This window comes from Aplidium turbinatum, chromosome 4 (genome assembly GCF_918807975.1).
Source record: "Aplidium turbinatum chromosome 4, kaAplTurb1.1, whole genome shotgun sequence".
Classification (NCBI taxonomy): domain Eukaryota; kingdom Metazoa; phylum Chordata; class Ascidiacea; order Aplousobranchia; family Polyclinidae; genus Aplidium; species Aplidium turbinatum.
Window position 1 is genome coordinate 34919317 of NC_137475.1, and position 65929 is coordinate 34985245.

Sequence of the window (65929 nt, forward strand, 5' to 3'; positions counted from 1 at the left end):
AAAAGAAATGAGTTGGTTTTTCATCCTTTTTGTGAGAGCCTATAAAACCGTTTTTTTTTTTGATTATTATAGACAACTGTCACTTGCGGTGCTTATCAGCATGGCAAGAATTGTAGATTAACAACATATTGCAGTAGGCTACTAAGCTAAATATTTTCATAATACAACCAGAAAAAGTCTTTAAATTTACATATAATATTTTGCCAATTTATTGTAAATTGAGTTGGCACCGACCTATTTTGCCAACAAAAACTTGCATAAAGGGAACACTGCTCGTGAAACACAACAATGGTCAGGCCCGGATTTAGGGGGGGGCAGAGGGGGCAGTTGCCCCGGGCCCCCCGACTTTTGAAGGGCCCCCCTATTTGGTTAAATTGTGATTTTGTGCTATTTTTTTTTCCTTTTGGCCTTTAAAGTTTCTGCAAAATGCTGTGCAGTACTGGAGTGATGCTACTGTAGACGTAGAGATAATTTTTCGCGCCGTAGGCGCGAAAAATTTTTGTGCATGGGGGCCCCCCGATCTAAAAGTGCCCCGGGCCCCCCATCAGCTAAATCCGGCCCTGACAATGGTGAAATGCACACTTGTGTTTACATGACATTTACAAACTTAAAATAAGAAACCCCATGCTCACAGACAATTTCGAAAACAGATGTTTTAATCAACCACTGGGACAGTGTGGTTGGACATCGCATTAGAATATCTTTAAGCGAACCCCACCTAGAACTACAATCTGATTGGTCGGTCGGTGGAATCGTAGGCTATGCAAAGCGAAAATATGCTTCCCGGAAAATATTTTTTACCTTCATGCTCTTTAATTCCTCTAGAAAAGTATTTTTGGTTATGTTTGTACGCTGATACCTTCCGCGGGCCGCATGCGGCCGGCCAGTTGGTAACCCCTGTTCTAGAAGATTACCTCATCAAAATTGTAGCCTATTACTTTTTGTAGTCTGACGCACTGAGAAGTTTTGTGGTCTTGGAAAAATAGGCAGTTTCTACGTTACCGTAACTCACTTGAACAAGTTTATCCACGATGAAAGTAGCACTAGTTGCAACTTTCATCTGATGAACGTTACAACTATAGTGCTAGAAACGATAATTTTCCAGGTCAACACCTTTACAGTGCTAAAGAAAAAACTATCACAGATTTGGAATCAGCGCCTAAAATTCATCTAGAAAAGTTTACTTGTATCTCTAATAATAAAAAAAAGTCAGTTAAAATTTGTTGACCACAGTGTTACTTCTATAAAAAAATGTTTGGCAACCCTGTTAACTCATTGACGCAGTAACTTCAGTACCGCTACACCTATAAGTTGGCTGCTGCACGTAATCCTATCGTTCCAGATAGCCATCATTCAGTAGGCCTAATTTTTTAAATGGTAGGTTTTGTAATAATAATCATTTCAGCTTACGAGGTTTCACTGTTAAACGTTTGCATCAAAATGAACATTTTCTGTATTATGGGTTGAGCTACCTACAATACAAGTGACAAAATTCTTGATGGCTTTGCTAGACTCCCCAGAACTTTTTAAGCCTTTCTTTCTAAAAGCACGTAATTGTTCAAGATAGGTTACAGCAGCTAAACAAAAACTATTATCTTATGAAATTTACACAGAAATTTTATTCTCTAACACACGCAAAATAACGAAAATTCAATTACAAACGAAACAAATTCTTTATAATGAGGGACAAAAGCAATTATGACACATGCTTGCAAGAAACCAACACCGCCAAGCAACACCATCACCTTCAATGACTCAATAGCGCAAATGAGGTTTCTCGTAAAAATGAAAAAGCCAGTTGCTACAATATTCCAATTGGTACCAGAGTGAGTGATGTGGGGTAGACTATAATTCGAATGTCAGTTATAGTGGCACTAAAAATCACAATCATATTCCAGGTGTCCTTCAGCAACTGTTAAGTAGGCTGTCGAAGATTAAAAGAGCGTACATTTTTATACAATACCAAAAGAGTTTCCTGGCAGCTGCAAAAAAAAATTGATTCGATTCCAACCTTTGGAAAATTCTAAAGTGAAAGAATTCTGAACAATCTCGTTTATGACAATCTTTCTCATTTTTCAAAAGCTGAAATTTAACTTTTGTTTGAAAAATGAGAAAGTGCTTTATTGCACGGCCTTGTCAGTCGAAAAATAGTGATGTTTTGGCCCTGACGTTTCATATCATAAAACTAAATTGATTCGTTCGTATGGTTTTTTGTCAAAAAAATAATACAATTGCAAAACGAAAGCTTAAATGGAAATAAGATTAAATTGTAAACCTATTGTCGCTTATAGCCAGAACGAAGTAACACTTACAATCCCATTTAACATTGCAATCAAAGGTACGAGACTGTATCTACTGAAAATTCACTTAATTTCGAAAATTCATATATTCGATATCTTTCAAAAAGTTGCGTCATATGAGTAAGACACATATGACGCAAGTTTTACGAAAAGCGTGGTCGACGAGGCATGCAAAGTAACTTTGGTCAGTCATGTGAGCTGTTATGTCGTTGTCTGTTCAAAATAAAAGGAAAGGGACTAGTTAGCACTTCAGGCAATAGCTAAAGTCTCTGCAATGCAATTGGAAACTTTTGTCATTCTTCCCTTACTTTATGTGTCAAAAGAATTTACGTGATAAAGCACTGGACCGATCTTATTTTTACAGAGCAAGATTAAATCACATAAAGAATGCACAACATGACAATGAGCAACTGCAATTGATCTCTTTTAGCAAGGCTTTGTGTTGCGTTTATGAATAACGTCTCAACCTCAAGATAATGATTTTAGTGATCAGAAAAAAACAACCCTGTAACGACAGTTGGTTGTGAAGGTTTTGTAGAACAACTAAATAAATATTCGCTATCAGTTTCGTTGTGGTCCGAATATCTGTTTTTTTTTTGTCTTGAAAGATACGTTTAAAAATTCTCATCACAAAACTGGGATTTAATTTTCATAAATGGAATAGAAAGTATTCGTAACACAGGTTTGCATATTTCCTACTATGAACAGCAGCTGCCAATTATACAAGTTGTAGGAAAACTAGCGAAATAAAAAGGACTGCGTGTCTTGTCTTATATGAGATGGTCATGGTCTTGAAATGGTAAAGCAAGCAAAATAGCTATAAAGCCCACTCCAACAACAATCCACATCTGAAAGACTTTACCATCTGACCGCATCACGAAACTCTTACTTAATCAATGCGGGTTCGTTTTTTTTTCTTGAACGGTTTTAAGTCAACCTTGTTGAAAAATCTTGACATGTTCCAAAAAAAAAAAAAAACAACGACAAGAAGAGTTGCTCTGCGAGCAGGCTGGCTTCATAACTTTTGTGGCATGAATTTTCGTACACAAAAAGTTGTTCAAATATCATATGACGCCACAAAACGGGGTATTCGTATCATCATATTGCGTTATATAGGTTAGTGACAAACGTCATGTGAGTGAAGAACAATAAGAAACTGGCGGCATAGGCTAATTGGACAGCCTCCAAGAACATCCTTTAGATTGGTAGCTACAACTTTTGTTTCCAATCAACACAAAACAAGTTTAGTTTATGAGAGACTGTCAAGCAGAAAATTGATTGATTTGTAAAAATTGTTCGTTGATGCATTAAATTTTTGCTAACCGAGTGTTACAAAGAACCAAAAACCGTTAACGCGTTTATAACTTTTTCAACATTAAATAAGCCTGCCGAGGACAGAGAGCAAAGTTTTACATCGTAGCACTTTGAGCTGTGTTTGAAAGTATCCTCGCATCATACAACGTATCGGTTCTTAACAGTTGATCCGGTCTTATTCATCGTGTCTTCGTGAGCCTGCAAACAAAAGAAAAACAACATTTTGCTATGACTTTGCAATGACTTTGCAATTAAGAAACCATGACTTTGCAAAACAGCTCCAAACTCAACAACCTCAACTTATACATTTTTTACTGCTAGGTATAAGCTACTACTAAACACCGTGTGTTCTGACAGATTGTAACAACGAACAAATGAAACAAACCTGAAATCCGATAGTCATTTTCCTCGGCAACGCTAATCTTGCTTTGTAAATTTCTCTGAAAAAGAGACAAATCTGATTAGAATTGTTAAATTCAACGAGCAGTAGGTTGTAGGTTACTGCACTGTACAAGGATAACTTTGGGATGTCTCCACTACTGTAGATCTAACAATGCACCCAACACATTCCATTAACATAACCGTAACTAATCATATTTAAAAATAATAGCTATCAAAAAGGTTCACTTCCAAGTTTCAAACTAACTGAACACGAAGGCAAAATGGCCCATACACACCCAATATGAATCATGCTGGCTTTATTTTTGCAATCCGAAGTCCAAATCGCGGCCTTGTCACCTTTGTTCCGCACTTGAACAACTCCGCCATTGACATAATCGGAATCCTCACCAAATCCTTCTCCGATTAAGCAGAGAAGCTGAAAGATCAATGAAAAGTTGTAGTCAGAATTTAAGAAGGTACTGTTTGCAATGACTGTGAAATGGCAACACACGAACTTCCACAAATCATCCTTAACTCGTGTTTAGCGGTTGTCATACACACAGCTACAGAAGCAGAAGAAAGATAATAGGACTGCTTTCGACTCACCGTTTCAAGCCATATTTTATCTAATTCATTGGATCTTTGTTGTCTGGGCAATTGCAACATCCACTTGCCGCCTTTTCTATTTGCGGCATCCTCCCACATAGGTTGGATACCGTCCTAGACATAAACACAACAACGCTGAGATACGCTGGGCAAGGTAAAAAAGACTTTATATTCATTAAAAAAGTAACTGATAAAAGAGTGCACACTGTCGTTATTTAACGTTGAAACGAGGTAACAATGAAATGATTTGCTCTCTGGAATACTTATTCCAATAAACGAATGCAATGCAGTCAAGCTTGTAAGCAAGGGGGCATAACACCATGTTCCTTTTAGCACAAAAGAGGCAAATATGTAGGTTCTTTAGAATAGAAAATATACAGGCCCATCAAAAATCTGTACGAGAAGTGGGACTGGAGTTTAGATATTGCTCATAACCTGTAGGGGGTATAAAAGTGTTAGAACTGAATTTACGGGGTTACAAAATTAACAATACAGCAAGGGAATGAATTCCGGAAGCACACGTTGCATCTGAATGTGATTCAACAGCTGGCCGACAACATAAAAACAGCAGATAGTCAAATCAGAAATCTTTCACGTGCGATAAAACTAACGGATGACGAAGTTCAACCAAACTACCTTAATACTACACAATATTCCAACAGGTAATTAGCCTGGTAATTCCAACAGAAATATAGAAAACGTTACTATATGAGAAAAATTGCACCAACTTTAAATAGATTATAATCGCATCCCGACTGAAGTTTACTGGAAAGTTGAATGTGGTTATACAATCTGAAAAAGACAAATAACTTTACACATACAAAATACAGGTGCAACATTGGTAGTAAACAAGCTGTAAGATCAAAAAAAGCAGTCACAATAATTATAATGTGTGTTTTTATATAGAGCTGTAGCCATGGCTATAGCCTATCTATCGCGGATATACGTTGCTCCTCAGCACTTTACAAAGCAGGCAGTGTCGGTGCAGCCGTATAGAGGCGCAGCCGAGTACATTCCTGAATCTACTCCTTTGATGAGTGCCAAGCAAAAACAAGATTTAGTAAGACTTTTGAAAAGTCTTTGGTATAACCCAACACCAACAGGGCATCAAATCCATGCCTACCGATTCAGAGGCGGACACAACTATTATTTAAGAATAATTACTATTACCTTCAATTTCATGTATTTTATACCATTACAAAAAACAAGATAAAAAAACAACTCAGGAATATAAATTCATGTGTTTAAACACACGGCCAGCAGACTGGGGTAAAATGTATTGTAATTTGAAAGAAAGTTTGCATTGGCTGATGCAACGAATCCAAGCACGGCTATATGTACATAGCCTATGTTACATATCACAGGGACGAAGGAGAATGATAACTACACTGCAGCATGTATACTTACGCCCAAAAATCTTCAACAGTGTCAAACTTTGTGACCAATCTCAAATTATCTTCCCAGTTTTTCGAGCGGTCATTTTTAAAAAACCATAATGCCCATCTGTGCACAAAATATTTACTGATTAGAAAACGTATATAAGCTTCACATTCTCATGCAATATAAAAACTTTTCTGGTGCAATATCTGGCCTGCCATTATGTCACTGCTTCAAAATGTGGTGGACTTTAATTTGATGAGAATTTAGGCATGCAATAAAGATGACGGAGTCAAGAATATTTGTGAATATTTAAAAAAAAAATTAGGAAACCTAAGAATCCTACTGTAGCAGGCCTCTAAGCTCTTTTATTTTTCCGACGAGCAAGCATGGCCTACCAGCCGCTCATTTCCAGTGGCCAAAAATGTGGGCTTCATTTCAGAAAGGTGTCCTAGCAGCATGTGATGAAGTATGTGGGAAAAAGAAAGTGAGGAGGGATCGTGGAGACACATGGTGGTGGGATGAAGAGGTGAAGCATGCAATTTCACAGAAAAGAGATGCATACAAGCAGTGGCGCAATAATGGGTCAGAAGAGAATAAAAAGAAGTATAAGAGTATGAAAAAGAAGGCAAAGAGGGTTGTTGCAAGAGCTATGAAGAATGGTGCTGAGGAGGCACTTAATAAAATGGGGGAAAGCCAAAACAAAGTATTCAGACTCATAAAGCAAATGAAAAAGGATGGGAAAGATATTGTAGGGGGAAGATGTATAAGGAGTGGAGATGGGAAGTTGCATTTCAGCCCGGAAAGCAGAGAAGTGTGGAAGGAACATATGGAAAATGTTATGAATAAGGAGAATGTATGGGATCATATGACAGAGGTTGATCTGGTGGAGGGTCCAGTGGGAAAGGTTACTCGTGATGAAGTGGTGGAAGCAATGGGGCAAATGAAACTGCATAAAGCAGCCGGTCCATCAGAAGTGAGCGTAGAGATGATAAAAGCAAGTGGAGAGTTGGGAATTGAAGTAATGCTACAACTTAGCCAAAGGGTATTAGATGGAGAGGGAATGCCGGAGGAGTGGAAGCATAGTACTGTTGTTCCACTGTTCAAAAGAAAAGGGGATGTGAGAAGTTGCAGTGCATATAGAGGTGTAAAACTACTAGAGCATGGAATGAAAATTGTGGAGTGAATACTAGAAAAGAAGTTGAGAACATTGGTGAAATTAAATGATATGCAGTTTGGATTTATGCCAGGAAAGGTACAGTGAATGCTCTGTATATATTGAGAAGAATGCAGGAGGAATACTGAGAGAAGCAGAGAAAACTATATAATGTGTTTCGTCGACTTAGAAAAGGCATTTGACAGAGAACCAAGGAAAGTGATGGAGTGGGCAATGAGGAAAAGAGGTATACCGAAGGTATTAGTGAGAGCTGTGATGTCTATGTATGAGGATGCAAGAACAAAAGTGAGAGTTGGATCAAATTATTCAAACGAGTTTTTTGTGAAGGTTGGTGTAGTACACCAAGGATCAGTTTTGTCACCTCTGATATTTGCTATTGTGGTTGACGTTGTAACTGAAGGAGTGAGGGAGGGCTTATTGAGTGAAATTTTGTATGCAGACGACCTGGTCTTGACAAGTAATAGTATGGAGGGACTGGAGAGAAAGTTTGAAAAATGGAAAGAAGCATTTGAAACCAAGGGTATGAAGGTGAATCTTGAAAAAACAAAAGTGATGGTGAGTGGAGCAGAAGGAACAGTTGTTGAGAACAAAGTAGAACCCTGGGGAATATGTGGCAAGAGAGTGATGAGAAATTCAATGCAATGCAAGGAATGTGGAAAGTGGGTACATGCAAGATGTGCTAATGTCAAGAGAGCCGCAACAAGATTGGCGAAGTGTTTTGTTTGTGGGAAATGCAGTAAAGGAAGGAATGAAGTGGAAGGCCATGATGATGAGTTCTGCCATGGAATCGAAACAGTGACAGACTTCTGTTATCTGGGTGATCGGATAAATGGAAGTGGTGGATGTGAAGCAGCGGTGACAACAAGGGCAAGATTGGGCTGGGCAAAGTTCAGGGAATGTGGGGAAATGTTGCATGGCAGAAAATTTTCACTAAGGATGAAAGGAAAAGTATATCGGAGCTGTGTGCTGCCTGCAATACTATATGGTAGCGAGACATGGGTATTGAGAGAGAGTGAACTGGCAATCCTGAGAAGAACGGAAAGGTCAATAGTGAGAGCAATGTGTGGGGTGAAAATGAGAAGGGAAAAAAGGACTGAAGAATTGTTGGATATGCTAGAGATGAGAGAGACCATAGACTAACTGGCAAGGGCAAATGGAGTAAGATGGTATGGACATGTGATAAGGAGGGAGAAAGGAAGTTTTCTTAGAAAGGCACTAGATCTAAAGGTGGATGGGAAGAGGAAACGCGGTCGTCCAAGAAGATCGTGGAAACAACAAGTGAAGGATGAATTTAAAAAAGTCGGACTGAAGGAGGAAGATGCAAGGGACAGGGTGAAATGGAGAAAAGGGATTAAATCAATTGCTGCACGGAAACAATCGGCCACCCCCACTAGTGGGGAACAAACCGACGATGGATTATGATGATGATGATGAGTTAGTATAAGGTTTTCTTTCCCTAGGTATTCTTTATTGTTTAAATATACTAGGCTACGGTACTGTATATTTTCCAGTTGTTACACACATTTACACATTTTTAAAGATATTTTAGCATACCGGTTAGGGTGGCTCTTAAAATTGAGTTTTTGAATTTTGCTTGGGACACCCTTTCAAATGGTGAGGTTGTCAGAAAAAATAACTCTTGCAAATTTTTTTTTAATTTGAAGTTGATTTAGAGGTGGCCCTCCCCCCCTAAAGTTCTGTGCCCTCCCTCGAAATACCAAATCTGCGTATCTCGAAAACCAATTGAGCTAGAGATACAGTTTTTGTGTTAAAAGATGCAGAAAACATGGTTTTCTATCTGCTTTCTGAACATTGAATGCATCTATCTTGAGTAGAAAAGCAGTTATTTAGAAAAAACGCCTTTGACCAAATCTTGATTTTACAACCTTTTTTGTGACCACGAAACCGTCTACAAAATTTCGTTTTTTTGTCTTAATTTTTGCACCTTAGAGGGAACACTGGTAACGATATTCATATCAAAATGTAATTCTGGTCAGTATCATACTGGAAGAAGCGATATTATCGACAATATTTCACATATTGCCTTGCGCATCGTGACAGGATGTCTGCGACCTACACCATTGGACAATTTCCCTGTCCTTGCAGGCAACCAACCAGCTGAGTTTCGTCGCGAAGAAGCCATCCTGTCTCTTTCTCGCCGCACTACGAACCCCAACCACTTGCTCCACTCAAATCTCTACGAGTCTGTGAGCGAGCAATCGAGCATCCTCGGCAACTGAAATCGAGACACCCATTTGTATGTGACGCACAACTTCTGATGAAAACCGCTGAAGACCAATCCATCAGCGCGGCTACCTGGGAGAACAACAAATGGAGCTCAGAGTGGAAGAAGAACTCCTCAAGACTCTAAAGTTGTATCTCCGACACCAGCCCCCATCCAACCGGAATGCATAATTTGCCAAGGAAGGCCTGGGTGCGGCTCAACCGCCTGCGTACTGGGCTAGCCTACTGGAGTCAGACTATTTCGCACCAACATGCACAAATTGGGGATGGCTCCATCCGCAATCTGTGAGTGTGGCAAAGAGGAACAAACCACAGACCACACCATCTGTAACTGCGCCAAATGGTGTGCGTGGTCTGCTTGAACTGGATGACGAATCAATGGACGAATCAAAGGATTGCTGCTCGACACCTGCTCAAGCATCTAAACCGCATCGCCACTGCCCAAGAGTGGTAAAAGACAGAGCCCTTGACCCCTGGAGTAACAAAGAAGGTTTAAACGAAGAAGAATAGACAATATTGTTCTTGTTGGAATTTGGAAACAGTTTTCTGTGTTCAGTAACAACTTGCAAAAGAAACTGAAGTTGGTACTCATCTTCAGTTAAGATTTTGTTAAAATCCTGGATTAGACTTAGAGCAACTCCTCTCTCTGCTCTGTCATTGACTACTGAAAGTCCCTTTGCCATGTGTAAAGCTTGAATAAATGCACCATCTTCAGTCCAATGAGCAGGATCCTTTGAAAGTATACTTATTGCTTCATCTTCACCCAACAGCTGAAGAAGCCATTTTGAATTAGAGGTGCAATACTGTTCTAGACCCTTATTGCTAAGAAACGCATCTACTTTGATGCTTGGTCTCCTTGGTGGACGTTCTCCTGTTTCATCTAACATGGTTGCCACCATTAGCTTTTTACTTTCCACAGACAATCGAGAGTCAAACAAGGCTAGTCCAACCATTTCTTCGGACAGATACCATAAATGCACACCAAGCTTTTTGCATAAATCGCCTTTGCCATCCAACAAGTGCGATGCATAGCAGCTGAAGCTTGAAAGCGGATTCCACGCTCAGGAGTTTCTCCAAGGAATATGATACAAAACGGGCATTTTAGCTATGCATGAATGCATAAAAGTTTAGGAATACTTATTTCGTTTATTGCTTTACCAGTTTTACCGGTTAGTTTATGAACTTTGTTTATTGAATAGCTTGGGCCACAATACTTGTTTAGCACTGTTTTGTGCTAGAATACGGTACCGAAAACAGGTTTTTTCTAAATAACTGCTTTTCTACTCAAGATAGACGCAATCACTGTTCACAAAGCATATAGGAAATCATGCTTTCTGCATCTTTTGACACAAAAACCGTATCTCTAGCTCAAGCAGTTTTTGAGATATGCAGATTTGGTATTTTGGAGGAGGGAGCAAAACTTTAGGGGGGGAGGGCCACCTCTAAATCAATTTCAAATTCAAAAATTTTTTGCAGGAGTTATTTTTTCTGACAACCTCACCTTTTAAAAGGGTGTCCCACACAAAATTCAAATTTTTTTCATTTTTTGCCAAATAAGAGCCACCCTATAATACCGGTAAATATAAAGCCACGTAAGAGCTCATAGTGTTTTAGCCAATATGTTGCATAGCAGATGCTGCAGGGAGCATGTGATACACAAACAAGGTCAACAAATGAATTGTGTTTATTATATTACAGGCCGCAGAGATAAAAAAAGAAGCTAAAACTTGTAAGGCTTAACACATGGACTGAATACATAGGAAACATATAAAATTCAAGGTCATAGCATTGAATTTTTTTTATTTTATTAATTATTTTGGGCTAAAAATAAAAGATTTTTATACTCTACAAAACTAATCACTTTTTTTCTTTTTTGAGATGGCCTAACTGCCGGAATGGCCCATTTTGGTGAGTCCGATCCCTATTCAGTGATTTTTTCAATTTTTTTTTTTAAATTATTGGGTACCGTAGCCTAATTAATTATCATTGCCGTTTTAGGGTTAGGGGTTAGGAACTCACCGAATCGGACTAACCGAATCGGACTCACCGAATAGTAGCAAACCCCCTAACTGCAATGCTTTTTTTTTCAGCTTTTAAAGATTGCAAACTACTTGAGATAGCTTCACAAATGTAGATACAAGCGACCTGCTGTAGCCTGACGCTGCAGGTTCGTTGTGGTAGTAGCGGTTTGCACTAGCTAATGACGAATTCATCACAGCACATGACTAGAAAACTGTTTCTGACAGCTAGTGCACACTGCTACTACCACAACGAACCTGCAGCATCAGGCTAAAACAGGTCGTTTGTATCTACATTTGTGAAGTAAAACTCAATTTAAATACATGAGATTGGAATTAAAAACTAATTAATAAAAAATGTGGAATCATGACTTCAATATTTAATTAATCACAAAAAAGTCTATGTACATTGTAATGTACAATGCACATAAATATATAAAAAGAACACTTACTTGTTTTGCAGTGGATGTTTAATGTACTGTTCAGGATCACCCATTGGTTTAGTTTGATTATCATCTTCAGAATCTTTGATTGCGATAACTTTAGTGTTGTCGCTACTTTCTTCAGGCAACTTTTCCGATTCTTCAGGCACTGTTTCTTCAGCTTTGTCCAGTTTGGACATTTTTAGATTGTTGATTGTGTTGGTAAAGTTTTTAAAAATGCTACAAATTTTGTATGACCAATCGAAAAAGCAGCAAACTGTTGCTAACAAAGCACAATTTTTATAGCAATGACAATTACAGAAATTGACAATTCTTTTGCTGGATAAAAATATGAAATATTAGAAAAAGGCAAACTTTTACAACAAATTAAGCATATCAAGCCTTAAAGCAGCCGGCCATGGCCACTAAGTAGTGCTTCAATGACCGTCGATGCTATCTCCTCAGTTGGCCAAGTTCGATCGCCGCAAAAATTATGCTTCTTTTAGTAGGCTAATGTCCTTCACATTATTGAAATACTTATTATAATACCTTGCCGTTATCGTCTGCACATGTCAAACATTGTTTTTCGTTACTAAAAATTCTAGGGGACTAGCGCACTTCTTTAATATCAGCCACTCTTGCAGTGCACTCATGCGAGTGTCGTTAGATGGTCCGCAGTACCAGATTACAATCCTGGTAAAGCAGTTATTGCGTGATACAACAATTCTATTGCAGGATGTCCCCCAGACTTCAACATAATCAACAACACTAAGTGATCATTTTAGCACTGTTGCAATTTTAATTTTATTTACTTAAAGTGCCTCTGACAGGTAAATAAATTCGCTAAATTTACCTAAGATACCAAAAAGATGACACTAACAAAATTCCCTGACCAAAAAATCGTAAAAAAATATCAACAGACTACTAAGTTACACGCTTGCAAACTTTCGTTAATTTTGGAGAATCTGGCACTCATTCAACTGCGATAATAAAAACAGCAACACTGCAGTGACGTCACCATGGGTGAAAAGGATACATTCTTTCTCTGTGGTGACTTGGTAAGGTATGGCATGACTACTGCAAAACATGAATGTGTAGAGCTCTGTTGGTCTAAAAAAGCATGTGCAAAATGAGAATTACCAAAATGAAAAAGTCAACTTATTATTACTATCAAGTTTAGATCAAATAGGTTGAGTGTATTCTTATCAAACAGCATCTCACTTCCATAGAAATTGCAGTTTTTTTAAACTCCTGTAGGGCTACAATTTTGATAATTTTTTATTTGTCTTAGTCTGGCTATAGCCATTTGCAGTGTAACAACTCATAAACAGTACTCACAAACATAGGCGCCGGGTTTTGAAAATTGCCGGGGGAGCAAACTTTTTAGCCGACCGATTGCTTACATTCAAAATGCTGATGTTTGTCGGCATTGATGTTTGTTTGCGTCTATCTGCCATTGTATATTGCCAAGCTTTATAATGTAGGCTCACGCTCACGCCAGCATGTGATGTCCGCGGAAAGTACCATCTAGATCGGTCATATTTGTCCGCCGAGAAATAACACAGGAACTAGCGATACAAATCGTCATTGCATAGCACGAACAATTGTTGCAATAATATATTTTCCAGCGCATTCTAGCGCGCATCTACAAAATGTGAATACTATATCCCTTAGCTTCCATTCAAGGAGGAAAACTTTCGATTTTTACGTTGCTTCAACGATTGATGACGTTGAATCAGCGTAACAAAGGTGAATTCTTCGCTAAGAATCGATAGGAGTACAGGTACTTCTACACTAATCACGCGCAATTTAGTTCAAGTTTTACCTCACAATGTCTGGCTTTGATCTCCGGGTAATATTGATACGGCAAGGTTGGTTACTAAATTAGATTATACGAGTAGGCTATTATTTACAGCAAGATGCAATAAAATTTGTTAAGTTTTGGTAGCCTATTAAAGTAAAAAAGAAAAGACCCAAGGAAAATTCACTTTCGCTCACATGACACGCAAAAATAAACAAAAAAAACTGTGAAACTTTGCACAGCAGAAAATAGTAGCATTGGTGTAGAAATTTTCCGACTCCTGCCCAGAGCATTGTGACGCAAGAAGCCACACGAGCTCGTTCGGTGGAAGTTAATCAGTTATGTGACGTATTGACCAGCCACACGACGCTTTGACTCTTCAAGCGCAAGCCGTTGGTCTGATGATCAAGCCTTTCAGAGTGACTTTACTGATTATTTTAAAAGCCTTCTAAAACCGTAGTTATAGTTCTGAAATGGCGAAGAATTATTATCAAGATAAAGTGATTAAGCATGACGATCAATGGCTAAAACTGGTGTGTCCGCCGAGATAGCTGCTCAGACCGGACACGTTTGTCCGCCGTCAACAAAAAGGAATTTCGAGGCCTGTAGGCTACTTCGAATTATATGCTGGTCACTTTGAACTTTAGCTCTTAATACGCGTAGATACTAAACTGAGCAAACAGCACCTCGTTATTGACACTCCCAAGAAAAAACAAAGCGAAAGAAATCAAGAATAACGTTTTTCAATCATCAGTCCTCGAAATTAGCGGCGGCACACGGCAATTGCCGTGGTAAATGCTGCCGCAATTGTCATAATGGCCATTCTGCTACAGCAATAAAAATGCCGTCGCAAAATGAGCATTTAATTCGGACAAAAATTGTTCAAAATTTCTTCCTGTTGGATTTACTAGCAGCGGGAGTTTAATCAGCAGAAACATCGCACCAACACATCTCCTCGGACTATACCATATTTTTACTTCGCAAAAACGTTGATGAGGCCAAACGGCAAAAGTTGAAATTGTCTCGACAATTGCTGTGAACGTTTATTACGAAAAAATTGTCCCAAAACATGTAAAACGAGATAAGAAAAAAATAATCGAATAGTCTATCACGACCGCATTGTTTGATTTGTTGTGATGTAATAATACCAAAAGTAGCGATAAAGCGAGCAACGCGATACGCACGCTGTTACGGTGATTCATGTTAAATAACTCATTGGAGGGGAAAAAGTAAGTTAATTTTGGGTTGATTCAACGTTCGAGTCAGCACAAATCGATTTAATTTTCCCGGCAGGTTATATCGCGTAACAACAATGCCCAATAAGAAATTTACGTTTGTTTTACATTAATTCGACATCTAGCGACGTTGAATTATCATGAAATAACGTTAATTGCTCAATCAGGTACCGGTAACAAATCAATAGCTCTCTGCGAGAAGATTGCCTTGATTTACGTATACAGTACACACTAACATACTTTCGGCACAATTAGGATACTGCGAGCAACACAAAGTCTGTTGGATAAAGAACTAGTCAGAATTGGAATCATCGGAGGTTGAGGTTGTCGTCACTGGAATACTTGAAGACGCAAAACTACTCGTTCATGAACGCGCGATGCCATATAATCGGAAGCATTACTTTTTTTTACTGCCGAAGAACCATTTATTCAATTTTGTACCACATTTTGTATTCGCAACGACACTGGTAAAAAATAAGCATTCGATGAAAGAATAACTTTTGCGTAACAATTAAGCCAGTATTTACAAGGTTACAAACTGTTTACAGTTCACAAGAGCATTGTCAGCGCATAAAATAGCTTGCGTGATGCTCTCGGCTACCGCCGTATGACACGATGAAGAAGCGCATAGAATTTCGTTTGATCAAAGCATACGGCAATTGCCGCCGCAATCTAAGGTTTGTTGGTTTGGCGACGGCAATGTTTTTGCCGTCGTAGATGGAAGCTAATTTCGAGGGCTGAATCATTGTTACTATGCTTCAGCGCAAAATGGCCCGTTTCGGTGAGTTCCCTATTCGGTGAGAGCCTTTTTCGGTGAGAGCCCTATTCGGTGATTTTTTTTTAAATTATCGGGTACCATAGCCTAATTATCATTGTCATTTTAGGGCTAGGGGTTGGGGTTAGGGTCTTATTTCAACGTTTAGCGACGTTAAAACGATGTAAAAGCGGCAATCATAATTAGGCTACAGTACCGGACAATTTTCAAAAAAAAATTAAAAAAATCACCGAATAGGGAACTCTCCGAAAAAGGCTCTCACCGAATAGTAGCAGACCCGCTTCAACGGCACCATGCTGGCGTTTATCAGCTACAGTATTTCTGTTTCTTTTGTTATCTTAGGAGCAGCGCTCTTGTTGCAACAAGTAGATCTTTTAATTGAGATCGATCCGCAATTAAGGTCAAACTAACACAAATCTGAACTCAGAAACATTTGATTTAGGATTTTTTAAACAATTTGCCGGAGGGCAGCCACCCCGAGCTAAATTCACGGGGGGGTACCGCCCCTCCGCCCCCCCCGGAGTCGGCGCCTATGCTCACAAACAACAACAAACTCACAAACAGTTCTCACAAACAGTACCGTCAACCGGGGTTACTTTGGACAATTTTTGGGCATAACTGGTATTTTTTTCAATGTAATGTAGGACTGTAGGTTTTCTAAGCAATTATGTGTTTGAATGTTAAGAAGGTAACTATAGATCTCATGTGGATTGAAAAATAAACTGAAGCAATTAATGAGTTTGTTTATTTTTTTAAATTTCTGACTGTCCAAACTTACCCCAGCTGTGGGGTAACTTTGGACCGATCACAAGTTTGCATTATAAAGCATAGCAAACAGATATTATGATCAATGTTAAGCCCACCTAGGGGGAAAGTAGGACGACTGAAAATTATGTAAATGTTACAAGAATAATTGAGCAGGGTGTTATGTATTTTAGTGAGGTTTGTGGGAACAAAACGTGTTGGAAACTAGTGGTAAAAAGGGTTGTCCCCACACACTACATGTTATTAAATGCTCCACTATTTCCTTTTCCTCTTCAATGGTAAACACCGGTTGCCTTCCTGGTTTATTTGTATGTATATCTTTCACTTTATTACTTATTGTTGATTTGGGAATTTTGAACTTTCTCTCAATGACATTTCTTCCTTTAAACACTTTCAACAGCCTTTTCCAGACCTTCCTCTGTGTAATCCTGGTACTTTCTCGAACCTGGTTTCCTTTTATATGTCCTTACCATTATAATCTTGCTGTCATTCACTATTTTTCTACCACACTATGTATTATATATATATATAACCTGGGAAAACACATTTTGCATAAATAACCTGATTTTTAAAGCACTTCTATAGCATTTTTTGCATAAATAACCTTCACATAAATAACCTGGGAAGACAACACCTGGGAAAACACATGGAAAAGTTCTGTAGACCTTGTCCAAAGTTACCCAGTTTCGACTGAAATATCAGCACCACACAAAAATATAATAATATTTTTTGTAACACATTCCCACATAATCATTGTTTTGGGGCAGCTTGACGGCTAACTTTGGGGACAAAGAAAAAATGATATTTTAATGATGTGGCTATTCTTATAAATTTGCACCAATCAACTTACCCACAATTCAATAAAATGCTCTAAGTATGAACACAGATAATTTTGAAGACATTTCCATGCAATTACTGCAACTTCAGCACTTTACAACAGATTTTATAATAAAATGAACAAAATCTAAAAATTGTCCACAGTTACCCGGTTACTCCAAAGTAACCCCAGTTGACGGTACCCTTAATTTATGGTTGAGTTAATGCCTGCAAATTGCTGTTTATGTGACAGTGACCGTGTGCTCTCTTTAACGCTTTCCCACAAAACAAGGTGCTGAGAAGAAAATGGTCAAAGTTTTCTTCAAGTGTTTGAAAGTGGGATGGGCCATACAAAACTAGTCGTATGTTCTCTTCAATTTACTGGAGATGATTTTGTTAACACTACTCAAGTAAAAATAAGCTTGAGCAAACTTTACATTTTGAAGAAATCTGCCATACCATCTATAAAAGCACGGACGCAGTCTTCAAAATTAGCATATTTTTACATGGCAAAAACGTTGCCGAGGCCAAACGCCAAAAGTTGAAATTGCCTCGGCAATTGCTGTTAACGTTTATTACGAAAAAAACTGTACCGAAACATGTAAAACGAGAAGTGAAAAATATACTAGAGTAGTCTACCTCTGACCGTATCAAAAGTAATGATAAAGCGAGCAACGTGATTATGCATGCTGTTACGGTAATTCACATTAAATAACCCACCCGGGAGGGTGGAAAAGAAGTTAATTTTGCGTTGATTCAACGTTTGAGTCAGCACAAATCGACTTAATTTTCCTGTTGCGTAACAACAATGCCCAACAAGAAATTTACGTTTGTTTTACATTAATTCGACATCTAGTGACGTTCAATTATCATAAAATAACGTTAATTTGCTGAACACAAAGTCTGTTGGATAAAGAACTAGCTGTCAGAATCGGAATCATAAGATGCTGTATCGGAAGATGAGGTTGTCGCGTCGTCACTGGAATACTTGAAGACGCAAAACTGCTCGTTCATGAACGCGCGATGCCATATGATCGGAAGCATTAATTTTCTTTACCGCCAAAGAACCATTTATCCAATTTTGTACTACTTTTTTAACTTGACCCCGTAGCTTTTCTAATTCCGATTTGTTTCCGTCATAAAATTCTCTACAAATTTTGCAAAATACCACACTAACTTTTCCTTCTGTTTGATAACCTATAACAGGTACATTCCACTTTTTAACTGTATCTTCCTTCACCATGATTTATATTCGCAACGAAATCGGTAAACAATGAGCATTCGATACAAGAATAATTTTTGCGTAATAATTAAGCTAGTACGGTATTTATAAGGTTGCAAACTTTTTACAGTTCACAAGAGCATTGTCAGCGCAAAAAATAGCTTGTGTGATGTTCTGGGCTACCGCCGTGTGACACACGATGAAGAAGAAGAAGCGCATAAAATTTCATTTGATTAAAGCATGTCACGGCAATTGCCGCCGCAATCCAAGGTTGGTTGATTTGGCGACGGCAATGTTTTTGCCATCGTTGATGGAAGCTAATTTCGAGGGCTGCCAAACTGTGATCCACCAATTGCATCTCGGAAACATTTGTGTCATCTGTCGCTAACGACGCCCACCCAGGATGACGTAACACCACCAAAGTCGTCCCAGAGCGGTGAAATATGAACTTTCCCCATGGTGGTGCTGCGGAGCAGGCATTTGATATAAACTACGGCCTAACCAGTCAAGCTTCGAGGTTAAAATTAAAAAGTTTACTAAGCAAAATTCTGCGCAATGAAATGCTTAAAGGGCGGGGAAACCCAAATTCACTTTTTGCGAGTTTTTTGTTTCAGCGTGATGTCATTGTGTACAACATGCGTTTTAGCAAAAAAAAATCCAAATTTTGTTTCCCTCGTCTCGCTAAGGCCGCTTTTGTTTGATACCCGTTTGCGAGGTCTCGCGCGCATCAAGCTGTGATTCTGTTCGCTGTGACGTCACAAGGTACATATAGTTGTGGCCAAAACTTTAAGACCAGACTTGATTTATGACGATTTTTGCATTACTTCAAAATACTGCATCATATATTGTTTCAGTTGCATCATCTTTATGCATCATCTTATATCTGATGCAGTATTTTAAAGTACTGCAAAAATCGTCATAAATCAAGTCTGGTCTTAAACTTTTGGCCACAACTATATGTACCTTGTGACGTCACAGCGAACAAAATCACAGCTTGATGCGCAACGAGACCTCGCAAACGAGTATCAAACAAAAGCGGCCCTAGCGAGACGAGGGCAACAGAATTTGGATTTTTTTATTGCTAAAACGCATGTTGTACACAATGACATCACGCTGAAACAAAAAACTCGCAAAGTTAATTTGGGTTTCCCGCCCTTTAAAAAGGTTACCATACTTGGATCCAACCTGTCAGGAGCACTTTAAGTGCTATTTTTATTTTGTATTTTAGAGTCCAAGCACGCAGATTTGGCCGCCGAGAACGAGCTCTCGGTAGGCCACGATGGCTGCCGGAAAAAAAAATTGGGTTTTAAGGCCTGCACCCTGCATATAACTTAAAACTTACATACCACAGCTTGAGATATTTTTCACATTAAATTTCATATTTGTTTGAAACCACTGTTAATTTCTGGGATCAGTTAACTACTGTCAGCGAAACAATAATTATTAACAAGTAACACATGTATACAACTACAAGCCTTGCCAATAAGATGCATCTTTTAAATGGCAATTTAAAACTTTTCAAATAAAAATTATAACAATATCACTAGCAAACTTACGTAATAAAACATGAAGACCATATTACAGTGTAACAAGGGGTATGACTTATACCGTAACTCACAAATTTTAGGCAAAGTTGTACTGTTTTATGGTACAGTATGATTACACATGCAGCAGAACAGAAAACAGCAAAGGGGCACATAGTTATTGTCATATGGTCATTTTCGTGTGTTTACTTTATCGTACTCTGCATGTTTGTGCCAACTATGACTAATAAAATTGAAAGGTCAACTACTCCAATTATTTTGACATGTCATAAAGCCTTCGAGAGGCTATTCCTGACAGTTTTGCATACTTGTAGAGGCTTTGAACCACCGACGCAGGGCTAGTTACCTAGATTGACAAAGTGAAGTTTCTCATGGCTGTTGAAGTGTTGTTGATGGAAAATTATTCAATCCACTAGGAGCCGCTAAGTAGAGAACAGTCCTGCATGCGTTGCTCAAGTGCACATCCCGAGAGCTCAACCAGCATCACTTGATCTTTTGTCAGGCACTGACGTCCTTTTGAACATTGCTCTGGTCTCACCATCAGCCAACCACAATATAGCCAAGCCTATCAAATTAAACCTGCAGCAACAGCTTAGATACTATATGTTATAAACCAAGTTTAAAATCACCGTAGTAAGATCTTTAGCTAGACAAAGACAGACATTGAAGTTTTCAGTCACAGCCACATGAAATTAATGGTCATGCTGTCTGGACCAACATCTTTTCAATTGGAAGTTTTGTTTCAATGGGTACTCCTAAATCAAACCTAACATCTCCCCTAGATTTTCTTGTCAATATATTAACGCTTTTTAAACTTGCTTGAGTGACACAAAAAAAAGTGGTTTCAATTGTGTCGGAAAGGATGCAACCTAATCCGTACCATGAACAATTCGTACCGTCAGTTCGTACCTTGAAAAGATCAAGAGAAAAAATTAAAAAAAGTCAAAGTCGCTGATCGCAGTTTCCGCAAACATTTTAAAATTTTCTCCCTGGAAAGATCAAGAGAAAAAATAGCACAAAGCCGAAGTCGCTGATCGCAGTTTCCGTTTTTCCGCAAACATTTTAAAATTTGCAGTAATGATCCTAAGAGTTTGTCGAAGTCGCTGATCGCAGTTTCCGCAAACAAACAAAAACTCTTAGGATCATTACGGGAAATTTTAAAATGTTTGCAAAAACTTCGATCAACCCTAACCCTTTTAAAATGTTTGCGGAAACTGCAATCAGCAACTTCGGCAAACTCTTAGGATCATTACCAAAAATTTTTAAATGTTTGCGGAAAAACGAAAACTGCAATCAGCGACTTCGGCTTTGTTCTATATTATAACTCTTAGGATCATTACTGGAAATTTTAAAATGTTTGTGGAAAAACGGAAACTCTGATCAACCCTAACCCAACCCTTTTAAAATGTTTGCGGAAACTGCAATCAGCGACCTCGGCAAACTCTTAGAAACATTATCATACCAGAAATTTTAAAATGTTTGCGGAAATTGCGGAGAAAACGGAAACTGCGATCAGCGACTTCAGCCCTGTTCAATTTTTTTCTCACAATCTTTTCAGTTTGTTTGTTTGCAGAAACTCCAATCAGCAACTTAGGCTTTTTTTAATTTTTTCTCTCGATCTTTTCAAGGTACGAACTGACGGTACGAATTGATCATGGCACAGATTAGGTTGCACCCTGTCGGAACCATGTAGTATAGATCGCCATGGTTGGAACACATAAAAAACAAGGTCGAGAACATTCTAACTGAAGCCAATATCATAACTCAAGTTTAATGTATTTATTTTCGATCATCAAAGTGAAAAATATTACTTGCTATGACACAGCAGGGATGAATTAACTGTAAATACTTGCTATGACTTCATCCAGGCTACTCATGCTTGAAGTTAAACGTCAGGTGCAGAATAACAAACAGCCTAATGTCCTACAGGAAGAAATGAAGTGCGACTGTTACAATCAATGTTCAACTTTACTTTTTTTCATCTAAGATCTGACTGGCAAGAGCAAGACGGGAGTATCGACATCACTCATGCGTACTCTATCACGTGACCCGGTGCCACTACCTCTTTGTCATTTCTGAACAAAAAAGATCTCACATTTTTACAGTGAAGCTGAACTACCTGATAATGTATTTTTTGAGATATCAAATGCCAAATTTTTCAATGAAAAACAAGAATACATCCTTGTTATTGATTTCAAATAGCGACAAAATATAAAAAAAAAATTCTACTCCATAAAATGCTTTTTGCAGTGTTTCTCCATCCAATTTTTACTTTTAATCAGAAATGTTGGTTTTTTTATTTGGGAAGTATGGATCTTCGAAAATATATCACTGTTAAACGGTAATTAAAATATAAATGAACTTCAATTGAATAAAATTTTGAAGATAAATTCACTCTCTTCAGGTCAATTTGAATAAAAACATCGTTTTGCTTTGTCTGCTGTGTAAAATCAGTACAGCAGCGTAACATTCTAAAAATACAATGTTTATAAGGTCGCAGAAACATTACTTCACAACAGACAACATACAGGGAAAAATATTATGAATGTTCTTTTTGAATTAAATTTAAGAAAAAAAAAACAACCTATTACCGTTGCGTCTGATACTTCTGTGGTAGGCTACCGTAGTCCGTAATGCAAATGCAATCGTTTTTAAAACAAAAACATTGTCAAAGCTGTAGGCCTAATAGTTAGATCAGCCTAACAGGTAATGTCTTAAGATTAAAGTATAAATCGAACCTCTTTGTGAAAGTTTAATATCGAATGCAATTTATTACGGTACCGTACTTTAAACAAAAATGCTTGAACATAGGCCATGCTCTGAATATAGGCTATAGGTAACGTAAAAAGGGCCTAGGCTTACCGAGCCTAGCCTACCCTACAGGGCCGTGGGAGCACTATCTCTTCCTCTTTTTCCTCTCTCCGGAGTTCATTAGTGAGCCTCTACTTTTTAGTAGGCTAGCCTATAGGTGGCTAAAATCCTTTTTGAACGATAGGTTATGAATTCAGATCTAAAACATCAGACTGTCTCCGCAATCTGTTGGGACTCCATCTTTGACTTCACAATGATGCAAAGGGCTATGGAGTTTAACTAAAAGATTTTACATGACCGTTTTTAGAGGATAATTTAGAAATGAAAAAAAGCGCCTTCAAAACATGTAGGCTAGGCTATTAGTTGTAGGCCTATTATTCTTGAAATAAAAAAAAACTAAAGAAAAGAAAGATGCAGTGTTTGTCTTGAAAAAAAAAATAAGCCGGGTTGAATGCAAAATAGCCTACCGCGGTACCGCCCTACTGGTACTTAAACAAGATACAGTAGTTACAAAAAATTTGGCGTCGTGGAGTTTCCTTCCGTAGGCTATGCAAAACTATTCCGAAACTACCAGGAATAACTTATCAAGGCTTGGTCAGTCCGAAGATAAACATTCAAAGCCAACCAAACTATTTGATGTTGGCTGTTATATCAAAATCCTGACTTCGTGGGTCTCGGACACTACCTTTCTTCAACAAGCTCCTCATGTCTTTGTTCCCAAGTGAATAAAGATCAGTTGTAGTCTAACTATTAGCTTCATAAGCTATCTGTCTGATATGTTTCCGTAATTTCTTAATGCCTCTCTTGTGCAAAACTAAGTTATCTAGATTGGACTTCCAAAGTAGCTGTCAGCAGGAACGTAGCTCCAAGGGGGAGCATTCGTCTAAAATGTTATTTGACAGCCCCCAAACTAATGTTTTAATATTGTTACAAGTTACAACGTATTAAGTTAAAACCTACCATTGTGATGTTTGCTTTTGACCCCCAAAAATTTTCTAGCTACCGTACGTCACTGTCTCAACGACAGTAAGGATTTTCACAATTAATACCGATAAATGATTGACCTTTTTTTTTTGACTTTTTATTTATTGACCTTAGTTACGACTTACGAGTGCCGCCAAAATAACAACAGTATTATTGCTTCTTTAAACGCTGATTGTAGAAGATATAAACAAATTCAGATGTCAAATTAGACTGTCTCGATCGACCAATTTAAAATCCTTTCTCGAGGCAGATCTGAACTTCAGACTAAGATCATGGAAGCCTTAAACAAACGTATTAGCCTTAAACAAAGAATTAAACGTAATAATCCGTCTCTCAACAGGCAGTTATTCGCCTGTGGCTCATCGTTCCTTTTGTTTGTATTCTGATTGTTTGCAGCATGCGTGTACTTTACGTTTACACCTCATGTGATCTGTTTCCAGCCGTACAATTTAGTGCATAGTTAGATTTATCTTATAATTTTTCATTTTATGTATACTACAGATTTAAGTAATTCCTGATGAGGACACACGTACGCGTCGAAAATGTTTGAGTTGATTTTTTAATTATGTTATATCTATTTGTAATAAAACATGTTAAACCCGTTGAAGTTACTTTTTTTTGTCTATGGTTAAACTTAGTTGTTGTAAAAATATTAGTTGACAAGTGGCTGCAGGAGCTTAGCTTTCATAATCTGCATGCTACAAAACTTAAAAGCAGTAAAAAAGCAAGCTTGTCAATCGGTGGTGTGGTGGATTTCTTTCTGATTAAAAACCACACTGATTGAAATTGCACACAATGTTGAAACTATTTTTCACAATACGCTACACATGCAAAAAAACTGTAATGCGTCAAGATGACTGCTTTGAATTATTTTTGGTTAGAACATTTTTCTATCAATTCAGAAACCAACTTAAAACTTCACAAACCAAGATTTGAACATATTCAGTATCGCGTTCATTTCGTCAAAAGCAACTGAAGATTAACATCTTATTCATAGTCCGTATACGTATTTTGTATGTAAATCGATTCCACACATTATGACTCGTGATTCAGCAGTGCTGCAATTGACCTAAGCAGGTAAGTGAACAACTGCTGCTTGTTGCAGGATGAAAAACATCTGTCGAAGAATCAGCTCAAGATACAATCGATCGCTCCAAAATGTCACTCAACTCATCTGGAACAATCCCAGTGAAAGTGATTACGTAGTCTATTGCCTACACAAACTAACACAGCTATGACAGACAATAGAAACACGATGAACAGCAAAATCGCACATTAATAAACACACTGACACATTTTGAAAACTATCCTTCATATGTTGCATCCAGTCTTACTTTCTGAACGACATATGGAGTAGTGGGTTCACACATTTTTTAAGATATTGTCAGGTTACACGTTCATGAGATCGTTTCGTGACTTCACCTTTATCGGATTCATTGCTTTACTTACATGACAAAATAATTTTACAAATCTTCTTTGCCCACTAACAAAAAACCCGTTTGCTTTAACAACATCACACAATGAGTTTAAAAAAAAAATCTGATTTAGTTAATGTTGACTCTTGGATCGTTTTTTGAGCGCTGATTTTCAGAGAAAAGCATATTTTTGTAGACTAGAATCGATAATTTTTAAAACTTTGCCTGTCAACAACGTACAGTAGGTATTTTAGGCTACATGTTAGTTTGTAACTTTTTATGTTTAAACAACGCAAAATGTGCAACTACCACCAACGTAGTGTTATAAGTGACATAATGCACAGCAACAACAAAAAAATTGGGCATAACTTAAAAAGTATTAATTTTTCAAACTAGCGGTCAAAATATGTCACAAGCAAATCGTGCAATATTACAACTGAACAGTGTAATTTGAATGTCTAAGTCATATGAAAACCTCGTAAACCTTCACACAAGATCATGACGTCACAATGTTTATTGCTCCTAAAAGCTTGTGGCCGCAAACGAAAACTTGATTCAAAATTTTTAACTTCAGTTTTCACTGAAAAGGACATTACTAAAAAAGCTTTGGTAAAAAAACAACATAATTTCGATGAGCATGAGATTTTCGCCTGTGCTCGTTTTCTTCATATGCAGATTGCACAAGGCGATGTAGCTATCGACTACCTTTGCTTGTTGAAAGCCGATAAAAAAAACTACAAAATGAGAAATTTACTGCGACGGAATGACTGATACAGACAAGCAGAATCAAAGTTTGATTATAAACAAAACTACATCTAAACGGGGGCAGGCTAACCAAACTCACAAAACCTTCGCGTAAGTGACATCTTCAGCAAACGCGCACCGACTTGGATGATATTCTGTAAAAATCCATACGGAAAACATCCCGACCGGAAAATATCCTCTCTCTCGAAAAATAAGATATATTCCGTATTGATTTTTACCCATAGTCATTTAGGTGCATGGAAAACTACGAAGACAAGGTTTGTATGTCAATAGCAAAAGCATCCAATTTTTGAACTACAGCAAAATTAAATTCAGGACAATTATGACTCAAGTCTGGACGTAATTGTTCAGTAAAAAAATTTCATTGCAATGTATTATTTAATAATTATTTAAACTACCATTCAACGTTTTATAGGCAGAGAAAACTTTTTCTCGAACCCTTTTCTAGGGTTCGAGAAAAAGTTTTCTCTGCCTATAAAACGTTGAATGGTAGTTTAAATAATTATTTCTGAAAATTCCTTGGTTTCATATTATCTGAATGTATTATTTCGTCTCTGATGAAAAAGCTTTTTCATAAGATTCTTCGTAATAATGAAATAACAGGGTCCCGGTAAATGTACATTGCACAGCAGCAACCGGAATTATTGCTAAATAAAGTTACTTTTTCACACACAGACAAATCCGGATATTTCGTGCAGACGAAGCAGCACCAATTTAAACTTCAGGCCTGCATCTCAAAGTTAAATCGGAGACATAATTTATCTGATTGCATAAACTGGTTCATACCAGTTTATGGTTGCTTAGAGCGGGAAGTCTTCGCCGCGTCTGAGCCTGACATTGACATCTGAAAAATAACGAAGAAAAACGTATTTGAAATGGCTGCGATATTGCTTTAAAACAATATACATCACAACCTGTTTTGAAAGGAACTTGGTTAAATAAAAAATGTCAAAGGGAGTAAAAGGCAGAAGCCTTCGACACTTGGGCTGGTTGAGAACGAGGGTTTATCTAAAGCATATTATTGGTATTTTCAGTGCATTCATTTACCAATCAGGTAGCAACTGGCTACCTACGACAGTTGATTCGGAGGTAACTGCTGTTAGGAGGTGAGAAACAGTGTGAAAAAATAGCCTACCTCATGCCTCAGGTTAACAACAACGTTTCTCCGACTTACAGAAATGTCTTGTGCGGTCAATCTCTCATCTGTAGATTCGTCAGTGATTGGTTTCGGTTTAGCCACAGGCCCAAAACTGTCAAGTAACATTTGGGGAATGTTGGGTCCGTAATAGATCTTCGATGCCTGCGCTATCGCTTCAACTCTCCGAAGTTCAAGAAACTGCGGCGTCAGTTTGATCTGTAAGTAGGTTTGCTCTTGTTAAAATTAGCTGTTGATTTAAAAATTCTATTTTTTTTTCAAGTAGTTTCGGTAAGCGAAACAAGTCAAACGAACAAAAGGACAAAAATGAAATATTTTGACGATACAGTATTAAACAAATTATAGGACTGAAGAACATGCCGGAATTATTTATAAAAACAAAGGGAGTGAGTTCATGAGGAAGGCACAGCTGATCAAGCATGATCAATCTGTTGAGGAAAAAAATGGTACAGTTGGACTAAAATGTTTTATTTTGCATGTGCAGCAAAGAAAACGCTCTGACATGCTGGAACAAGGTATGAACGTTTAGTAAAAATTGTCAAATTTTCGATTAATTGCATGGTTACCGCGTTGGCTTCGGCCTCTTTGGTAGCCTTGTAGCACTCGGCGTCGGTTCTGGCTTTCATCCTAGCAAGGTGAGCAGAATCTGCACACACAAAATATTGAACATAACAAGCATGTGAAAATGTGGCAAAACAGAAAATAATATTACTAGTGTAGCTATGCATAAAAAGAAACGGAAATTGGCTAAGAAATAGGTTGTTCCCTAAGATACAAATATAATTAGTGAGATCGGTTTTCGAAAGAGTTTTATATTCATTGAAATTCTCTGCCTTCTTCATGAAAATAGACCATTAGAATTATTTAATCTTTCTTTCTCCGTGTGGAAGTTATAAGTGATCTAGAAGCAGCCTTAAAACATTCTGCATAAAGATTGTTCATAACTTAAGTCGCGCCAGTTCAAATCCACAAAATCTATTTTTTTAACATACGTAAAAATGCTAACGTTCAAAACATCTACGACCGAAGTACCTTCTATTTCTGAAATCCTTTTTTGAGTTTCTTTTTCCATGATCTTTTGGTCGTATTGGATTTTCGACACTTGAGCAACTTTTTCAGCCTCTGTTGAAAACAAACCAAAAAATGTATTAAATAAGCTGTAGGAAACAAGACAAACAAAAATATTAAGGCTAAAAATACACTTTTGCTGGTTTTCAAAACATATAATAAAGCGTGCACAACTGCAATTACATTCTACGTGTCATACTTGGGCTTACACAACGAGAATTTACCAATCACAGCCTTTTTCCTTTCTGTTTCAGCTTCTTTTTCAATAACTTTCTGCTTTTCATTCACAATCAACAACTTGGTCTTCTCCGATTCCCTGAATGGAACAGCAGTCGAAAAGATTTACAATATTTTACACACATACAATGAACATATGTTCATTGCATACACAGGATACTTCTTGCAAATGTCACAGTATTTATACACAGAAACGGATCATTTGAATGAATAATTCAAACATGGCTGTTAAACACATTACAAGAATGGTTTTCGTTTCCTGATGAGTTTCAAAGAAAATAACAACTTACATAAGTTCGTAATTCTTTCGAATCATTTCTGGGATTTTAGGCTTTGTCACACGAACGGCCTGCACGTAAAGGCCTGGAGCCATTTCAATCAAGTCTTGCTGAAGAGCTCTTTTCAAGTTTTCATCGATGCGATCTAAAATTGTTGCCAGATTAAGCTACACAAAAGAACCTTCAGTATGTACAAAAATTAAAACAAGTGAATAATTATGTGAAAATTTAATCCCTAAACCCATAGTCACACGAGCTATTTTATAGTAAGTTTTAAATTCTTGAACACCATATTAACTTACACTGCAACTTGGCCACAGTTCATCCGCACGATTTTTGCAATGCAAGTTGGGAATCATTATGTTCCCACGTAAAAGATTATTGCAAACGTTAAACAATACGTTAAAAAAAATGTCACAAAATATGAAAACTAGATGTGTGACAAGTGCATGCTCTACAAGCAAATAAAAAATTACTTTGAAAAGATACACAAATATAAATTTCTTACCAAACTTAGCAATATACACTTCTTGCAATGAGTGTACAGAGCAAAACTGATTCAATTCATGGTGAACTTTGTTGAATATGAGAGCACGATCATAGTCTGCAGTGTAGTTCCGTACAATTTCATAAACAGCCGCAGGTGATAGAATATTAACCACCTCAATTTGATCAAAGTATATCATGACTCCTCCACTGCAAAAAGAATAGAAAATTTATGCTTTTATTTATACAGAAAAACAAATTATGATATCAAAGCAGCACATATTTCATTTCAGTACGTCTCTTATTGTTACAACAGTATGTACCAGGGTTACTCAACTAATGTCAACAAAGGTCCGGTTTGACAAATTGAATAATTTAGCGGTCCGGTGAATAAGCTATTGCACACGCAACCACAAAAGTTAAACTATCTGTACCAAACCACTTTTTAGGTAAAATGTAACTCGACTTGGATTTTTGAGAAAGTGTCGGGGAGTCGAAGCCCCAGAAACTATAATAATCACAGTAAAAATTGCTTCCTTCTAGTAGAAATCTGTTTAAAGCCCTGAAACGTGGCAATGAGGTTATTTTTCCAAAAGCTCAAAGTCCACCATCAACACCCAGAAAGTCCGGATTCGGACCGCGGTCCGCCAGTTGAGTAGCCCTGGTATGTACCATACTTTTTGTTAGAACTGAAATGAAATATGTGCTGCTTTGATATCATAATTTGTATCAAATTGGTGTACAAACCACAATGTAATTCAAGCAAAATTGCTCGAGTATATTTTATTAGTGATGCATAGGAAGTAACATTTTGCTTGGAGGCTGCGTGTTCCGGCCAGAGACTTGCAATTCCGGCCGAAAGCCTAATCTTCCGGCCTTTGGGTAATAAAATATCTACTTAATATACGCAATCAATGTTCTAACCGATGAGTTGTATACCACTATCACGAAATGCTTTAAAAGATGCCTCATGGCAATGTATTGTTTAAAGTAAAGGTAATAGTGGGTTCCATACTTGACTCAAGCATCGGGGATGAGAAGATAAGGTTCTCATTGTACTAAGCCTTCGGCACTAACAAGAGTAGGGTGGCCAGTTCCTTTCTCTCGACCGCCTTTACTTCAGCAACTATGCCCACCCAATTTATTACACCCTGGGTAGAGGTGAGCGGTGTTTGTCAACAACCAGCATAATCTGGGAGTCGAACCAGGTTTGCATAATTGGAAAACCAATGCCTTATCCATTGCGCCGTCCAACGCCTTGTTTTTACCCATTGTTTTTGAGATATTGAAGATTTTTGATTAACTTCTTTGATCCCATTATCAATGTTACGTTTCCCGTAGCACCCTAAGTTGCATATCTGCAACAAAGATTTCTGGGAAGTACATGACTTTGAGAAAGTAAAATGAACATTTTTGAAGATGAAACAAAAAAATACATTCAAGTGACGCTTTATAGCTCAATGTTGCAAATATGCAACATGTTGTGCTGCTAAATATTTTGAGTTGGTTGTAGGCCTAATAGGTTACACAATTTTGAAAAAAATCTGACAATTTAATCTTTTTACTTGGGCGCTATGGATTGACCAATGTTACATTGTAGTTGTAGGTAACATGTGTAACTTATCCTTGCATTACTGCAGATTACAATTATATTATACAAAAAGGATTTATTCAAGGTCATGAACCTGATTACAGGCACACACACACAGCTTGCACACACCTCCAGCTCTGGGCCGGAGCCACTGTCACCTTCGGACCAGAGCCGAAGTTGAAAAAAATCGTCAGAGTTTATCCGGAACCAGAGGCAGTTCCATCACTAATTTTAATCACCTTGTCCCACATGGAACATTTTTAACTTTATCAGTCTGCAATGTTGTCTGTACTGAACGGAAAGTGGTGATGAAAGGAAACATGATATGGTAACCTGGTCCTGCCGTGGTCTGCAGCAGTGCGCCTCCCTATGAAAGACACAATATCCGATGAAAAATTAATTAAAATTGGAACAATCATACACCACAATTCACATTGTAGAATTGGTTGCTTGTTGCAATAGTCTTTCTTTAACTTGTGCAGTGATAAACTATCGAATAATACGTACAATAATTGGAATGTATATACCGCTATATTATGAACAATTTGTACACATGCATAACTATGTAAATAAATGAAAGCCCTATCATCATCAAATAAATCAAAATAGCTTGTTTTATGATTAGTGCGGTGGTAGGCCTCTATTAACAATTAAATTACAAAACACAAACAGTAAATGCATATAAAATTTGTATCAATAAACATTAGTGTTGGGCGATATTGATAAAAACCAAACGATATAATACGATACTTGAAAAAATACTCGATATTTTGATACTTTTCGATATTTTTGTTCTAATTAAGAAAAGAGTTTCTCAGTCTTCGAAATTAGCGTCGGCAATTGCTGATGCAGATGCATGAATGGCGCATTAGCGTCGGCAATAAAAATGCCAGGCCACACGAGCGCTTGTAAGGTTTGGGTTGGACATTCCTCCCAGTCGTTATGCCACAGCCATAGATTTGATCCTTACTCAACATCTGGATGGAGCTCTGCGAAAGAGGCATGTGGATGGGTATCAAAGCAAGAAAGCCGCAAAACGTGGACACTTCATTGCAAACGGCGAAGACAGGGTAGATCTACAGCCAGGCGATGAGCCTCTTGATATTAGGGTGGAGTGAAAAAATTTTTTTCTCTCAAATCAAAAAAGAGGGGTTCTAAAAACTTGTCATTTGACCCAAAATCACCATTAAAATTGATTTTGGGGTGTGGCACTTTTAATTGGCCGTGCCACCCGACCCTAGGGGTCGCGACGAGGTCAAACTTCATGAAATCCGCATAACTTTACAACTGTACATGCTAGAAACTTGAAATTGGTCTTAAAAGATTCAGAAGCTACATGTTTCTATCTGCTCTAAGAGCAATTTTTACCCTAAGTGCAACAGAAAACGTTTTATCAAAAGAAAACTGTTATTTGTATTAATCAAGCATTGTGAGTCGATGAAATGCATGCAAAAAAAAAGCACTTTTAGAAATAGGAGAGTGGGAATTAAACAAATTTCTTGACCTAAAGTTGTAAATGAATGTATAGCCCAGTCAAGAATATAGAACACAGCCATTTGACGCTTCAGGCATGTTGATGAACTGAAACTCAAAGCCATATACAGACATAACTCAGCAACAACACTACATTTAACATTATAAAAAACAAAAAGCGAAAAGAAAATTTTCTGAACAATTAATTAATTTTACCTCTCAAATACTTGACCCGTTGTGCTGTATAATTTTAAGTTATCAATTTGTGTGAGCGAGGCAGTTTCTCAAATGTTTAGATTTGACCATATTTTTGCTGTGATACTGTATGATTCTTTAGCATTTCTTTTAAAATGTATTTTTCTTATAGGCTTGAAAAGGGCTGTATGACTGGCCGAAAACGTTCGCTTTTTGTTTTTTATAATGTTAAATGTAATGTTGTTGCTGAGTTATGTCTATTTATGGTTTAAAAGAGTTACCTCTCTACCCAAATTGTATGAAACTCAAAGGTACAGCAACAATAAGTAACTCTGTATGGTCACTGCTCAGTATTCTATGCCTGTTCAATGTTCATGAAGCAATTGTTTCTCTGTGTCAAAGCGTTTCATCAGACGTCTAGATTTAATTTTCTATCTGATCAAACTGTCACGCCTGTCATACCTTGCTACAGAGGATGATGCATCTGTCACCAACTTAATGTGTCGTGCAACTCTTTGATTGTGGCAAGGATGCTGAAGTCGCAATGGACTATCTCAAATCTCCTCAAGTGTGGATCGACTTAGAGCTTTGATCAGTGCAGGTTCACAAATCCCAGGGTCATTTAGATTGATAAGCTTGTAATACTCCTTCGCCTTGATGTTGATTTTAGGAACAAGAAACCAACGCACACTGGAACTAACATTTGTACCAGTCTTCTCATCTGATTGTTCCAGGTCACCTCCTTCAAAGTTGTCATTCGGTGAAATGTTGACTCCATGTTGCTGTAAACATCCTCTCATCGCCAATATTTTGTTCACAGCAATTCTGCAAATTTCTTCACTGTTGTCCCACCAGAATATTCTCCGGATGTGCAAAGAATGCATTTCTTTGCACAACCTTTAACAAAATTCCCCTCACTTTTTTGGACGGGAACTGGACGATTCAACTCTGGACAAGATTGAACAGAGTCTTTGGCCCATCAGATATTTTATCTTTGTGCTTGATTTGAAACCATGTGGAAGTATATATATACCTTTAAGCAAAATTCAGCCAAAGTATGCTGGTTTGCGGACGGCTTTGATATTGAAGTATAATACCGCAGGATTCTGCATGCAAGTGTGAGCCACCTCGAGTGGAAAATTGGCCCTATCTCCAACATTGCTAAATCATCATCCACATGACCAAGGAGAGTTTTCCAACAAATCCTGTAAGCATAATGCTGGTCTATGCTGAGGTTAGCGACAACCTTATTGGGCAGTAATGGAAAGTTCTGGTTTGAAATTGGTTTCATCATAATCATCATAATCCATCGTTGGTTTGTTCCTCACTAGTGGGGGTGGCCAATTGTTTCCGCGCAGCAATTGTTTTAATCTCTTTTCTCCATATCACCCTGTCCCTTGCATCGTCCTCCTTCAGTCCGACTTTTTTAAATTCATCCTTCACTTGTTTCCACGTTCTTCTTGGACGACCGCGTTTCCTCTTCCCATCCACCTTTAGCTCTAGTGCCTTTCTAAGAAAACTTCCTTCCTCCCTCCTTATCACATGTCCATACAATCTTACTCCATTTGCCCTTGCCAGTTGGTCTATGGTCTTTCTCATCTCCAGCATATCCAAGAATTCTTCAGTCCTTTTTTCCCTTCTCGTTTTCACCTCACACATTGCTCTCACCATTGACCTTTCCGTTCTTCTCAGGATTGCCAGGTTTGAATTTTTGAATTGGCCAATCCGAAACCCAACCACTTAGTTTTGATCCAATCTTTCCTTGGGAAATATTATGTGTTGTCCCATCTATAGCTACAAGCACATGTCGCAATGGCAGTTCATTGCAGTGTAGACTGTAGAAGGCATATCAGTATCACCCACTGCAATGGATGTTCTACCTTCTCTTCCAATGATCTGATTAAGCCATTGTATGATCCGGTCATTGCTGCCGTGCCATCAGTTCCTACAACTACAAGTTTGTCGCCCAGTTCAGTGTACTTTATGGCATCATTGACGGTATTTGCAGTTGTTCTTCCTTTCCCATCCTCAGGTGTGACATGGGTCAAATAATACTCGCCTGGTACTCCAACAATGACATTGTGCTCTTCCAGGATTGATTGTGATTGTGAATGGATTTTGAAATATAGTCTAATATGTTGTTCCTCTATGTAATAGATTCTAAAATGGACGATTCCACAATGCACACAGTACATACTTATTATGGTTGAGAGCGAAATGATAAAATATCAGTTTTTTTCATTTAAATCATTTTCTGTTGCGTTTATGGTTAAAATTGCTTTTAGAGCAGATAAAAACATGTAGCTTCTGAATCTTTTAAGACCAATTTCAAGTTTCTAGCATGTACAGTTGTAAAGTTATGCGGATTTCATGAAATTTAACCTCGTCGCGACCCCTAGGGTCGGGTGGCACGGCCAATTAAAAGTGCCACACCCTAAAATCAATTTTAATGGTGATTTTGGGTCAAATGACAAGTTTTTAGAACCCCTCTTTTTTGATTTGAGAGAAAAAAAATTTTTCACTCCACCCTACTTGATATGTCCGATTCCAGTGATGACGCGACAACCTCATCCTCCGATATAGCATCTGATGATTCCAATTCTGACAGCTAGTTCTTTATCAAACATACTTTGTGTTGCTCGCAGTATCCCAATTGTGCTGAAATTATGTTAGTGCATACGTAAATCGAGGCAATCTTCTAGCAGGGAGCTATTAATTTGTTACCGGTACCTGGTTGAACAATTAATGTTATTGTATGATAACTCAACGTCGTTAGATGTCGAATTAATGTAAAACAAACGTAAATTCCTTATTGAGCATTGTTACGCAATATAACCGCCAGGAAAATTAAATCGATTTGTGCTGACTCGAACGTTGAATTAACCCAAAATTAACTTACTTCCCCCCTCTGAGTTATTTAATGTGAATTACCGTAACAGCGTGCGTATCGCGTTGTTCGCTTTATCTCTACTTTTGATCTTATTACATCACAACAAATTAAACAGTGCGGTCGTGATAGACCACTCTAGTATATTTTTCGCTTCTCGTTTTACATGTTTTAGTACAATTTTTTTCGTATTAAACGTTCACAGTAATTACAAAGACAATTTCAACTTTTGCCGTTTGGCCTTGGCAACGTTTTTGTCGGGGTTTGCAGTTATGAGTTAGGATTGTAATAGTTAAAATATCGAAAAAAATTAAAATAAATGTCGATATTCAGGCCTCGAAATATCCGGCGGTCATGACCTCCGGAATGACCTCGAATGTCTGCCGAAGCCGACTCATTGGTCGGTCATAAATGACCGCCGCAAAATTCTTGACAAAAATAGAGCTAATGCAGCAAAAATATATTTTAAATTTGAATTTTTACAATTGTTTGTTTAACGCGAACAAATACGGAGCTGAAACAATCATACAGTAGTACAGGCAATTGCTTTAAAGATCACATTAGAGTGGCGTGGTTAAACGAGCTGATGGCAAAAGTAGCCATTTTTACATCACTTCAACGCCTTGCAATGTTGCCTTGAAATAAAGTTGTCTGAACTTTTCGGCAGGATATGTATTCTAATTTTAACAATGAGGATTATTGCGTTACATTGATCGTTTGTTAAAAAGAAACGTCACAGAGAAGCAAGTCTCAGCTGGGTTCCGCACGTGCTTAGGCGAATGTGGAGACCTTATTCACGCTGATACAGTTCACGCAAAAAATATGTCCGGTTGAGATATTAAATGTCCGCTGAAAGGGCCACTCCGGTAGGACATGCTTGACCGCCGGAAAAAAGTACAAATTTCGAGGCCTGGATATTGAAAAGATATCGTATCGAAAATTCGATATATCGCCCAACACTAATAAACATCTATCTATCTAAATACAAAACTGAAAATGTCTGATGCATATGATGTACAAAAGTTGTAGAGATAGCAAGTTTAACTGCAATATGCAATAACAGAATAGCAGTGGAAGTGAAACTTACCCTGTAGTAAACTGCTGTATGACCTGAAAGATAGGTTTCAACGATAAAAATAGTTTGAAAAAGCAGTGATCCATAATCACATAACCAAACCAAATAATAAAATATTCTTTACTTGTTTTATATCTTTGTATGTAGTTTAATGCAAGATTATTCATTTTAAACCATCGTTAAACATGTAGTAGCCTTTAAGTTCTCAGTTACAAAATACTGTTGGTAAATAAGTAAAAGTATAATCTTTAATTTAGGCAAGGTGGTATTTTACTGTTTTAGCAGAATTACCTTCATCTACTTTATGCAAAGCAAAATTGATCATGATGGCAAATGCAGCAATGGATATTCCAAGTAAAATTGCAGTTTGGGCCATTGCAAAAGCAAGTTCTTGATTTAGTTGTTCAATGAAAGAAAAAAACTAAGAACACAAATATACCAGTACATACAAAAAAATAGTTCTATGCATCAAAAACATAATCAGTCAAATATAAGCAATGTTTCATTGTATTATATTAAACACAGCAGTTTTTATATGTTGTACAACACAAATGTTTTAAACACATCATTCAATAATTCAGCAAAGTTAAAAGCTTATAGCCAATGCCCTACAAAACCCCAAATAGAAAGCAAAGTTTGATGCACCAACCTAATCGCAAAGCTTTACAATCTAGCAGATCATAAACAGAAACTATACTCTCAAGCAGCTCTGCACTGGAACCATAGCCGCAGCAGGCATGGCAACTTCATCGAAGTACTAGCACTTAGCGATGGCCGCTATTTCTATAATTATTATGAGCTGCATCGATTGGATTGGGATTAGGCCTTAATCAATTGGGATTTTTTAAAGGACTTATAAAATTTGGGTGCCAGATGTTTCGTCCCTGAGATCTTTCGTCTCGACGTGACGGCCCTACAAGGCATCGGCTACTTTGGTGGAAAGTGCGAGATTGAGAGTGGAAAAACACCGCCAAAAGATCTCAGGGACGAAACATCTGACAAGTGTGCTAGATTGAGAGTGGCAAAACACCATGACCGAAAAGAACTTTTATTCGAAGTCGGCATGTAGGCCTAGTTGTAGCTGTATTTAAGACTGTAGCTAACCCGAACGACCGCACGCCCCGACTGCGCGGCACCTTTGTCATTTCATGACAAGACGAATCGCAGACTAAAAGGCAGACTCAACGAATCGTAGTCAAAATACTGTTCTAGCGATCACGACACCCCGGTCTGCTTGTCAGAAGGATTCCGACTTAGAGCATTCAGTCGTAAGCCCGCAGACAGTAGCTTTGCGCCGCTGGCCGATCGGCCAAGCGCATGTACCAAATGTCCGAATCTGTGGTTCCTTTTGTACTGAGCAGAGTTGCTGTCGCGGCGACACTGGGTCGGGAAACGAGCATTCATCAGTAGGGTAAAACTAACCTGTCTCACGACAGGTGCAACCTAATTCGTACCATGAACAATTCGTACCGTCAGTTCGTACCTTGAAAAGATTGAAAGAAAAAATTAATAAAACCCAAAGTCGCTAATCGCAGTTTCCGCAAACATTTTAAAAGGGTTAGGGTATCGAAGTATCGGTTAGGTAACGGTAATCGTATCCACAAACACACAAACTGAAAAGATCGAGAGAAAAAAATAGAACATCGCTGATTGCAGTTTCCTTTTTTCCGCAAACATTTCAAAATTTCCAGGAATGATTTTAAGCGTTTGCTGAAGTCGTTGATTGTAGTTTTCGCAAACCTTTTAAAAGGGTTAGGGTTGATTGGAGTTTTCGCAAACATTTTAAAAGGGTTAGGGTATTTACGCAAACAAACAAACTGAAAAGATAGAGAGAAAAAAATAGAACAAAGCCAAAGTTGTTGATCGCAGTTTCCGTTTTTCTGCAGTTTCCGAAAACATTTTTAAATTTTCGGTAATGATCCTAAGAGTTTGCCAAAGTCGCTGATCGCAGTTTCCGCAGACATTTTAAAAGGGTTAGGGTTGATCGGAGTTTCTGCAAATATTTTAAAATGGTTAGGGTTGATCGGAGTTTCTGCAAATATTTTAAAAGGGTTAAGGGTTAGGGTTGATCGGAGTTTCTGCAAATATTTTAAAAGGGTTAAGGGTTAGGTTGATCGGAGTTTCAGCAAACATTTCTAAATTTCTGGTAATGATCCTAAGAGTTTTTGTTTGTTTGCGGAAAATTTTTAGGTTGCATCCTCTCACGATGGTCTAAACCCAGCTTATGTTCCCTATTGGTGGGTGAACAATCCAATGCTTAAGGGTCGAAACGTCAGGGCGAAAAATCTCAGGGATGAAACATCTAGCAAGCTAGGGCCGAAACGTCGGAACGAAAGATCTCAAGGACAAAGCATCTGGCAAGCTAAAATTTAGCCTGCAACTAAAACAAGCCTACAGCTTATTTTGTGGAAATCTATACAACAAGTAAGTTAGCTTCGTTTGAAAGTGAATAGAGACAATAATTACTAAAAACAGTAAGGCGACCATAGCCTCTAAGACCATAGCGGCTACGTAGATTTTCGAATTCCAACTACATTGAAAAACTTTAACAACAATCTTCATTCAAAAGTGGAAAATAAAATAATAATGACTTTAGGTCAGTGGTTCTTAACCTTTTTGTCTTGGCGAACCCTTTTTGGGGCCTATGAAGGGGTGGCGGACCAACTAAAAAATTTTGTCAGAAATTTTAGTTTATTGCGTCTCCTAATCGAAACAAATGTTTCATAAGTTCTGAAGAAAAACACTGAGAAGAATTTGCTGAACTTGCAGCGCACTTGATAATAGATTGATTAAATCTTTGTCCTCCGACTCGGAAAGCTTCTTGCAGAGATTAATCCTGGCAGTTTCACATACTTGTAGAGGCTTTGAATCACTGACGCAGGCCCAGTCACCGAGACTGACAGAGTGAAGTTTCCGATTGTTGAATTTTTGTTGCCGGGGAATTATTCCATCCATTAGATGCCGCTGAATGAAGAGCAGTCCTTAACGTGCGTTGCTCAAGCACACGCCTCAAGAGTCGAACCAGCGCCGCTTGATCTTAAAGCTTCTTTGATCCAGAAGTCACACGCTAACCAACTGAGCTATCGGGGCGGACTATGATTATAGCAAATTCAATTTGGTTAATTGTGATTGAATATGGTTAACTTGCCTTGGTGAGAAACCCAAAACTCAACATCGAAAACCTCAACTCTCGCATAAGCTGGCAAGGAGGACCAGTTGAGAGTAAGAACGTACCGTATGGTATGGTGCCGGTAGTTGTCCTCTTCACAATACTACGAGGTTGCTAATTCTAATTTAAAGGGACTCAAGCCTCAAAGTAGCCTATTATTTAACTTAAAAAACATTCACATTGCTGAATTTATAAATGTAAACTTATGATGTGGCCTTAGCTGAAATTTCATGACTTTTCAGTAATCTCAGATCAGCTTGCACAACATCACATCATTAGCAGGGTTGCCAGATACTTAAGCTATAATAAGGCCAAATCCATTATAAAATAAGGCCAAAAAAAGGCCAAATTTTTTATTTACTTCTAAGGCTAAATAAACGCTAACAACTTAATTGAAATAATTTTTTGAAAATGCCATTTTACGATCAAATATGACAGATAATAGTTTAGCACTGTCAGAGCATAATGACCGGTTCGTTTGCATAATTTGATTAATGAAAAATTACTGTAGTAGCAGATAAACTAGAAACCATTATTACTTCAATTCATAAACAGTGCTATTTGGAACATCTAGCTAAGCAAAAGGCATGAATTTGTCTTATTGAGTATATGTACCAGGGATGTCTACAACTACAGGATTGGAAACTATTTTCAGTGCTATACATGACTACAGAAGAATTATTAAAATAAAACACTGTTTGTATCAACTAAAGAATGTATAAAATTCAATTTCGCAATAACAATATATATAAAATATAGCCTTCACTCACATCAAAACTTATTTGATGTATAGAAGTTTAAAACCACTAATCTAAAAAATCAAAAATAAACAAATGCAAAGATTTCCTGTCGTTCTGTAGCATTTTGCGTATTGTAAACCAGATCAGAAGTAAACGTGGAGTGTTCAACAATCAGTGATATGTGTTGTCGTACTGTCGTAGGCTTTTATAATAAACTTATTCACAGACCAACCCAGTACGAAATCAATACGTTTAAGATGTCATAAGAACTAAAACTAATACTCGGTTTTGAAATTATTTAGCAGCAAACAAAATACGACAAGATTGCACAAATGGAATGCAAACACATCACATTAACAAACAGGGCAAGTGTATACTTTACGGTTTACGGCAGGTGCAACCTAATAGAACCGCCCTGTCCACTGCTAACACATTCTCTACTCTCTACCTATGTCTCTACTCACTAATTAAAATTAAAACGAATATAGGCTAGGCTCTAAGTGATGATAAGTGATACTTTTATATTACAATTGAAATTGAATTTCCTTAAAATAATACTTTCTAAACCGGTCAAAACTTGCAGCCATAAAAAGGGCCAAATAAGGCCAGATTTTCTGGCCTTAATTGCATCAATTTTTTTAGGCCAACTGCAATTTAAAAAGGCCAGTTTTCTGGAATTTGGCCTAAAAAAAGGCCATCTGGCAACCCTGATCATTAGCACACTTATGGTGGTCAGTGAAGCATCAAATTTCAATTGCTGTGTGCCTGCACAGCCAAGTTGCCAAATAAGAAATCATTTCTTGCCAAATAAAATCCAAAAAAATGCCAGGTGTCCAAATTTTCGAAGCCTAATGTGACCCATTCCACACCGTAATTTATAAATAAGGCCAGGGATGTCCAATCTTTTTGGCTAAAGGCCACACGCGGTTTACGAATGATTGTGTGGGCCACTTGGGTTGTTTGCTGCTAGTTTGTCATCTTAAAAATGGCTGTCTTATAATCTTTAATTAAAACCATCACAAAAAAATTCTCATCTTAGAAATGTGTATTATCCTCTTTTACAATTATTATAAAAACAATAATTATAGCCTAGAATAAGATATAGTAAAGATAACAAAGTTTTTACTAGGCTATAAATCAACATTTCAAAGTGAAGTTTGGCCTTGGTTTTTTCTTACAAGTTTGACAATATTCGATGAGATGGACGATGTAGGCTACGTAGCAATGCGAAGCGAGTTTTCGATATGGCTGTCAAAAATTAGTGATCCCACAGGGAATTTGACTTTTTTGACATGGTTCGTACGTGAAAAAACTTGCTCGCACAAGTAAGTGCTGCCGAATAATATAAACTATATATTTAATTGTCATCTCCGCTTGCAGCAGATTGTGCATCAACATGGGTTATCTTTTTCCATCAGTCACGGTTTTAGCGTAGAGATGAAGATGTTGATGGTGCTAGTATCATGGGGTTCACTAGGCCAACTTCTATTCTGATTGAAAGAACGAATCCTGGGTGTATCGGTAACCTGTGGGTTGTGGGCCGTGAGTGCCTTTAAATATTAATCAGGGGGGGGCATAGCGAGCATAGGTTTACTGTTACCATTGTCGCAAATCACTTGGCCGAAATTTCTGAATTAGCCCCCCTCCCCTTATTTTTTTTTCTTGCTGCGCTACTGCAACAAAGTTAAACGTTCAAAAACGTTTTTATAAACGTTGGCACAATCACCATGGATCTTCGTTCAACAGAATTAGAATTGCCTATAGTGATTCGTTTCGAATTTTATACAATATGCCTCGTTATGCCATAGTGCACGTGAATGTCAAGTTTCAGGAAATATTAGGATAGAACCTTTGAAGCTCTCTTGCGAAAATCTCTTTTCTACTTTGGTTCGCTGCTTTGGTTCAACGTTGCTATAAATCTTGCAATTCTCTATTTTTAATGCTTTAAAGCTTTAATGTCCTCGGACACTTTGTAGCCTACAAGTCGACATTTTTTGAACACTACAATGCAGGGATATCTAAAGAAGGGGATACGAAGGCTTTTATTACGTCTGACAATAGAAGGGCTTTTGTTTATCGTAAATAATCTGTGTTCATCGTAAAATGACAATTGGCACCGATAGTAGTTTAATAAATCTTGTTATGATAACTTGCATTGCGCTATTAGCATCAGGCCTGGATAGTCACAGCATGCTCATGGTTGCTTGTTAATTCAACTAAGCTACTTATATACCGGTAGCCTACTTGCTTTACATCAAACTACCGCCCTGGTAGTGTCACGGGAATAAGGCAATCGCTGCGAGCCTTCATATCCCCTTCTCTAGATATCCCTGACTACAATGACATGCTCAAAGTCCCGATAGCTCAGTTGGTTAGCGCGTCACTTCTGGAACGAAGAAACTTCAAAATCAACAGCGGCACTGGTTCGACTCTCGGGGTGTGCGCTTGAGCAACGCACGTTAAGGACTGCTCTCCATTCAGCGGCATCTAATGGATGGAATAATTCCTCAGCAACAAGACTTCAACAATCGGAAACTTCACTCTGTCAATCTCGGTGACCGGCCTGCGTCAGTGATTCAAAGCCTCTACAAGTATGCGAAACTGCCAGAATTAATCTCTGCAAGAAGCTTTCCGAGTCGGAGGATAAAGATTCAATCAATCTTTTTAGAATTTTTGTTCTTTGTGATTTAGGCTACTCTTTGCTTTCCGAATGTGTCAAGTTTTACTGAGCTGTCCCAGTCCATTGGGTTTTCCAGTGTTTGTGCTAAATTGTCTTCAGGCAACTTTTGCGCCGCTGCTGTTTGTGATAAACTGTATGTCATTTATATTTTGCGCATCTTTTTTTTGGTTTGTTAATTTGAATATGGACATTCTTGTCTGCTGCAGATAAATAATGCAGTATACCGGAACAATAATCGGTTCAATTTTTAAAAAATAGGCAATTTTTTTCTGTCGCTAAGGGGCAGTAAAGATTTGTAAAATTTACAGCATGGACGAAAAACGCTTTATTTTAGTCTGTGTAATCAGTCCACGAACCAGCTGGCCTAGCCTATAATTGACTAAATTTGAAAGTATTGGTTGAATAGTAATTGGTTCCATGTCTAATGTTTCAAGAATAAGAAAAGTAATTAATTTTCGTTTTTACAACCAGGCCCGGATTTAGGGGGGGGCAGAGGGGGCAGTTGCCCCGGGCCCCCCGACTGTTGAAGGGCCCCCCTATGTGGAAAAAAATGTGATTTTGTGTTATTTTTTTCCTTTTGGCCTTTAAAGTTTTTTGCAAAATGCTATGCAGTACTGGACTGATACTACTGTAGACGTAGAGATGGTTTTTCGCGCCGTAGGCTTGAAAAATTTTTTTGCACGGGGGGCCCCCGATCTAAAAGCGCCCCGGGCCCCCCATCAGCTAAATCCGGCCCTGTTTACAACTTTGTATTGGTGTTCCAGCTATTCGCTATACTTTTTGATTTGTTTGTTTTTATGAACCTATTCAGCCTTGTTTAAGGTCATATTATTGTAGCTTGTTTGAGTAATTATTATATAAACACCAATGTTTTTATTGAAAAACAAACTGAATTTGCCCAAAAAACATTATTTTATAATTTAATAATTAAAACAAACTCCCAAAAAACATCAATAAATAATTTTCCTTTGATAAGCTTTATTAGTAAATTATATATAACAGTCACACACTCATCATCATCACTATGTTCCTTCTTCGTATTGAGGGCAAGGGTGTAGCCACGGGGGCCTGAGAGAGAAATCGTCTCCCTTCAAAAATTGTATCTTGCCCCCCAAAAAAGGTTTCATTACTATTGTAATTCATATTGAATGGATGTTTAATTTTCTTTCTGGCTACGTCACTGATTGAGGGTGGGATACAATGCGCCTTTGTTCTCGATCGTGAGCTTTTTTACCGCACCTTCATAATTTAATTTTGCTCATTTAGAGATGTTTGTTGTCCAAATCATTATTGGTTGGCCTTAATTTCTTTCCCATTTATCTTCCCTTCTCTTCTATCAATGATTTTTGTAAGGAGGTTTGCCTTACTGAGTGTCCAAAATATTTCAATTTTTTTCTTTTGAGTATTTATAAGAAAATTTTGCTTAAAATGATTTTGGGTAATAGGCCACTTCTTACTTAGTGATCTTTTTATTTATATGAAATTTTTCACATTGGCCTTTTCTAGTCACACACTAAGATGGAAAATTTTCAAAGTTTTGCACAAGGTTCTCTGTATTTTGAAATGACTGCACTCGTGTCCATTCCCATCCATTAATTCAATAGGAAACTATTAGCAACTGTGGTACATCTGATCATTTCCTGACTTGTTCTGTTTCTCATGGAAAATGTCTCATTCCAATGGTAAAGCAACTTGATTCAAAGTTTCTTTCAACTTATTTGGACAAGATTGTTCTATTTTTAACACAACAAAGCAATTCAATTCATTACGATTAAACAACACTTCATAATCTCTGCATTTCATACAAACTGTTTAAATGCATGTTTATTTTTGAAACGATCAATGCCAGTTCAACTGTCCGAAATAGCTTGTGATTAACCCACATAGTTTTAAATCATTTTCATGTGCAAAACACTAACCCAAAACTTTAAAATCGATGTAGAAAAACATTTTTTTAAGTCTGGTCATTCAATTTTTATAAGGAAACAAGCAAATGAAACATTAAATTATTTCATAAACAAAGAAATAAACACAGCATCTTTTGATTATTTGGTAGGCGTATTTTGTCATGCTATAAGTGAATCGCTACATAAACTCTGCATAAACCTTTGCCTTCCGCAAAGGTGCATGCCGTGCTGCAACGTTTTTCGTTGACGTCACAAGAATGGCATATGCTATTTACATGTTAGTTTGTCTAATGTCTTCTGTAAAACAAATTTAAGGTTTGCGACAGAAATATTTATTGACAACAGTGATGCTGGGGGGAAGCAAGAGACAAATGCCTGTTAAAACAATCTTGATATTATATGTTCCGCCGTTTTTTAATCGGTGTTGTTTAGCGTCATCGCTTATTGTTGTTTTGAAAAATGTCAGCACTGATTACTGATTTATGCTGCAGTCTCTTGCGCAAACAAAACTCTCGATTCATCGAAACCAGAGACCGTAGCGTACTTCTACCACCCCTGATCAAAACACAAAGCTTTCCTTCATGGTTTCATCGTAAAGCAAGGTTCACTGCAGACAAACAGTCTAATGGCGTTTTGCCACTCAAAGCACACTGACTTTTCGTTAATTCTATGTTGTTAAACGACAACAAGATTAAAGTTAAGTGCATTTCGTGAACAATATTTGTTTTCGACTTCAATGATGTGAGAAAAGGGCAGGAACGAATATTGCTCATTACATCATGATTTAAGTCTTCTAAGACCTAAGTCTTCCGTTTCTCTGGTTCTGCTTGAACGATCACACAAAGGTGCTCGATTTAAACATCAAAGTGCTTCATAAAAAAAATCAATGAGGTTTTAAAAATGGAAAATCATCAAATTTAAACTTATGCTACAACTTGTAAACACGTGTATGCCTTTCCGTTTCTACCGCTTGGCTCCTAAAAAACGTGTAGTAGTTGTTAGATTAAAATCTTCACTGCGTGCTGATAGGTATGGTACAATTGGTACATTATTATCAAAGCTATTTTGTATTAAACATTAAAAAAGAAATTACACGATTTCTTAAGTTTTATCGTTTTTGGTGCCAGTTCAAGGTTTATTATTGTTGCACTTTTCGGAAAAATTAGACCACATCCCAATTAGGCCTACAAGTAGCCTATCTGAAAACTTGAAATATAATTCTATGGTGGTTCTGAAGCAGCTTCATGAAGTTAACATGTTTTTGAAAGGCAGTGGCAGTAGTGTTAATAAGGAAGTCCAGGCAGGGCCGGATTTAGCTGATGGGGGGCCCGGGGCACTTTTAGATCGGGGGGCCCCCCTGCAAAAAAAAATTTCGCGCTTACGACGCGAAGAACCACCTCTAAGTCTACAATAGCATTAATCCAGCACTGCACAACAATTTGCAGAGACTTTAAAGGCTGAAAGGAAAAAAATAGCACAAAATCACATTTTTTCCACGTAGGGGGGCCCTTGAAAAGTCGGGGGGCCGGGGCACCTGCACCCTCTGCCCCCCCCCCCCTAAATCCGGGCCTGAGTCCAGGAGGTATTTTTAGACCCGGGCCCAGGATGATTTTAGAGGCCCGGAATTTTTAAGTGGTCTAGAAATGACAAAAAACATCGCGTTATCTTTAAAATTGTACTGTTTTCTTTAGAGGTCTCTTGTTTGGGAGGTCTCGGACTTCTCATTTATATCGGGTTAGAACTTAGAAGTGTTCTCTTTTCCGCCCAATGGTCACATATATTCATAGCGCAGCGATGTACTCTATTCGGCACTCAAAAAGCCAGTACAAATTTTTCTTGGAACGTTGTTTCATAGACAAGGTAATTTATAAAAATGATATAAATCAAACTTGGCACTGACATACAGTGTATTTAGTCGCCATCTCTACTTGAAGCAGATTGCACACCAACATGGATACTGATATTTTTCATTAAAACATCATTCGCTGCACCAACACACGGCGTATCGTGAAGTCAATCAATGAAGCACTGTCGCTTGTTGTTTTCAACAACTTACTTTGTTTGGTTTTTCAAGGGCTAAAGACACGTTGTGAGATGAATTCGTATGATATGTCAGCCACTACATGTTGGCAGCGATTTCATGGCCGATTTTGAGATGTGCGAAGCTTTAAAAACAAACAAGCAACAACAAAGATGAAGATAAAAAGAAAATTTGCAAATGGTTGACACAAATGGATTTTCTTAGTCGCAATTTGTAAGCTGTAAAATATGATGGGAAAAAAATAACTTTATTGTCTACACACTTACACAGTCTACACAGTCTACACAGCGAGATTAAAACTGTGTCCAGCATGTTGATGCAAAGCAGCAAGCTATTTCCAACTTAATCTTGTCTATTTTTTGTTGAGTTAGTCTATTTGTCTTATCACGCTATTGAAAGGGGTTGCGCTATTGGAATCAACGCTATTGGAACACCCAAACTTTTCAGTATTCGGGGTTGTTAAGTGATATTTAGACATATCTGAGAAAACAATATTTTAGCATCTTATCCAAGATGTTGTCACATTTCCAAAGATTTACTTTAAATGAGATTACAACAAGCTTATCATTTATTATAGCCTAAAGGACAGACGCTATTGACACAAAAGAAAATAGGTTTCACGAAGCCAACATTTATGTCAATAAAATCACCGCTTTCCGGGAATAGAAAAGCGGTACTTTATTATCAAAATCGCAGATAATTCATCAGATAGGATACAAAATGAACAGCGACACACAATGAGCATCAACTGAAACCAATAACAGTTAAAAGTTACTTTTATGCCCTGAGAGTATATCAAATAATGGCCACAAGCATGTCATTATATCGCCCACTCCGCTGACTCTTGTTGGTCTTAACAACTCATTATTTGCGATTAGACACCCCGAAGCAAGGTGCCTGCTTTTAAACTTTTAATGATGAAAGATCTGATTTGGGTCTTTTGCGTTGCTATGATGTTTGAAGAAGTTGAAATTGCACAAAAAGGAGATCAATCACATCTCACAGCAACACGTCAGTCAAATTTTTGTACTTTATGAACAAGATATAATAAACGAGGCGTGGAAGGGAAGATTTGAGCAGATTAACAATTGACTAACGAGACCGCAGTGTTTCTCAGCAGATAAACATTATTTTTTCTTCATCGCTTCAAAGTCGTTGGACGTTGAAAATATGTTGACAAGTCACTTTTGTAGCTGGGTAGAAAGCACGCTCGTTATCCCTTTTCGCAGTGACTTACGGTATCAACTTATTTGACCGGTGAAATATCTTATTCACAGGTTCATCCACAATGATTAAACCAGTAAAGTGACAAAACAAAATAAAGACGAGAAAGATAATGAGCCTCAAAAATGCAAACAACAGTGAAATTAATTACAGATGTCGGCCTATGCCTATGAACTCGTTGCATTGTAGAGCAGCAAGCCACTAGTTACAGCGCAAATATATCTAATTAACGTTTTTTTCATTACATTTTTTCTATGAAGTTTGAATTTTGCTTTCAAATGACATTGGCTTTGAGATTTACTCCAAATGTTTTCATATGAGACTTGCAAATTAGAAACACTTGCAGTCAAACGACTTTTTCAAAAGATTGCTATGTTATGGTAGTTTGGATAAACGCGGTTTTGCTTTGTGGTGTAAGTGAAGATAGAGAACTCTTTTTTTTCAGCCAACGGTAGATGAAAATATTTTTTGTACAAATTTGACAGACGTCACAAGCCAAACCCAATAAATCAATTTTCATCTTTGAAGTTTGATGCTTTTTCTTCCGGTCCAATATCTTTGAAGTCGTAAAAATATAATGACGTGTTTGTCAAAGTTGTGAGGTGTGATGATTTTCTCTTCATGTTTCTGTATCGTCAAACAAGCCTGCGCGTCACAACTTTTTTCTTTTTGAGCAGGCATACACAACATGCCTTACCTAATTGAACGGAAATCCTTCCAGTAAGGCTTTGATTTATTTTACTAAATTTTCCGATTTTGATATCCAGGAGCGTAAGCACTAAACAGCACATCTTGCCAACATGTCACAATGTATGTTTCAAACTCACAATTTTTTTTTATGGATACAATGTCGGTAGACGTCGAATTTATGCAAAAACGACGTATTTCATTACAAGTGTTTGGTTTTACCTTCAATTGTGTGAGCACAGCACGCAGCGTGAGGTCTGATTCCAATTTGTCAACAAAGTGCCTCTTCGGTTTTTCTGCAGTGTTTTTTCGATGAGTTTACAATGAAAGCGAACGTTTCAGTCAATGTATTTCAATTTTTGTTTGCGTCGTCATAAGTATCAATTGTCAAAAAATCTTCATTTGCAGATGGTGATACTTCACTGACATGTGACACAATTATTCCTCGCGTAAAAGACTTTCCTTGGGAAACTTCAGACGGCTAACCACGTGACACTATGTTATTTGCCTCGCAAATGCCAACAAAGACCAAACTCGGCAATTGTAGTGCATACCAAATGAAAATTGCAATTTTTGTAATTCTTCTGCCACCGAGTCGTCTTCTAAACTTTGTTAATAGAGTCCACAAGGTGACACATATCGCATATCGGTTTGCATAAACAATTCTTTATGTGAGTCATGCGAGTTTTGTCTCAAACCAGCTTTCGTTTTTAATCAAATTTCCACATTCCAATGTTGTCACATCTGCAGCAGAGCCCAAGGCAAGGTAGGCTACATCCAAAAATCGATTACATCATCTTGGAACAACGAAACTGTTTTCTAAAGCAGCATCATCGAATGGCGAGCTACTAATCACAGTCTACGGTGACAAAAACGTGTTTTCTTTTCTGCAAAGTCCTTTACAACCCGATAGCCGAATGAATAAAAAGATCCTAACACAGACTGTTGGCATCAAAACAGGTTAATCCACTTACCTTGGTTTACTTTTCATTTACCAGGATACGGTGAAACGATTTTATAAACGGGAGATGAAAACGATGGATTCACTCTGATGTTAAATGGACTAAAAACACAACGTCATTGAATGGTGTGTAGCTTTGTTGAGAAGTGTGTCAATCAATACAAATATTCAATTACAGCACAAGAAAAAAATTGAGTATGCACCGACGAAGCATTGCGTGAATGCCGCAGAGGGGAGTTATTCTTTTATCACAATATGTGATTGCTTAGCAAATTTTCTTTGATTGCACAGAAATTTTTTATCTGCCATCAATCATGCCATGTTTAACTGACAAGGTAATGAAAATATTAATAATTCAATTGATGTGAAAGAGGTTCGTTTAGTAGCAGGCCTATACGGCTCAAATTCAGTCGCTTATTGCATTGTACTTTCTGTATATTAGCCTACTATGCATTGCTGTGTCATGTTTTAAAAGCATTGCCAATTTAGAACCACTTCTGCTATTTTTAATTGCAAAATTTGCAAGCTTCCTTAATAATTATATTTTGCATTCAACAAACACCTTACATTCAATGTTATGGTCGACTCAGAGCAACAGTGTCTAACCGTCTATACATAATGCACACTTGTTTTGAGGGAGAGGGTCTGGGCTTGTGGATATTTTAGTGCCATTGATGGAAAATCTAATCATTTTTACGTCGATTAAACGTTTTTGAATGGAATTTTGTCGCAAACGCAATAAATTGCATTTAAATGGCATTGTCGCAAGATGAGTCAATGAAAACCCACATGTTGGTTTTGATTTCAATAAAACGATTCTTTTGACGTCGAAGCAATATCTATCAGCGACTGATTAACACTAAAGCTTTGAATACCGTTATTTAGGTTGGAAGTCAACAAGTTTAAACAAAAAATCCTGGTCAAAAAAACACGTCACTTCACGCATGGCTGCACTTGAAAAGGGTTTTTGTATTGAAGATTATTGCTGAGGGAACTATCCTTTAGAACCTGTGTTGTTGTTTTCTTATCGATCCCTTTGTGGCCCTTAAGTCGGTTGATAGAGTCTTTCAGCAAAGAGAAAACCATTTAAATCACTTGAGCAGGTTTCAATTTACCTCTTCAATTGAAGTTTGATTAAATTTTTCGACCTCCAGATCAAACATTTGTTTCACTCACAAACTTTGATCAGTGACTTTCCGAAAAATAATTCCAGTTTGTGAAATTTCCGACTTACAACAATTTATGGCAAGCAAGATACACTTGCTTTAAAAGCAAAAATGTAGATCTATTATGCCTTCCCATTCTTGCTTGACTAAATTGTTATTTTAATGCGAAAATAACACAAAAATATTTAGTTGACTGTTTCTGCTGTCGACTCATCGCAACCTACTTTCAACCGATTCTAATTAATCATGAAATTCACTTCGTGTATTTTGGATCGCTCTTGTTTTTTTGTGGTAACTTTGATCAGCAATTGCTGAAAATTGAATGAGACTGTTCAGCAGGCATTTAGTTCAATAAAATGATGCGTTGAGCTGGTGAAAATTAAGCTAAACTATCACAAGATGTATAAAGTGACAATCTGCTTTTATTCCGACGTTTCGTCAATCAGACACGACTGACTACTTCAGGTAGTGACTACCTGTCTAGCATGGCAAAACGCAGGACCATGTTACTGAAACCAACTAAATATACAAAATAAGAATTCAACTTTTAGACAAAAAATTATCCTGCGCAAAACTTCAAAACTAGAAAAAAAAAGGTCTTAAATGTGAAATGTTTGATTAGCCACGTCAGCCCAAACTCCCTGATTCTTGTTTTGCATTTTTGTGCCAGACAAGAAACTATCCTGTCATAGTTTCCAAAACCCAGACAAAAAAATGAAATTTAGGCTAATTAAATATTTCTGAACATTAAGTAGTGAAACAAGTTTCAACAAAAAACAAATCATGATATGCGATGGTAGCCCATGTGCCGGCCACTTTACCCAACCAACCAGCTTGACTTTTTTTTAACAAAATCTCTGCCCTGCAAACAAAAGCGTACAAGAAGTGACTGCGTTGGTATTGATGTGTGGACAAGAGAACGTTTGTCTATTGTTTAATTATCGCGTAGCCAGACCTTGATCAGATTGAGTGATAAAATGAGCGTTTATGTCAGGGTTGCCAGATTGGCCTTTTTACGGCCAAATGTCAGAAATTTGGCCTTTTTGAAAAGTGTTTGGCTGGACAATTTTTGTTTGGCCGCTTGGCCTTTTTTTGGCCTTATTTAGTTTGCCGATTGGCATTTGTTTGGCCTTTTTTCTTTTGGTTTTCATAGTTCTTTTGGTTATTCCTAGCAACAGTGAAAAGTTTTGGTGTAGCGTTTTACATCATGCCCATTTCAAAGGCCTTGCTAGCTATGCTTTAACATGTCTTTGCATCCCTGTCAGTAATGCAGTAGTAGAGAGGATTTTTTATTACTTACTGCAGTGAAAAAAAAACACGAAACAAAATGCAGACTGAGCTTTTGGAAACGATTTTGCGAATACAAATGGACATGCTGCTGAATGGAAAATGTTGCACAAACTTTGATGCCAGACTGCCAGTGCCATAATGATAAGGCGTTTCACATCTGATATTGTTTATGGTGAAACTAGCAGTAACGAAATGGCAGAGGCGCTAGCATTCCTAGAATAGTAAGGAGTGTTCATTGTGGAAGGATGTTGGACATAAATGCAATTGATTTCTCTGATTTTGCAGTGTTGGGTGTTAAATGTAGCCTACAAGTAATTGTATTGGGTATAAATATTGTATACTATTTCATATTTGCCAATATTAACTCCTTCTCACTAGTCACCAGGGTCTCACTGGTGGACGTTAATGGCTTTTTAGTCTACAGGATGATGCTTAGCCTAATGTTGTATGCATATTTCAGTTGTATTGTAATTGTTTCCATGCCTATCTGTTTGTATTTTATGGATTGCATTTTTTCAGGAATTTTACTAAGCGATTCTTCTTTAACAGATAACATGTAAAACAATAGAAACTGGGTAAATATTATATAATTTGTTGTTGAAAGTAAGTGCAAAAACACCACTGATTTCAACAAAGAGAATAAAACCTCAGGTTTGGCCTTATTTTCTATAATTTGGCCTTTTTTGGGGATGCATTTGGCCTTTTTTGTTTTATCAATCTGGCAACCCTGGTTTATGTTCGCAGCATAAGCACGAGCAAGCACACGTTTGCAATGCAAAACTTGTTTGTGACTTGTGTACGAGCATCACAAAAGTTTAAAATACACATAAACGCAATTGCTCTTCAATGCTATATGATAAAATTAGCTGCTTTAGCGAACGACACATGCTTTAATAAAAAGATTCATCAGAGCACTGAACTTATCGTTTTCAATTAATCTATGATTAATTTAAACTACTTTGCAGAGTTTATAAGAACTTCACATCGTGAGAGGGCAACTGCACATCATAGACAGTCAAACTGGTTTAGACGTTTTATTTATAAGTCAGCATGAACATCTAAATGTGTTCACCGTTCGACCTGTCTAATAAAATACCACATAGACTTTTACTGTCTATACCTTTCTGATTTATTTTATGATACACTCTTGCACTCAGTTTCATTAGGTGATGAAAAGAAGTGAATATGTCATTTCGTATTAATACCGTTGACGATCTAAGACAAGTTTTCAAGTTAATTTATAAATCTATAATCTTTATGACGCCACTTTATGACAGTATTTGCTGTTTTGTGCTGAGATATACTTTATCCGGCTGAAGCAATGATGTTTATATGCCAAAGAAAGCCAAGCCTTGTGTCGAGTTGAGCTATTATACAACTGATGGCTTTTAAGCTAAAAATTCGTATGATATTTTAGCTTGCAATAACTTATGTTTGCGCACAGACTGCGTTGGTTGATGCTGGAGAACACGTTGTCGAATATCCGTGTTGTGGCATAACTGGTGCACAACAGCGCTCGATTGAATTTGGTTTTCTGTGATTCCATGGTTCTATTACGTAATATTTTAATTCTTGTATCTCAGTCCACGAAGCTTCTGTTTCTTCACACAAACAAGCCAATATGCCATGATATTTTTGCACAAAGATCCGATTCATTGAGTAATAATTCGCGCTTGTTAATAAACAGGGAGTACTTGAAAATTCTTACCAGTACTACGAGCTTAAATTGCATTTCCAGCCAATGGTTTGGCCATTCATGTCAATCACTGCGTCCCCGACATCAATTGCGTTGCAATTTTTTGGCTCAAGTCATGTTGAGTTGGATACAGAGCTTTTGGTCTGCAAAGTACTCACTAGGTAACATTTTGCTTCACTTGCACTTGCAAAAACAATTTTTTTTGTATTTTTTAAATAAATTTATTCTGTAGGCATACCATAGCGCGTAGCCTATATACCGGTAAATACTGAACCTAAGATAATTTGATTACAATAAATGACCATTGACCATTCTCAATTAATTATGACTTTTCGCACCAACAATTCCATAAAATTGGTAACGAAGTGCCCACAGCTACACAATAAAAACAAATAGAGACGTACACATACGATATACGTGCATATTTTCTGAACTGAAGTTATGCTTCTGGAACTTTAAGAAAGGAGCTTAAGCATATGGATATATTTAGGTCGTAGGTCTACTTTATGTTTGCACAACCAATTTCGGACTTCAAAACAATGAGTTACGCTTGTATTTGTGTAAAGTTTGTTTTACCAATTCAAGAAAAATAATTGGATTTTCTTTTCCCGATGTTTTGTGGTACCAAATATCAATTCATTTTTACCACTCTTTCAAAATAACTCACAACATATGAGCAATGTGGTGTTTAGGTTTGTAAACTTTTCACCATCAAACCGGCAAGCGAAAACATGATGACGAAATCCGTCACCCCTTGACAGCCAATGAAGCGGAGGACGCTGTGAAAAATTTCTTTCCATAAACTCAGGTTGCCTTGCGAAAGCAACTCAGTTCTGACCGAAGAGGTTTACGCAGCAAAAGGTGAAGAGTTTGTTTTTCGCGAAGATTCTGATTTCGCTCATTAGTCATGTCAGTATAAACTCTTGTCACTGTAAGCATGTTTATGCATCAGCAACTCTAAATGGCTGATCGCCTTTCTTCAACTGTGAGTGACATGAAAAATTTATTTTGGTATTGAAAAAAATCTCTACAAGCAAATTGCGAAACTTTTGGAAAACTTTGAGCAGCTTGGGAAGATAAATTGTTTTGCAAACTTTTCTTGACTAGACATAATTAATTGTGTTGCTGTTCAAGCAATGGAAAACTTTCTTTAATATTTTTTTTGCAGTTAACTGGCGGATGAACTTTTTTTAATACCAATTAAATCTTGGAACTGGTATTGAAATGCAAATAGTCGATTTGATACTGGTGTATCACGAACACTCGCAATTGTTCGAATAAACTCGGCTACACGATGTTCAGTAACAAACGTTTAAACCGTCATTAGAAGCAACACGCCACGATGTGATTAAAAATCTCATTTTTTTGTTAACTCATTGAGGCAATTATAAAGAGAAGCTTGAGCGGTGTGAGACTCACCTAAGTAGTTCTTTTCATGTTACTTTGCAATTATTCACACACGTGTACGACAGTACGGTGCTGCAGTTGTGCGGTTATGTTCAGACAAAAAGATAACGTTGTAAAACGTGCGATTTACGTTAGTTTAGCAAATGTTTTGTCATTTTGCTAACAATTCAGTAAAATTAATGACATTTGTCTGGAGGATGCATCAAAATTTAGCATCAGCTGAAACTGCCAATCTTTAAAAAGTCTGGGCACCACACGACTGACCGATATAATATCAGACCATCCGGTGTCTAACACAACCAATCAAAATGTGTACTTTGACGTACTTAAAGACCTACCACATTCTATGAAATTTTTAGCTACTACAGCTGCAATAAAAATAGCGACCACCTTCTCACCACACGTCTGTGCAGTGGTGGCAGATTTCATAGAAAATGTTCTAAAACTGATGAATACTTGAACAAAAACATATTTGAAGAGCTTTTGACATGAAAGATTTTAATGCTTCCGCTTCTCATAGGAACACGGCGATCTCAGTTAATCATAATTGTTAGTCTTTAGTCATCTTCAACAGTCGCAGTTGTACAACTACGAAGCCTATCCGAAAACTTGGCTGCTTTTGTTTCATGATTGCAAGATGCAAGAGCGTGACTGCGGCTTTGGGTGCTGGACTGACCTTGGTCACTTTAGCACAAACGTTGATCTGAATTTCAATATCAAAAGTAACCTCTAAATATTCATTAAAACAGTTTTGTGTTTTATTATAGAAAAATGAAACTGTGTCAGAGCAACGCTAAGTCTACGTATAAAAATACTTTACTGAAATCTTGGCTGAAATCAGATCACAAATGCAGAAATATTAAAGCAGTTTAACAACTAACAAGCAACGTAAGCTATCAACATTTCTGATGGCAAAACACAAAACACTTGGCTAGTTTTATAGCTGGACATAAAAGCGCTACCGTCTGTTTGGATACGCTTGGTAACAAGCTATAATGATGATGGGGGTAATTACTAATTAGTATTTTATCATTTACCTGAAGATGGCACACATACCTGTCAAACTTGCGGTCATGCTCCGTTGTCCGTTTTGCTTCAAATCTTCCACACAACGAGGTTCAATTGTTGTCGTCATAAAACGCAAAACTACAGGGTTGCCACAGGTGGTTACGCTGAAGTATTTTTTCAAAATACCTTATGGAATACGATTTGTATAAGCAGTAACGTTGATAAAAGGTCCGGGAGTAGTTTTAGATGCAGGTCTGAGATAATCTTAGGGGTTCAGTGTCTTCCCAGAGAGGTCGGAAGATCAAAGAAAACACCACATATTCTTGGAGTCCTTCTGTAATATTACGCCTTTGCAAAGCGGTAACTTGCTTGGGGCTCTTATCATTGCCATTGGAACTGTGCCCAAATTATCCTCTTAACGGTCCTATGCAAAAGTTATCAAAGCAACAATGGTCTACAATGGCGAGATGCAATCTTGGCAAAACTCTGTGACAGTTAGGATTGCGAATCGCTTGCGCTTCGTTGATTTGACCTGCTAGCCAAAAACTCTTCGCCAATAACGCATGCGGAATGACAGCAGCAAGAAACGCGTTTAAGATGACGTTTTATAGACTGTTGAGCAAGTAGGCTATTGTCAACCACATTATTTTTTTCTGCTTTGGATCAAATTAGTCTACAACTCAACGTGTTGCAAAAGTTAGTTGAAAATGATTAGCTCAGAAACTGTCCATCCATTGCTTTTCATTGCATGTATTATTACATCATCTTATATATTACGTAGCTCATCGTAGGCAATGTTGAATGTTCGAACAATTATTGTTCGTTATGTCATGTGGACTTATTAGTCGTTGCTTACACTCCTACACATTGCACGCGCGTTGCTTGTGACACATGTCTTTCGTTTATGATCGATGATTCCAAACACCATTGTGAAGTGACCAATGAAGCCGAAGGAATTTAATTCGGTGAAAAAGTGTTGAAACAGCCTATTCCGAAAGTCGAAAGGTTAAATGAATACCCTGGATAAGGCCACATACGAGATCCTTTAGCTAGTAATGTGGGCAATGGGCATGGTCGCAGTTAAAACGCCGGCTGATTTGCCGGTTTGTAGCAAAAGTTAAATAGAAAAGTTGTAACTTTAAAATATCTATCTTGTTTGTCTACGTTTTTTTTTCATCGAAAAAAACACAAACCAGTTAATCCAATGCAATTACTTAAAAACTTTGATAAACGAACGCGTAGCTAATACATTCCTATAACAATTAGCTTACTCTTCAAATGTCTTTAATCAAAGTCTTCCGAAACACTTAATTTTAAAGCCAGTTTCTGCGCGGGAGGTAAATGTCAAAGATGAATCACAACGTTTTTCAGATTTATTTAGATTGACGCACAAAAGTGTGATGCAAGAGTTACAACATTTTTCACTTCAAAAATTTACATTAAAAATTTCGCTTTGGCACAGTTTGCTCATGTTCGATAAAATTAAGTTGGGAAACTTTTTCATGTCGCTTGCACTTGGCTCGTAAAAAACTGGATAGTTTTAATAAAAAGAAAACTAGAAAAATATGCAAATCATAGTGCAATCTTTCTAATTGCATTATGCTTAAAAGGACTTGACAAGAAAATTATTTTAACCATCATTCAGATCTCGAAACTGCATTTTCATTGTCCAATGTCTAGTCTGGTAAACTCTAGTCTAGAACAAGGGTATCAAACACGCGGCCGGCAATGCATTTTTGAAATTTTAAATATTTAGCAATTAAAGGTCACTCTTATTCACTATTCACTTAACAAGATAAAATTCAATCACTCTACTCTAAGATTGCTCAAAAATCACTCTAAATCTACTAAAGATCAAAACTCAAAAATCACACTAAAAAATCACACTAAAGATCAATCACTCTAAGATTGCTCAAAAATCTGAAAATGCCCATCAAACTCCAATCGACTTTTAAGCGCTAGCCTACTGTGGCGCAATTTTATTGAAGGCGAGTAAGCCATATTTTACATCACAATCATATTTCTTGTCACTTTTTGTGCCTTTATCGCAGTAGAAACTTTGTTAGCCTATTTGCGGCAGTCAGTTCTTCAAAAATATCTTTTTTTTTTGCGCTTTTTGAAAATCGGTTGCAAGATTTTTGCTTTCCAATTCCGAGTCATTCCGTTCGCATTCTTTTTTCTTTTTGTTTTTATACTGTTTTTCTATCTTTTTATTCTTACTACTAGTTCTTTTTTTGTGATCTTACGTTCTTACTACGATACCTCTTTCATTGCGTTCTTACCATATTACTTTGTTTATTGAACGGCAATGAGAATGAGCTGTTTTAGCAGCATCGACAACACACGGGTACAAATAATGGACACGTCGAGACGAGCACAATAAACGCAGCCAGGTTAGAGACGTCAAAGAACTGGCCTGCAACATCCGTGTTTTTGGAGTGGCAATGCACTCGGGGAGGAAGTCCACCAGCTTAGGTTTCAGGGGCCGGGTTGGAAAATTGAAGTACCGGTACCTGTGGAAGAAGAGTGTGGATCGAAAACTCTATAGGACGCGTCGGAAAAGTGAAACAATCGGAACGGGCTAGGGAGACAGGCTTAACTTTCCGAAATGCAAAAAGGTATTGCGGCCCTCGGACTAATTACGAATATTCATTTGGCCCTCAGAACAGTTTGAGTTTGAGACTCTCGCTCTAGAATATGACCATAGAATTAAGAAATTTTAATTTCTCCTTTTCGAAACCTACTTTTTTTTTCTTACAGCTCAAGCTTCTCTTTCTTCCTTGTTAATTGCGTAGTGGTTTGGTTGGTTTTCAATCTTTATCCTCGGACTGACAGTGACAAAGCCTTAATAGGTTATTCCTGGTAGTTTCGCATACTTGTAGTAAAGACTTTTGACGCAGAGCTGATTACCGAGATTGGCAGAGTGAAGTTTCCGATTGTTGAAATGTTGTTGCAGGGGAATTCTTCCATCCACTCGGTGCCGCTGAATGGAGAGCATTCCTAAAATGCGTTGCTTAAGCGCACACCCCGAGAGCCAAATCAGCGCCGCGTGATCTTGAGTCTCTTAACCACTGACCACTGATGCGCAGCCACTGACCTAACGGGGCGGACTAGACCTTTTCGAAACGAACACTTTTTTTCCTTAGCCTACAGTTCACGCTTCTTTTTCTTGTCATTTCTATGGACATGTTCTACTTGAGTTTACTGTCGAGTCTACTGTTGCACATTAAACATAGGCTTATCTGACAGAAAATTATATTTTTACGATATGCTCTTTTGAAGAAAATAATACACATTGCTCTCCTATATGTTGCTCTCCTACCATACAGAAAAGCAATTTTTTAGTACAGCATTAGCAGGGGCGTAGTAGCCAGCACAAAGTTTCGGGTGCGAGAGGGCAAATAAGTATTTTTGCACATGTTAGTGAGCCCGACAACTAGTTGGCAAAAGCGGAGCATCCATAGAGGGTTTTGGGAGACCGCTCCGCAGACAATTTAAAAAAAAAAAAACTAAAAATTGCCACTTTTGAGATTACTTTCAGCCTAAATCCACAGTAGCCTAAAACTCTGTCAAATGATGCTGAAGCAGAAGGTAAAGTGTTTATTCAAAATATTTCGGGGTTGCATTTGCCCCATTTGCTCCCCAGCTGACTACCCTCCTGAGTATTAGGCCTACCGGGGTCGACAACTTTTTCAACACTTGGGACAGAATCAGGCTCGGCATTATTCCCACAATCTCGTTGTCAAAGTGTGGTAGCAAACCAAAGCAGAAAGTATAGGACTTGATTTCATGTCAATGTAAGCTAATACAATTCTATCCAAACATGAACTGCTGTAAGTACCTGCAAAAACCGCACACTATTTCTAAAGTGAACCTTAAACTGTTGGTCATATGCGCTCTAAAAATGTTATTGCGTAACGGTATTTAACTCGATTTCAGCAGAAAAAAATATTGTAGTAATAACAATGTTTGCAACTCTTTGTAAATGCACAGAATTTCATCGACACTGCAAAGACATTTTATTCATTGATAGTGATGGTATAGCCTACTCAATCTTGCACAAGAAGTTCTGCTTGAAAAGCAGACCATGTTAGAAATGTTATTTGTTACACCACACCATAAAAAAGCGAGCTACCTTTAGGGAAATTTAAAAACTAAGCAATCGGCTTTCTGATTGCTGCATGTCAAAGCTAGGTCTACAAGAAGTTTGTACTTTAGTAAACATGAACAAATTTGATTACCCTCTCTTTGACCTTTCATTAAAATCAATACAGTAGCCTACAGTCAGCACAATGTCAAATCACTGAAACATGTAGATTGTAGGCAATCATCACATGTAGTTAAATGTGAAGAACAAAATCGATATTTCAAGCCTTTTACAAGTGCTAATTGGTTTAAAGATAAATCTAACATTGTTATCGCTTGCTCCAGAGCTGTGTCCTAATATCCAATAAACCTAGAGGTCTTTTTGATGAAAAGTTCAAATTCAAACAATCAGCATTCGTTGTGTTTGATGTTAATTTCTTGCAGTCTTGTACATTGCCTTCGAGGTTTTGCAACGAAACAGAAAGAATTGAATCGATTCTGATTAAAATTTATTTGCTATTTTGTGGATTTTGTAAGGTTCTTCAAAGAAAATTGGGAAAGTGCTTTTCAGATTTAACTCATTGCCTACTTTGTCCGCTGTTTAGCCTTTCGATATGAAGGTCAGTCTGTAGAAAGCCATTGCGTAGGCGGGTATGAATGGGGAAATCCTTCGGTGACCTTTCCAAATTCGAAACTTATTCTGGAGTTAAATTTAACCAGATTTTGTGAAGTTCAGAGCAATATAAAGAAAAAATTTCCTTATCACATTGACTTCCGTGGGAACAAAGTAGTTTTGAGCTCACATGCTTTTCGCGTTCCCATAACTGTTGGCATGAAACTGGTCAATTCTCAATTCCTTTTTGCAAAGACTTTTTGTTTATTTTTCTTAAGAGCGAACTGCATGAACAAAAGTGCTAGTGTGAAAAAAAGATATACTAATACAAAGTATACACGATAGAAATGCAAAATCTTGAAGTTTGGTCGAAAAGTTATCGCAATTTTTTTTGTTGTCTGTTTTGAGATTAAATTTTTACCATAGGTCTTTACCACGAACTATGTCAATTTAAAAGATATCTATCATCAACCGCCTCATCAGGTAATAAGGAAAAATATTCGCTTTAGGCTAAAAAATACAGAAAGTTACGTCATGTTTTGTTCGTGTCATGTCAGATAAATCACATCGAATTTGAGGCAAAGTTAATGTGGGAAAATGAACAATCATTCACTTCTCATTCTGATGGATATTGTGCTTGTTGACGAGGTATTTGTTAGCGCGTTAGTAGACAAATAAAGCAATTTACATCTACATGCCAAACAAAAATGTGGTCGGTATGTTTGCAGTTGGTAGGTCTTCAAGTAGTGTTACCGATCATCGAGTTTGGTGAGCATAATCTTTAATCCTTCATGGATTTCTATGGCACTAAAGTATTTGCAGTTGTTTGGTAGTGTTTGTAGTTTGGTGTAGGTTACATTCCTTTACTATATATTTCATAGTTTCTGTAAAAAATTCAGAAAATTATTTAATGCCACTTTTCTTGATATTTGCACAGTTGTTGTAGTACAAGTCTAAAAGTGTTTATTTGGACCTTCAAAAGAGGAACAGATAAGTACTTTCAGAATAAGTTGAGGATGTTATTCACAACAAGATCGATTCATAAGTAACAAAATCAATAAATTGTTGAAAGATTAGATTGTATTGATAATGCCAGCACTTCCAACTCTTAAGACATATGTAAACAAGTAGTGTACCACCTCCATAGTTCAGTTCTGGTGTGAGCTAACTGTGTTGTGTAATAGAACTTTCAAATGATTGTTTCGTATTGTTGAATACGACTGCTACAAACGAATTGAGTTAAAACAATTCATGCTTTTATTTTTCGATAAGTCTTTTGTATCTTTTGCATTGTTGTGTAGGCTAATCAATTGAAACCTATATTTACTTCAATATGGCTTTTGCGCTTGCACTTTTTGGGGTATATATAAAAGAGGTATTCAATCACCAATATCTGTTCAATAAATACTCCAAAACTAAATGAGTAACCAAGAAAAAATTCATAATTCAGCTTAAGTCGGACACTTCGTTGGGTCCTTTTTTTATTTTTCACTTATATTTTCTCATGTCTTTTGTTTTGCAATAACGTAATCACTGCGATAATATTCAGTGATGGTAGCCACCTTAGATCTGGTAACAACCTTCAGACTGAACGGCACTTCGCAAAGCTGTCAATCTGTAAATATTCAACAGCAAGGTTGCCACATGTTTTTAACATTTCCAGGCCAAATGCTACTGAAAAGTAACCCAATCGTCACAAGTGATGAAACAAGCCAAAACGTAGCCCAAAATATAACAAATTTGCGCAAAATATAGTAAAAATTGAAAAAAAATTGGTGAAAATGGAACGAAATCAAAGGAAAAACAAACGCGACTGCTAAAATTTTTCCGCAACTCCGAAACAAAACTAGCTCAATTCCGCTGGAAATTTGCAGAACTGGCAACCCTGTTGAACAGTCGCATAGTTTTCGCACGGCATCTACCGTGTAGGCCTACCTATTGATGGTTGCGTGCGACCCAATCCTTGCTCTCACTCTCTGCACGCCCAATTAACGAAATTTATCCTCACGCTTGAATAGGTGAAGATGTACGCTGTCTGACCATGACTACTCAGGTGGTTAGCATCAAACCACAAGCAACTTTAGTTTGTTTTCATTGTCAAAACGTCGTGACGACATAGTTTCGTAAAGCGGATTCCGATTTTGGTTCAAACCGTGAAGATTTAAGCTGTTTGAATTCCAGAGCTAATCTTCTTCATTTTCTCTTTCGATATTTCCCTGAAAAAAAAAACTTGGGAAAATTGTTGAAAATTAGTTTTATAATCTTGAAGCTTTGTTTTATCGAAAAATATACGAAATATACATTCCACCGTAATATAGCCTACGTCAATACGTGACAAAACAAAGTTTCAGATTTTAAAATTTTGTTTGGTTATTTGACTACCAGGTGTTTACATGCAATGCATGCTAATTTGTCTTTTGGTTCTGACTCCAAAGTTTATGACGCCGCTTCCACTCCATCACAGTCCACTGGGTAAAGAAAGCCAGTGTGCAACTAAATCGTCTGGCTTGATTAGGCTACTGTTTGCAAAAACTAACATCAACGATTTTGATCTGTGACAATATTATACACCAATGTATAGTGACTCACACAATAAGAGTGGCCTAAGTCAAAGAAAAGAGGTTGAGGCTCTCTTATTCATGCGGAAACAATTTAAATTGTCTTCAAATGTATACACATTACTTCGTCAAATTGCTACTTGTAAAAGCCATCTCAAGAAATATCCTTTTTGTTCGGGAAGCATGTTTTTCTTATACGCTTTTAAAGACATGCATTTAACTATAGTTTTGGTACATTTCTTGCTGAAATAAGTACTGTGTACTGTTGCAAACTAATATCTTACTGGAAATTTTGATAATTATTGAGATTATTCTATAGACCAGCGCTCTGAAACCTCCTTCCCAGACAGCAAAATCCGTCATTTTGCATTGATTCAACGTCTGCGGACGTTGAATCAATGTAAAGATAACAGATTTTTGTTATCTAGGTTGTCATAGCTGAACACTTGATTCACTGTCGCGTTTGCTTCGGAATTCTTCCTAATAAAAATTTAGACATCACCAATTATTGCTTGTAAGAAAATCAAATATTTCATTATTGCACTACAAAAAGTAATGAGACACTTTAACAAATAAACAGTTATTACCAAAGCTACAAAATCATAAAATAACCCCTTGTTTAACTAACTGGCCTACTTGGAATGCCAATGCGGCACGGTGATCTAAAAATTTACAACGACGCGTCAATATACTGAAGCAAAATATCGATTCCTCCAAAAAACGAGGATCCTTTGCACAACCATCACAGAACCCAACTACACCCCAGACAACAAAATCCGTCATTTTTACATTGATTTAAGGTCTGCAGACGTTGAATCAATGTACAAATGACGGATTTTGCTGTCTGAGACGTTGTAAACAGGTATAGACCATTATCAACGACTTTACAGGTTTATTGTGGCAACTTTACTAACCATAAGCCGGCCATTCGAAACAACTTTGAGTTCAATTTATTATGAATTTTGTGAATGATGAATACACTAACTTCACATTATTTTGATATATGTGCACGGTGTAAAACAAGTACCGGTAAAAAATAAGTGTAAGCGTGAGGTGTAAGCAGGGATGGAGGAATCATTTTAAAAGTAGGTGGGCCCAAAGGCGTAGCAGTCAAAGTTAATCAAACTTCTGGGGGGCGAACCCCCCCAGACCCCGCAATAACATTGCTGCGTATCTAATACTTCCAATCGTTTATACCTTGTGTTTTCATGATTGCCTTTTGTGCCAACAAGCGAAAAATTTTCGTTTTTGGGGCCGATTTGGCCAAAAAAATTACAAAATTGTTGAATTGCTCTATAGCGCTGTACAAAATATGGCGATTTACACACAAATAAAAAGGAAAAAATACACACACAGTTCAGGGATATCTAGAACAACAAGATATCCCTGACACAGTTATAATACCAACCTGGGAGAAATAATCTGCAGCATTATACAATAGGCCTACATGCAATCGTGCATGCACTGCATAATATGTAATGATATCATTGTTTTAAGTTTTAACATTAGAGAGCAATTAGATTGATTTATGGGTTACTCCACCAATCACACGCAACCACGCCCACACATGCTGCCCATCAATAGTGGGCTCAACAGACAAGTTTGAAGATTAGATTTCATCATTGAGCTATCAAAGATAACACAGGTAAACAAAACAATTTTTTTTTTAAATGCACGGCATGTTAGAGTCATTTTAGGGTATTTCGAGGCCCCTGATTCCGAAAATGCACTTGTCTTTTCGAATTGGCTCTAGTTTTTGAGATAGCCTACCGCAAAAACATTTTTCTTGCAATTTTGAGCCACTATAGATTTAACGTCGTGTCGTTTATTACATAGACAAAACTGAAAGTAATCCTAGGCACATTTTCTGAGTTGTATAAACGCTATTTGGAACCAATCACGTTGATTACAACCCAAACAAACAGCTATTTAACGTTTACTGGCCTAGTAACAATCAAAATATGACGTGAAGCAAGCCTTAGGATACAAGATGTAGAATAAACAATTTGTGCTTTGCCTTAATATATTTGTTGACTTCAACAATATCAGACTTACTAACTAAGCTACTAAGTACAAACAAAATACATACATTGTTTTGCTTAACAAACTAGACGAATAAGCAAAACAAAGCCATCTATGAACAAATAAAAAGCCATCGATGAACAAACAAAACTTCGTTCAATTCTTTATTATGGTAGGCTTACTATACTGAGCAACACCCATCAAGGTACGAAGGCCATTTATGTAATTACAGAATACAAAGTTATGTTCTTCAGTA

General features: G+C 37.4%; 2 protein-coding genes across 2 annotated transcripts; both read right to left on the bottom strand.

Annotated features, from left to right (window-relative positions):
- Positions 1 to 1591: 1591 nt before the first annotated feature.
- LOC145768450 (eukaryotic translation initiation factor 4E-like) lies at positions 1592 to 12172 on the bottom strand. Its single transcript, XM_082579944.1, has 7 exons — positions 11870 to 12172; positions 6009 to 6104; positions 5330 to 5393; positions 4602 to 4715; positions 4292 to 4431; positions 4000 to 4054; positions 1592 to 3812 (listed from the first exon to the last, which is right to left on the bottom strand). The coding sequence occupies exons 1-7, from the start codon at positions 12037 to 12039 to the stop codon at positions 3753 to 3755; spliced, it is 699 nt and encodes a 232-aa protein (XP_082436070.1). The 5' UTR covers positions 12040 to 12172; the 3' UTR covers positions 1592 to 3752.
- A 13534-nt stretch (positions 12173 to 25706) lies between these two features.
- On the bottom strand, positions 25707 to 36875 carry LOC145768251 (erlin-1-like). Its single transcript, XM_082579733.1, has 10 exons — positions 36710 to 36875; positions 36431 to 36453; positions 31028 to 31155; positions 29220 to 29407; positions 28724 to 28856; positions 28421 to 28512; positions 28161 to 28250; positions 27695 to 27774; positions 27147 to 27326; positions 25707 to 26816 (listed from the first exon to the last, which is right to left on the bottom strand). The coding sequence occupies exons 1-10, from the start codon at positions 36792 to 36794 to the stop codon at positions 26763 to 26765; spliced, it is 1053 nt and encodes a 350-aa protein (XP_082435859.1). The 5' UTR covers positions 36795 to 36875; the 3' UTR covers positions 25707 to 26762.
- Between the last annotated feature and the right edge of the window lie 29054 nt (positions 36876 to 65929).

Coding starts and splice junctions, on each gene's coding strand:
- LOC145768251 (XM_082579733.1), bottom strand. CDS start 36,794: ATGGCCCAAACTGCAATTTTACTTGGAATATCCATTGCTGCATTTGCC. Junction 31,156..36,430: donor ATACAGCAGTTTACTACAGG/GTAAGTTTCACT, acceptor TGTCTTTCATAG/GGAGGCGCACTGCTGCAGAC. Junction 28,251..28,420: donor AAGGAAAAAGGCTGTGATTG/GTAAATTCTCGT, acceptor TGTTTTCAACAG/AGGCTGAAAAAGTTGCTCAA.
- LOC145768450 (XM_082579944.1), bottom strand. CDS start 12,039: ATGTCCAAACTGGACAAAGCTGAAGAAACAGTGCCTGAAGAATCGGAA. Junction 6,105..11,869: donor AAACATCCACTGCAAAACAA/GTAAGTGTTCTT, acceptor TTTTGTGCACAG/ATGGGCATTATGGTTTTTTA. Junction 5,394..6,008: donor ACTGTTGAAGATTTTTGGGC/GTAAGTATACAT, acceptor TGTCTTTTTCAG/ATTGTATAACCACATTCAAC.